General features: G+C 37.0%; 6 protein-coding genes across 7 annotated transcripts in view; 4 read left to right on the forward strand and 2 right to left on the reverse strand.

Annotated features, from left to right (window-relative positions):
* Positions 1 to 36,467: 36,467 nt before the first annotated feature.
* On the forward strand, positions 36,468 to 40,078 carry LOC106640819 (uncharacterized). The gene is made up of 3 exons (XM_089596703.1): positions 36,468 to 37,093; positions 37,226 to 37,292; positions 37,703 to 40,078. The coding sequence occupies exon 3, from the start codon at positions 37,864 to 37,866 to the stop codon at positions 39,604 to 39,606; it is 1,743 nt and encodes a 580-aa protein (XP_089452829.1). The 5' UTR covers positions 36,468 to 37,093; positions 37,226 to 37,292; positions 37,703 to 37,863; the 3' UTR covers positions 39,607 to 40,078.
* Positions 40,079 to 41,087: 1,009 nt separating this feature from the next.
* On the forward strand, positions 41,088 to 43,367 carry LOC106640738 (uncharacterized). 2 transcript variants are annotated; one of them, XM_089596612.1, is made up of 3 exons: positions 41,088 to 41,148; positions 41,559 to 42,521; positions 42,600 to 43,367. In XM_089596612.1, exons 2-3 carry the CDS (start codon positions 41,720 to 41,722, stop codon positions 42,872 to 42,874), a joined length of 1,077 nt encoding a protein of 358 aa, XP_089452738.1. In that variant the 5' UTR covers positions 41,088 to 41,148; positions 41,559 to 41,719; the 3' UTR covers positions 42,875 to 43,367. The 2 variants fall into 2 exon arrangements, with proteins under 2 accessions (XP_089452738.1, XP_089452737.1); XM_089596611.1 differs by having other exon boundaries at positions 41,559 to 43,367.
* A 10-nt stretch (positions 43,368 to 43,377) lies between these two features.
* LOC149373457 (uncharacterized) lies at positions 43,378 to 46,072 on the forward strand. Its single transcript, XM_089596613.1, has one exon. It carries the CDS (start codon positions 44,401 to 44,403, stop codon positions 45,553 to 45,555), a length of 1,155 nt encoding a protein of 384 aa, XP_089452739.1. The 5' UTR covers positions 43,378 to 44,400; the 3' UTR covers positions 45,556 to 46,072.
* A 5,355-nt stretch (positions 46,073 to 51,427) lies between these two features.
* Positions 51,428 to 53,711, forward strand: LOC106640655 (uncharacterized). The gene is made up of 6 exons (XM_089596403.1): positions 51,428 to 51,500; positions 52,071 to 52,311; positions 52,861 to 52,967; positions 53,196 to 53,315; positions 53,396 to 53,536; positions 53,632 to 53,711. The coding sequence occupies exons 1-6, from the start codon at positions 51,428 to 51,430 to the stop codon at positions 53,709 to 53,711; spliced, it is 762 nt and encodes a 253-aa protein (XP_089452529.1).
* A 10,641-nt stretch (positions 53,712 to 64,352) lies between these two features.
* LOC149373458 (uncharacterized) lies at positions 64,353 to 69,679 on the reverse strand. Its single transcript, XM_089596606.1, has 11 exons — positions 69,627 to 69,679; positions 69,292 to 69,374; positions 68,908 to 69,184; positions 68,531 to 68,813; positions 68,270 to 68,438; positions 67,834 to 68,104; positions 67,482 to 67,755; positions 67,082 to 67,244; positions 65,082 to 65,355; positions 64,715 to 65,009; positions 64,353 to 64,640 (listed from the first exon to the last, which is right to left on the reverse strand). The coding sequence occupies exons 2-11, from the start codon at positions 69,332 to 69,334 to the stop codon at positions 64,473 to 64,475; spliced, it is 2,217 nt and encodes a 738-aa protein (XP_089452732.1). The 5' UTR covers positions 69,335 to 69,374; positions 69,627 to 69,679; the 3' UTR covers positions 64,353 to 64,472.
* Positions 69,680 to 71,337: 1,658 nt separating this feature from the next.
* LOC149373459 (uncharacterized) overlaps positions 71,338 to 72,089 on the reverse strand; it is a 4,786-nt gene continuing 4,034 nt past the window's right edge. The window contains exons 8-10 of the mRNA XM_089596406.1: positions 71,950 to 72,089; positions 71,579 to 71,873; positions 71,338 to 71,505 (exon numbers count right to left, since the gene is read on the reverse strand). The exon at positions 71,950 to 72,089 is cut by the window's right edge and continues 134 nt beyond it. Coding sequence (XP_089452532.1) covers positions 71,338 to 71,505; positions 71,579 to 71,873; positions 71,950 to 72,089 — 603 coding nt within the window. The remainder of the gene's footprint in view (positions 71,506 to 71,578; positions 71,874 to 71,949) is intronic.

Consider the following 72,089-nt stretch of genomic DNA (forward strand, 5'->3'; position numbering starts at 1 on the left):
GGAAACAACAGAAAAATGATGCACCGTGTCTTATTTTCCACCCTATCATATAGTACCCAGGTACCATAGGTTGGAAAACACCACTCACCGCGATATACTAGACCGAGGGGGGGGGGGGAAAGATGAAGTCCAGAGCAAGCGAAGCCCAACCGCTCGCCGGAAGCCGTTTCGCGCTCGCATTATATCCCGTATCAGACAATGACGCTTAGAAAACTAGTTTGAAAAGAAAGCAGCGGTACGGCCGGCCTGCCCATATAACTGCATTTTCCATACGGCAGCAGTGCCGGCAGCAAGTGCCGGGGAATTTATAGTTTTGCATCCACTCTCGCGCCGGATAAAGCACATATAATAACGCGGCACGGATGCACAGATATATACACACAAGCGCAGGCACATATACGTAGCGACTCGCGGTGAATACACTTGGCGCTCGCACGCGCTTTTCCCCGCGTCGGACTGGAATCCGGCCGATCGACCTCACCATATATACGTATACATATTATGTGATACACATACACACACTTGCGCTATACATATGGCGCGAGAAAAAGAAGATCTCCCTCGGTGGATGGCCTGCTCTTATTATTAATAAGCAGATATGCTCTGTTGCTCCCGTATATATATATATGTATGTACGCGAATTGCACGCACACGCGAGCACGTTGCGTAAGATTAATACGCCTCGGCTGCGTTGTACACGCGCAACTGGTATCCAATTTACCGATCTCGTTTTCCGTCGTGGGAGGGAGAGAAAGATATATACCCACTATTCCAAGCCGGTAGCTGGCTGCCCGAGCGACGCACGGCCGTGTGTGTATATTGTATTTATATAGGTACAGCGCGAAATTATTGAAAGAGTCGAAAAAGCAGCAGGTATAGGTTGAGGCCAATGAACGCTGGCTTTTGCTTTGGACCGCGTACGTTTTCTATATGAATTTTCGTTCGTAAGTTACATGACGTTACCACAGAGCGGTGTGGCTTAACGTGTACATGCGACCTTAGTTTGTTCATCGTTACGATACGCTAATCAAACCTGGATTTGAGATCTACAGATCTTCCCCAATGATTTTGTACCTCACATCGAATTTCATCGACTTCTCATTGAATTTCATCCAGTGTGAGGAATATCGTCATACAACCATCTAATGAGATGTCACTCATCTTGACAATGGATGACAACATCATTCAGGAGAACCAAGAAGAATATCATGGCTAGGAGATTTTTTTTAGAATTGTAAATTAAAAAAAAAAAAAAATTATTTTATCTGCCAGGATTGTTTTTTTTTTTTTTTTTTATACATAAATTTTTTTTTTCAAACCGAAATGTTTATTATGGATTACACTGTAATACACAGTTTATTTCACTATACTTCTTTTTTAAAATTAATTCTTGTAAATTGATAGATTTCTAATACGGATCAGGTCAGGTCACTTTAGTTTCTTCACATGCACGTCGATGGCTCGTCTGACTTTGCTTGGAAGTATCTACTTAATTTTCCAGACGGTGAACACTTGCGTTAGAAGTCAAGTACGATTGTTTTGTTGAATCGTAGCTTCAAGTCACAGCAAAAACGCAATAAAATAAAACACACACCTGAAAATTGTACAAGTACGTTTTTGTTAATGAATTGAAAAGCACGAAAGTGAAGGTGTGTCCTCTCAAAAATAATGCATGTAACACACAAATAGTTTGGCGACTCTTAATTTTATCAATCATGCATACAAAAAAAAAAAAAAAAATCATTTTCTGCTTTTCATTTCATTAACAAGAGACAATTTTTCAAATTGTTATGTAAAACCAAAAGCTGATCAAGCAGCTTGTCACTCGTAGTATCAGATTATCTGCTCACCAATACAATAATTGATACGCCTTCCATGTCTAGAGTTGGATATGCTTTATCTTTGTTGATTTTTCCTTACGCGAAAAAAGGTAAATACTAGTTTATTTTATGGTAATCGACCTACCAGATCTAGAGTACCAGAAGTGGGGAGAAAAAACGTTACAATGGTCATGTACTCGTGCTCTTAATCGTTATAGAAGAGTTGCCCAACGCGACGTCACCCTCGGCTCTTTCCACTTGCTTTTCACGTATTTCTCTAATCGCAAAGGCGTTTTTTACCCATCCTCGCATCGAAGCTCGTCCCGTCGGGGATCTATTTTTTTTTTTTTTTTTTTCTCCACCGAGAAAAGCGATGACAGCAGCGGTCGATCCGTGAGCAGCAGAAAATTAAAAGGCTTGTATACGCGGGAAACAACGGACAGAGCCCCAGTGACTTTTTTTTCCCTCCCATGCTACGAAACACGTTTTTTCGTACATCTCTCGGTCGTCGACGATGCCCCTTAGGTGTATGCTTTCTTACAGAAGACCACATAGCACGCCATGCGTATACCTCGGCAGGAGAGAGAGGAGAGGACGAGTCGAGCCGATCGATCAGTCTGTTACAACTTGCCAAATACGTCCAAGTCTCGACGGCCTTTCTCTCTCTCTCTTTCTGTTTGCCAGCAAAGCGACACTGCGCGAGCGAGCGGCCGTAAGAGGCTGTGCGACGAAAATGGGGCGCTACGGCAAATTAATTGAAATTGGATAACCACGGCAATAAATAATTTATAATAAAGCTGTATAATTACGTCGGCGGTGCGGAGAAAGGCGCTCTACCATGGCAGAGACGTATTAGTAGGTATTAAAAGGCGGGCGCGTCAGGTGCCTTTTTTTTGTGCCTCGCACTGTTGGGATACATACTTCGTGGCTGTGAGCGATCGCTTGTTTCTCGTTGAAATCGGAATGCGTTCGGTTTTTTTTTTCTTTTTTCTACGACGTTTGTTATGGACGAGCTTTTTAAATACGTGGTGGTACAAACAATTTTTGTTTAATACTTATGCTTAGAAGAATCGAATGATAGTCATTTCCTTTCTCTGAATAAACGGGAATGGGTAAGCTGTTTAATTAGTAAATGTTGCGGTTTTTATGTAACGATTGGAGAATACGTTGTATTCGTTTTTATTTTACTTTTTCCTCAAGTAAAAAAAAAAAAAAAACAAAGAAATCTGAGAAACAAATCAAGACTCACATGGTTTCTCAACATGAATCTTTCTTATGCTACGCATTAAGGATCAATTTTTGTAAAAAAATACTGTTTTTTTTTTTTAACTTCGTAAGAAAGGTACGGATAAAAAATTTTAAACTTATCACTGGAGGAACCCTGATCGGTGATTAAATTTTCAATCATGAGGGATTTTTCACAGACTGTACTTGCGTAACGTTTCCTTTCGCATTAAATGTTTTTCAACTAAAATAGGACTACATTCTGGAGACCATTGAGAAACTGAGTCTATTGAAAAAAGTTAATGGTCAACGAAAGCGCGATAGAACTACCAGGTTTTCCAGTACGTAAAATAAAAAATGAAATAAACGATAATATGCTAATGACACAAATTCCTGTAGTTTCGGTAAATGTTTTCCCGTACAAATGACAGTATTATACAACACCTTACGTACAACAGCAGTAACTTAAAAAAAATCTTATTAATCTCACGGTTAGTCGGTAATTTAAGAAGTGATTTAAAAGTGCTAGATTTTTCTTTAATCGGAAAACGTTAAAATCAAAAGATATATTTACCAATCGATTTCTAAGGAAAAACTTTACTTGTATGGAATTCTGTTTTTTAAGCAGAAAAAGCATGGTGATCATAGTTTGGTCACATGAAAAGTTACATCAGATAATTTATAGTTTACCACAATATATTGTTATATATATGGGTCTGTGTTAAGAGGATGATGAAAGTTTTGCCAAACTATAGTTATACTCTTCTACGTGGGAAAAATAACTTCTTCTTCAGTGGGAAAAATTTTTGAAGTCGTTAAACACCACTTTACATCGTAGTTTTAACCTACTAGATTAATTACAATAGTGTAATGTCAAGAGCAGCAGTTTTTGTTTCGTTATTTTTTCTCTGAAATACACTTTATATTCCTACTTATACCTGTCCATATTATTATATGTAATTAACGAGTCAATATGTGTTAGTGCCGATTTTCTCGTAATATGGTGCAAGTGGATCCTTGACTTTTAAGGAAAATATTTTTTTCTAAATTACGTGTAAAGTGATATTTATTTTCCTTCATAACTTCGTAGTTTTGTACCTTATTGTAGATTGAAAGAAAATTTCAATTTAATTATTGTTACAAGCAAGTAATTTTTTGTTTAACTTTTATTTTTTAAGGTATTTACCCGAGATTTGGCATTTCACTGAGGTAAACAGCTGTGAAGTGAAGAAGACTCGGAGTGGAAAAGTGTAGGTTTTATACGGAGGATGAGCTGAGGAGAGTCAAAATCTCACGATATTCCGAGACTTGTGTTTTATTCTCTATTGAAAAATTTACTCTAGTAATTAAGTAATTCCTGTGCGTGAGTTATTTGTAACAAGCCTTAAAAAGGTTATGCAAGAAAACATAAATGGCTTTTTAATTTTATAATCAACTGCTACTTCTATTTTTAATCCTTACGTTTATCGTTACGTTGTTGTTTCATAGCTCAAGTGCAACATTAGAAGTATAGACTACATTGGTGAAACAAATATTAGTGTAACAACGAAAAAAATATTGGTGTGGAAAATCAACAACTTTAAATACTGGGATCAACAAATTGGTGCAGTAATCAAGTCTCCGTTTTTTAAACTAAATTCCATACCTGTAGGATTGATATTTAAATTATACTCCAATCGAAAAACAGATGAAGACAATCTTGATCTAAAAATGTACTACGATTATTACCATAACTACCCAAAACTGGATCTTGGGCCTATAAAATTCGTCGCAATAGCATCATTGCTAAATAGTGAAAATAAAATAGTATTATCTAGAGTTGACCAAAATGGGAAATGGAAAAATTTTATAAGTGGAAAAAGTGAGGGATTCAAGAAATCGTCTTCTCCATGGGGACCATTTATCGATAATCATACAAACTGGTTTCAAGCCCACAATTAGAAACGCAATAATAAAATGCCCCTCAAGCAATGCAAGAGCATCGGACGACAAAATGAAAGGCACCTGCAATAAAATTTAATTTTTATACTTTGATCAGTTTGAACATCATGATTTATTACACTCATTACTTATACCTTTACATCAAAAAATAGAAGGACAAATGTAATTTTATGTTAGAAGTTATAAAATGTATAATTCAGCTTAATAAATCGACGTTATCCATACAATTTTAGTTTATTTTGGAAGACCTGGAAAAAATGTATCAATATTGTTGCAAAAACCAACAACACCTGAAAATAGATTATCGAACACTTTCAAAAAAGAAAAAAATTGTTAGCTCACAAAATTCCAGCGGTTGCCAGTAAGTACTCTGTACTAAAATAAAGAAGTAAAATTTATCTCTGGGCCAAATGCAATTGACATGACATGCGCTGATTAAACGAATCTATCGCACATTGTTCTCAAACGGGGCCACGTTACGAAACCACGTCGAGCGTGTCATGGGTATCGGTTATCCGATCGGTAATCACTGACCAAAACAGATCCTTACATTCGACGGATACTACGATTCGGGCAACAATCGGTGCTTTGGTATTAGATGGCGTTATATTTCACCAACTGGGCGTGTACTGAAATAAAACAAAAAAGGAAAAAATTTTTCCTGCAACTGCGTTTGCAAAAGTACACGTGCGTATAATGAGTCAAACGGTAAGTTATGAACTCCGATAGCATAACTTCTGAACCTGCACAAGGTCACTATTTTCCTACGTTTTTTCTCCAACTTACACTTTATACATGCAACCTCCAGAAATTCATATAGCCAGAAATTCCGATCCACGTGTATTTTTTCAGGAAAAGAAGATACAAGAGACACATGGGGGATAATGACAAGAGACTGCACCTGTGCTTATAGGTATATGTATTTATAATCCTAATATCATCCTAAGCTCACTTCATCCCATAGGGTAGCTGGTATATTAGCACTGACAGCTTATCTCCCTATTGGCTGCGGTGCGCATACCAGCGCACGCCTATATATATATGAGCGCCGACGCATCTCCGAGATACCGAAATTTCTAGCGGATATTGCGCTATTCTATGCTCATTCACTTGCTACGGAACGAACGGGGAGAGATAGTTGGACCGCGAGTCGGAACGGTAAAATGCGGAAATGCGTGTAGAGCTCACCTCAAAAGCGCGCGCGCGCTCGCGCACGTGTGCGTTTGTATACGTGGCGAAATGAGCAAACGCGCGCGTAAATGTATTAGGCGCGAGAGCATAAATTTGCCTGTTGCTCGGACAGCTGGGAGCCAAGCGTTAAACTATGAGGAGATTTTTGCGGTTTCCCGTGATAAGACGCGTGAAGATATTTCTCTGCTCCTCGCGGACCCTTTTCCTTGCTACTTTGGAACGCGTGTTTGTGGGCATTATATCTCAAACGTAAGATCTGATGCACTTATCTGCGCGCGTGCGAGATAGCTCGCGCGCGGATGCCTCGTGTGTGGTGATTGTACAAGCCGACTGAGACCTTCGTTGTTGTACGTTATGTTGCGTGTGCAAAACTTGAAGGATGGCCTGATTTTTTTTTTTTTTTTTTTTCATAACCATTGAAGAAGCATGTACTTTGCTTAAAAGTAGAGTATGTTAACAAGGTGTACCAAAAATTTGTTTCCTTGCGATTATGAGACTTAATTGTTGCTCAGTTTTGATTTTCCAAAGAACAAGGAGTCAGGATCATTTACAAAGTATTTTTACAATATTCCACACGAAAACAATACAAAATTTAATAATTTTTCATCACAACTTTTTCTGTTTCTGACGACTTACTTAAGGATCAACGTTGATTTCATCTTTCTTTTTAAAAAAATTAGAAAGCTGTAAAACTTAAAAACCATACTAACGATATTCTTATTTCAAATCACCATTTCTGTAGGGGCAGCAACTTTATTACTTGATGGTTTCAAGACTACGTGTACTCTCGATTTAATATGTACTTTTTATTTATAGAGAGTATCAGGAAAAAAAAAAAATTTTTAACTCAAAAAAGTCCATTTTTCCAAAATTTTTAACAAAATCCTCTCACATCAGATTTTTTGATCTGGCTTATCCAATAGTGCGTTAAAAACCAGTCGAAGGCGAACCAAAAAACCATCTTTTTTTCTGGTCAATCTTGTGTAGAATCGCTCACATACATATGAAATTATATTTTTACCATATCGTCACAGCGATACGAACATGGGAAAGATACATCGCTTAAACATAATTTACAAAAGTTGTTTGCATTTATCATTATAGATTCTCGCACAGGCGAATAAACGCACAGTATATCATCACAGCAAATTGCTCGTATAATAATGTACGATCGGTGGACGTATTTTTGAAATTTCGAAAAATTTTTATCCCCCGTGCACACGCAAAATATACAACTCACGCTTACGCGCACGCGGCTGCAGTTTAAGGTTTTAGACCCACGGGGAGAGATCACCCTCGATAAAACGCTATTTTTAAACGCGCGATCAATTCTAGCGGTGGGAAAAAAATGTCTCGGAGAAATGACACAAAAACTTGTACGCGGGCTCTTGCCGTATCTTGTATCTATGGGTATAAGTTTTTAACTATCCTCCTGATCAAGCCGTAAATCCCTTTTCGAGAGAACCTGCAGACCTCAGGGGACTTCTGCTTGCGCCAACCCAACGGAATGCCACCCAATATGCATTCTTCAATCCTTTTTTTTCCCTCTTCTTTCCTCCCCCCCTGTGTATACATACATATCTTGCTCTCTGCTGTTTCTTCATTTTCCCTTGTTTCTCGCAGTACTCTTTTTTTTATTTATTTATTTTTTTATTTTTCAGACCAACATATTTTACTTTAAGTGATATATACGTGACTTTATATGCGATGATGTAGTTATCAATTGCAACGAGGACCAAATTGTCGTTCCAAGCAAATAACATCTTGTCTTTGCATACGTTACTTTTGTATTTTCTTGCACGAAGAAGTTATAACTCAACCTCAGGTTAAAAATGTAAGTACATGCAATATATCAAGTTTTGAGTACAATATACTACCTGAAATATATTTTGTTGCTAACGATAATTATGTTCTTATATCATATTATATTTCTAAAAAAAGCACATAAAAAATAGACATACTTAAACAACATAGTAATATCTATTTTTTTGCCAAACACAACACAGAAGCGACGTTTTTCATCCGAGAAAACGAAATCTAATTCTTCCGTTTAAAAATAATTAAAAGTAAATGTTTTTCGTCTTGGGCTTGAGCCATCGTCACTATGATGCTGCAACTGCAAAAAAAGTCCGCCTCTGCTTTCGGCAACAAAATCATCCGAGCATTCAATTTCCAACACTAGCATCATCGGTTGGGCTCTCGGGATCCTACCGGCCGTATATTACCCGCAGACAAGCCCCGCGTGGCGGGACGGCCGCGGCGAGAAATAAAATTCACCCCCAAAGCATCCATCAAAGCATCAAAGTGAAAGATACGTTCTTCACGCCGGCGGCACAATGTGCGAAAATGCCTACGCGAAATCGACACACGCGCACACATGATTTAGCGGGGCCCATACCTTAACATTGCACACACACACACTGCTAATACACTGCAGAGGATCGGAGCTCGCGCGTGTTATATCGAGCAAACGTGTTGCTGGCCTCGGCTCTCGTGTACCAGATGATTTTTCTTTCCCTCACCCGTACAGTTGATACATACATACGTATAGTATATACATATATGTGTACGAAGCAAAGTCGAAAATTTTCCATCGGCTGTGCGCAAAGGCGCGTCCATTACAATGTGTGTATCGAGACGGTTTTCTCGCGCGCGCCGCGCTCTCGCGTATTATACTGTCCGGTTGATTCATTGCGCCCAAAATGAGCGAGAGCGCGAGCCCGTGGCTTATATGCATCGCGCGTATAATATGCCCACAGGTTGCGAGGCTCGAGGTAAACGCGGAAACTGTAATTGCGCACATGTGTATACGTATGTGTGTGTGCCCCTCCGAGACTTATGGGGTGTACTCTCCTCCTCGTGTACCTATAGTTTAAATAGTTAGCGCGCGAGGAGAGCGCGCTTATTATGATGAATGTCGGCCGTTGATAGCTGGAAACTTGTAATTTCGCGGGTAAAGGTAACTTAAATTGATTATGTTACGGTTTTTCTTTTGTTTCCCGCGCGTGATGGTATATCGTATTGGCGTTATTACGCCACGTGTAAACATTTTTCGAATTTCGAGGGGTAGGTAATTGATACTTTGTTGTAGGAAGTAACGGAATCGGGAAATTTGAATTTTCAGAGGTAATTGATTCTTTTGGTTCTTATTGACTATTTTATCGTCTGACCTATACGTATGTATCTTTACTTGATGAGGGCTTTTGACACTGCATGCAGTTGAAACGTCAGACATATGATATGAAATTTAAAAAATCAAAGTTGTTTATGAGAGACGAGCCAAAAAAATCTTATTACTAATTATTTTTTACTAGCTCATCAAATATATATGTAGGCAAGGATTACCTAATCAAGGAAAATTTGTGTATTCATCACTCGATCTGTTAGGTCTAACATATCATAAAACAGAAGATGTATTGTTTTTTTTTTTTTTTTTACTTTTTAGTTAATGATACTTTTTGTCAAGGTCCTCAGCTTGCGTCCAAATTTTGTAAGCTTCTCCAACGCCACCGTCTAAACTATATTTTTTTATTATGATTATCATTGTTATCAAAATACGTTTTCTACTGAGCATTTCAATTATAATCCTCTATTGTTCGCAAACATAAGCCCGAGCTGAGTAACTCGTAACATACTCACCATAATGTACTGACCTGCTTCTTTTTCGTTAATTGAACACAGTAGCTTTTTTCACTCTGTACCTACCTCTTTCTCTCTTTGCGCTGTGGTCACTTTTTCCCTGCTAAGCGGTATTGTCATTAGAGAAGCCACGAGGCTCAATTCGAGCTTCTCTTTCCTAGTGCCGCGAACAATCGAGCCTGCGATGGGAGACAATAAAGCGGCTTGCCTTTGCATCTCCGAGAGAAAAGAGAGCATAGCCACGGCGGCGGAGTCGGCGGATGGGCGCGCGCGTGTGTATTTTTAAAATTGTCGAGCACACCTATACATGTAAGCATACCCGCAGCGGGTGATCGGCGGCCGGAGCGTGTGTGGAATATTTCCGAGATCCTGGAGAAAATCTATTCCAGAGAAGCGGCCTAATGAGCTTTGTACACTCTAATTTCTTAATAGTCTCTCCACACTGGAGAGCCGGTGGGTAAAAGCTGTGCCACTGGAGCACGTACTTACTGCCACTGCTGAGTATTTTATTTTCCATTGCGAAATGGTTTCAAGAAAAAAAAAAGAAACCCCCTCGACCAATACGGCCGACTTGTGGAAATTTTATTAACACCTGTAACCAGTTCTTTTTCTCCTTTTGCCTATTGTACTATAAAATGTTTATTAATTGTAATTGTACGATGGATATTATGTGTTTAATCTTAAGATATTATGTAACAGAGATTTATATGATGAATTTGAATACATCGAGTTTCGATTTGTTGTCTGTCGATGCATTTGGTTTATTTTCTTAATTAATGAGGATCCTTTTCGGAATATCGCTTACTCTTAATTAATTCCTTCAAATTAATCTTTATCACGTGTTATTTTTTATGATGAAGAGGGGCTCATTTATCTTGCCGAGGGAGAAGAGCAGAGGCTTTTCCTTGACCTTTTTCTAGTCTATAGGGATTACGTTTGAATCGACGGGCGACTAGCGAGACGCTTCCGCGGTGTCTGTACAGCAATGATACATCACCAAAAATTAATATCAGTCGTTACGGCCATTTGGAAATTACTGACAGAAAAGAGAGATTTTTTCCTCCTAATGTCTTCGACAAAAAAAAAGCCCAAGTGAAACTTAGTGCTAGATTTTTAGAAAGAAATTCACAATTTTATGTATCTTCGCGTCGTCTCAAAGAGATTTGATCGAATTATCAGTTTTTACCAATAATTATTCCGATCAAACAGCAACGCACCTTTAACCATAAGAAATATAGATTTACCATATGCAAGATAGATTTGGATCTTTTAGTGCTTTTAAGAAATATATGTCCTGTGTGTTGTAAAGTTTATGCGACGTTTCGTAAAAATATTCACCAAACGATGACTGAAAAATCACATTTTGTCTTTTGAATGTTCTTTCTCAGACAGGACTTAAGCTCTACTAAATAAAGTATTACAGTCAAATATACTTACTTTGTACGAATGTTTCCAGCTCTGGTTGAGTTTTTAAGCTTAAAAAGTTATCATTTAGAGATGCTTTAAGGGTACATCCGTCAGTTGAACAATCCTACAGCGAAAAAATCTCAAGAACAAAACACACGCACACAGACGCTGTCCATCGTACGTAGGTGTGCAAGTCCATACGTTTTGTACGTTTTTTGTTGTCTCCCCTTTATGTAAGCGACACTTTCAGATCGTTAGCCGTTCGTTCTTACATGGCCAAGGCACGCGCGACGTCAAGGTGCCATTAATGATTCTCAATCATCGGCATCGCGCGTATAATATATACCTGTACATATAGGTGAGAGAGAGCAAACGGTGACTCGCTCGTATATAGTTTCAATCTTTATATTCCAGGCATGCGTCGCACGCGCTGGCCCAGCTTTTGCCGTATAAGAGGGCCCACTATTTTTGTCCCGGCATTCTTCGCCGGTGTACGCATAGCGGGGACGGAGAGAAGAAGTATAGAAGGAGACCAGAAAAAAACAAAAAAAAAAAAAAAAAAACGAATGCCGTCCATTTACCGCCAATTAACCGGGTCGCCTTGTTTGAGAGATATGGAGAGACGCTTTATGCGAAATACCGGTCGAACTATGCCCATTTTCCTCTCTCTCTCTCTCCCTCCCTCTATACACTCGGCCGTGTTGTGAGCGTCTCTCCTTTATACACGCGTGTACAATATACACTCCGATATCTCGTTTGCTCGACGGAGTAAGTACGCACGCATCAGCTTTCTTTTCGCGATGACGGTCCTTCCTTTTTTAGTTTTCACGTATACATTGCCACAAGCGCACAGTCGTCGTCGTGTGTTATTGCTTTTATGGTTATTCTATTGGTCGCTGTTTGTTGGGCGAGACGTGCCGTGAGTACCAGATATTTTCAAAGGAAAATTAATGATCGGCACACCAGTGGGTAAGTCTAGAATTTCGTTGATCGCCCGATCCTAATGAACTTACGGCTGCTCCATCCTTGCGAGATATCACGTTATCATTGAACGTCCCGTTTTGGAAGCTGATCACTTGGTTCCGTCGTTTTCACGTGACTGGGAGTCAGTTAACCGGGAGACAATTGACAATAAGAAAAATTCTTGACCATTAGCAATGAGTTTACCTATACGATACCAAAAATTCCTAAAATTATTCAATCCCCTATGGGCATTTGTAAACGAAGTTCACTGCTGACTCCTTTTCCAAAAATAAAAGAGAATATACTTGAGATGACCCTTGAAAGGAAGCCTCTCGCATGATTATACATAGAAGCGTGTACGAACATATAGGTGCAGTGATCGTCTGTGGAGCATTTGGTATATTATACTGTACCGAATGGTCGAGCGATCGGGAGACAAAAGGAGTCATCGGGTATATAATACACATGTATACAGTATAGCGAGCGCCAGCGTATTTATACGGCACAACGGGGTGGTCCCCTCTCATTGTCGTTTGTCTTGCTGAATATTTTAATTGGATTCGAGCGGAACGAGAGAGAGAGAGAGAGAGGAGGGAGGCTCGATCGAGCGCGGCCACGGTATATAATAGAGAATCGAAGGCGAGATTCGTACGGTAGGCAATGCCAATCTCGGGGGCGCGGTGCCGCCAAGGAGGAGGAGGAGGAGGGCGAGCGGCGTTATTTATCGTCTAACAATGCCTGCAAGACTGGTAATTAATTACGTTGTTTTGTTGCTTTGTACGTGCAGGTATATGTATATATGTATATATATATATATACACGGGCGCGTATATATGAAGATAGCAGGCCGATATATACAAGGGCTGTGCAGCCGGCGATGTACAAGACCGAGTGGGGGAGGAGGAGAGCCGCGCGGTATATACAATGCGCAATTAGCGACCGGCTTCTCTTTCCCTCTTATTCGCTCCTTTCGTACGTGATACTTACTTGTATGCATGCCGAACTCGTGCGGTGTGTAAGTACGAGCCGGGGAAAACAATGCCCATCGCTGGAGTGTGCAGTACTGAAAGTGGATGTACCATCAGTACTTGCGTGCCGCCGAGGTATTAAAACCTCGTCCCGCGAAGAAGACGAGCGAGGCGGTGCGTGTGTATGGGACGAAGGGGGGGGGGAAGGGAGAAAAACGCAACAAGAGGAGCCGCACTCTCGAGAACTATGTATGTATATATATGTATATGTACACGCTCGTAAGACGGAGGAGGAGCTCTGTATAGTGCTCGCAGACAGTGTGTAAGTCGTGCCGTAGATTTATGATTTTTCGCGCGTCGCGATATGGTTTTTGTTTGGATCTCCCTTCCTCCCTCCTCTCACTTTGTACGCTTAAACTCACGTATTGCGTGCAGCGTGGATTCTTTTTTTTCTTTTTTTTTTTTTCTTTAATCGCGATGTTTTCCTTTCGAGGGAGTCGTGCGATAAGGACGTCTTAATTTTCCCGAACGGGAATTCTCGGTGTGCCAGACGCGTGAAATTATACTTTTAACATGGGATAATTTAGTCGAGATTTTTTTTTTCTTTCGTTGATTCCTCGCTCGCTTGGGTGAGCGTGATGTGTGCACACGCTCAATGCGCCACAATGCCTGCACGAAAAAAAAAAAAAAAAAAAAAAAAAAAAAAAAAAAAACGACAGAGAGAGAGCGCCGGCTTTATACATTTTTTCCTTTTTCCTCTCTTTGGGTGCACAATTAACACCGTGGGTATATATATGCGGTGCAACGTTGCTTCTTTGGTTCTCCCTCGATTGCTCAGACGGTTGTGTGAGGGTGACTGCTTTTTGAAAAATGGCACGTCGTCACGCAAAAACAAATGAGTTACTTAATTGAAATTTTTTTGATGCATGAGTCTATGTATGGATACGTGGTTGTCTATATATAAACTTACACTGATTACAATATTCAATTAATCTATATTTTTAAACGTATCTCTATTAAAAAAAAAAAAAAAAAAAAAAAAACCTTCGAAGAAGAATGAGGGATATATGATAGTATCGGGACAAAAGTTCCATCACCGAATCGAGCCACTTTGTGAACATTTTTATGGGGTTGCGTTTTCTTGAGACTTCCTGTCCAGACCAATGAAACTACTCGAGTCTCTTGTCCCGACACATGCGTGCTCCTCTCATCCTGCCCATCATATTCTGGAATTTCACTTCATCCGTTCGATCGCACATACTCGCATGAGTGGCTGTGCACTAAACTCGGCCATCATCATCATGATCCGATCTCTTCCCTCCTTTTGTGTGTGTACCCCCCGGTGATTTTTTTCCCCCCTCTGGCCCCAGCTTTCATGTTTTATTCCGAAAAACCATTATTTCCAGGACATTCCGTCCTATTAGGCGCTCGCGGCATAAATAACCATAAAAGAGCGATAAAGTCAAGCGGTGGAGGATGGAAAAAGGAAATACACACCGAACTCGATCGTTGCGAGAACATATGTATATATATATATATATATATATATATATATATATATATATATATATCTGTATATGTATATTGTGTGCGCAGCACAAAAGCGCAGCGCTTGCCAGAGGAAGGAAGAGATTCATGAGAAGGTGGCCAATCGAGGATGGAAGAGGACATGCGTATACCGCACGCAAACAGCATATTATTCGTTAGTATATACTAGTATGGATATGCGAACGTGTATGGGTACTTGCGTATTATGGCAGCTCAAAAGTCGTGGATTGCGTGTTGCTCGAAGAAAACTAGCGATTCCGTGGAGTCGCGACACTAACGAGCTGATGTTTTCTATGTGTATACCTTGACCACACCAGATCATAGAGAAATGTAAACCTACGTCTTTGTGTTCCACGCGACCATGAATTCGTCTTGTTTTCAGTGGTGGTTGTAAATTTTGCTGCGGGCACTGTATAGGAGCCCACCATGAAGTCTCGAGGTGTTACTCGAGGTGCTTTTCGAATGAATGAATAGACAGTGAGCCATAATTGGACACACACACAAGTAACTCATATTTTTGTTTTTTTATTGTTTTAGATTAACGGTAAATATCGAGGAGATAGATAATTTGGAGGCGACAAAGACGCGTCATCGAATGTGCCGAAAACAGTCAATGGGGAACACCGTTAACACTTACCCTAACATAATATGGTGGTATATTAGATTATGCACCAGTGATACACTTATATTACTAAATATTTGGCTGATGTCAAACACCCACTGCCAAGGATAGGAAAAAGTATTGCAGCCATCGTCTATTATATAAATTCTACACCCCTATTCCAAACATTCACTCCAATCAAAGTGTCTAATTTATCTACAATTAATTTTATCTAACAATCCCCCAAACTTTAGTCATAACATCTCGAAGATAATAAAATGTATTTAAACTTTTGTCTCTATCGTAGTTTTTGTTACTTGTTTTATGTATTTCTGTACTAAGATAGTTTTGATTTTACTTTTGTTAAAGAACAAAAGTTCAATAGTATTTTAAACAAGATTTACGTTAATTTGTTGGGGTTGTTGAAAAATACTACGCTTAATTTTGTAAGATTCAGATGCTCACCCTTACCCACAATAATTGTGTTTATCATTATTTCTTTTCCCATGTTACGTCACCAGTCAATCTTTTCCATTAGACCTTTATTTCGCTTAGTTAATTACATTATCTTGAAGTAAAACGCAATTTGTATGTTTTCCTTATTAACGCCCCTATAAAGAAGTCTGCTTACCTTATTTCTTTTATTATAATTGAGTTACCAGATTAATTTCCTCGACAATATTACTTATTGGTTTTAGAGAGAAAATGAGATCTTGAGGATAATGAAGCTTTTTTTTTTAAGCTCCAATGCTTGAAATCATTAAAAAGAATGAGTAAAACAATATTCATAGTAACTTGTTCGAGAACACAAGTGATACTCCACAAGTAATTAAAAATTGTTTGTCACCCATTAGAATGTCAAAAACTTTATCGGTGAGAGATAGTTATTTTAAAAAATTATTATTTATAGAGCAGTATCAAACACTGCAAAGTTTGTATTCACGAGATAAGTCATACCAAGTTTGGTATATAATTCGTCATTGCCACTTAAAAAAATTCACACATCGAAAAATGTAACTTGTTCATGTGAGAAGAATTTTTCAACTTAAAACTACTCTACAAGATATGGTTTGGTAGTTTACCGATTTCGAAGTAGGAATGAAACTGGTAGAACCGTGAAAGTCGTATTTTTCGATTGCCTGCAACAAAGTGCACAATAAATAAGAAAAAAATCGGCAAGTACAATAGCACTTTCGTCACTACAAAGAGCGTAATAATTGTCACACAAATGAGTCGAGTTTTCAGGCATGCCGTAAATACAGAGGGTATCTAAAGATCGCCCGAGCGATACCGGCCGAGAGAATTGCGAATTCAATGCGAGCAGAGTGAAAAGAGGGACATAAAGAGAAAGAGCGTGTGTGTGTGTGTGCGCGCGCCAGCTACGGTCGGGTAAAAAAAAATTTACAGCGGCACACGTACGCTTGTCTTGAATTCAAGTGCCCTAACAATCGAAATGAGCTTATCTGGCGCTAGTATCACTGCCGTGTCTACAATATCCAAGTCCGATCTCGATTGTCCGTATAATATGTACGGGTGTATACAATTATACGACGCCACGTATAGAACTCTGCGGGTCCGTGCACCGAGTTTCCATTTCCCTGGACGAACCGTACACACATCACAATTAACGGGCGATCGAGTCCCCCTGTGTGTGTATATATATACATGCATGTGAGTGTACGGTTTAGATTTAGAAAGTTTCGCATCCGCAAGTAGAGAAGCAGACGTGGATACGTGTATATACGCTCGTGTGTGCACATGAGAGCGTCTCTAATCAATTACGGCGACGGGGACACGGAGTCGAGATATACCGAGAGATGGGCACCTTTTTTTTTTTTCTTCCCGAGCACTTATACGCGCTTTGGCAATAAAAGGGGAAAAGGTATCGTTATTGGCGTTCACGTGTATAGTATGTACTGTTGCGAGTAAACTCACGGGGAGGCACAATAACGATTTACGTTACGAAATAAGAGCTGTGCCCCTCTTTTTCTCCTGCTGTCTTTCCTTTATCCCCGTCTCATGTATTTCGGAAAAAAACTTTTTGTTCTCCGCTTTGTTTACTCGACATTTTCAAAGATTAAGTATGCAGTGTCAAGAAACGGGGAGTTTGATAAGGGCATAGGATTGATCCTTTTCTCTAAGAATTTTTAATAAATTACCATGATGCTGGTGATACACACATTAATACGTATCTGTATAATTTTTAGTGAAAACATGTTTTCTTTTAGCTCCGTTATTGGTTAAAAATAATGAAAAAAGGAAAGATTAACGAAGTGAGTGTTGAATAAATTCTTATTAACGCTCTTGATTCACTTGAATGATTAAAACTGTTTTTTCCAACTTGGAAGTATCAGCTGTATTTTCATGAATATCGTAATCGTGAAGAGTATCAGCTTAAAAGTGATAATTGTTGAAAATCATCGTATTTTTACAACTGTCAGACCACATTTCATTTTAAGGAAAGTTGGTACCAAACTCAATCGAGTTTTTTTGAGCGACTGACATGTCGCATTGTGCGAAATGTGCGTCTCAGCAATATGTCTCCCTCATCCCCAATCTCATAACTATATAGGTACTGGAGGGTGGAACAGCCGACGACAACTCGAATTATCGGTGTAGCTGCGTGAAATGGGCTTTGCGTCGAGAAAGAACAAAAATGTATACATGTGACCTCTCGGATAACATGTTCGGGCGCGATTGAGCACACCAACGTCAGTGTCACTGTACTGAGCTTCTGTCGGGAGGAACGTTATTAGCTGTGAACCAATGGGCGAGAAACTCTTACAATGTGCCGATCGGCCTTCAATATACTTGGCGCTTTGTTATTTCCTTTTCACCCTTTGTCTTCTTTTCGACAAATTTTAATGGGACAATCTATGACTTTTGTCTAGTAATTGTCGACAATCTGTGATTTCAGTCTAGTTAATGTACTGTGGGTCGTTTTGACTCACTTTTATCGCTTAAGCGAATCGATGTTTGAGAATAATTTCAGTTTCAGCCAAGCCATACAAAAATAAAACATTGATGATATTCGTGTTTCAGTTGAACTCCCCAAAAAGTATTTAATTTCTAAATGTTGGAATGTCTTTCAAAATTCTCTAAAAATTTTTGCACAATTAGGAAAAAAGTACATTGACGTGACGTGTTTAAAACAGTGGCTATAATTCATTAATAGCCACTTAAATTTTACACTCTGTAGAGCTTGCAGTGATAGTATGTGATAAAATACTCGTGTAGAACAAGTGATGTCATGATGTTTGAGAAAATTACAATGTACCGAACGTACGTTTCTGTGACTTGATTCCTCAACACTTATCTTCGTCACACGATTTCATCGCGTATTATAAACAGTGTATTTTTACATTGAGAGCGTCCTTCGACTACCCGATGTCCGACATCGCGATCAAAATGGTATCAATTTCTGCAAAACAGCGCGTAAAACTATATAAGCCTCCACGTCGAGTCGTCGAAAAAACTGCACCAACCAACGGGCACGCATAAAAAAAAAAGCCCATCCAAAATCGCATCAAAGCTCACGGAAAAAAGGGGAACGCGCCGAAATTAAGCGAAGATAAATAATCCAGTCGCAGCGAGCGAGCGACGGGGCTCGTGTAAAAAGGTCTCGTAAATAAAAAAGGGCCCCGCGAGAGAGCTCTCTAACGATGTCTTCTGCGCTGCTGATTACCCCGATAAAAATCAAAGCAGCTCACCCCCCCCCCTCCCCCACGGACGCTCTCCGCCAATCAAATCCGCGGGCCGACCTCTCGCCTGGAAACCACATCGGGATCGAAAGCATACAGAAAACGGGGATGTACCCCGCGCGAGTGTGTGTTTTTGCGCGCTCCACGTACACGCATACATGTACATATATATATGCTGCATCGGGGTTGGGAGTGTATATAGCTACAGCGAGGACACAAAGTTGCAAGGCAAAGGGAAAAGAAAGGAAGAGAAAGAAAACAGATGGTACAGGGTCCGACGACAATCGTTGTCCAATTAACTGCGGCACGCAACTCAAGGGGGGAGGGGGGGGGAAGGAGAGGTCCTCTTTCGGGTAACGGCGGCGATAAACTTTCGGGGCCTGGCGCTCGGCTTGCACGGCCGGGGGGTGCGTGGAGGCGCGAGGGCGTCAATACGGGGAGAGAAGAGGAATCCGAGAAATTGAGCCGAGAGAGACAATAAAGTGGGCTCGCCAAGTGGAGGGGGGGGGGGAAGGAGGAAAAAAACGGCGCAACGCGAGGGAGCGTCGTAAAAGTCGAGAAGTGAAAAAACGCAAGCAAGGAGAGAGAGAGAGACGACTACGATTACGGCGACGGCGACACTTCATCAGCTCGAGCGGCAGCCGGCATTGTCATTTGTCCTCGGATACACGCTCCCTTACTCTCTCTCTCTCTCTCTCTCTCTCTGCCCCATCCATCGTTAGCCTGCCCGGAATTTCCTCTCCGGCTCTTGTCTTCTGTGTATATATATGTACCCCGTGACACGCGGATCGTATGATTTTATGTGTGTTCCCCAGCGACGCGCGCCCCTTAGAAATTCGTATCTTTTGTCTCTTCTCTAATATAGCGAGCCGTAGCGAGCGGTGTAACAACGCCGTCACTGCAACCACATCTCTCTCTCTTTCTCTCTGTGGTGATGCTTCGTTCGCAATGCCACCGTAGTTGAGTCTTTTTTTTTTTTTCTCTTTCTCTGCTTTGCTCTTTTTGTTGCGGTTTGTCTGTTTCGCTGTAACGAGCTGATGTTTGTACCCCTATTGTATTTTTCAATTTAATGATCAGATCATTTTCGTGCTTGTGCACTTTGATGTTTTAATGGTGCCAACTATCCCGGACCAGAATTACAACAACTACTTGTTACCAAAAAAATAATTTGATCTCAGCCTATTGATTTATGTAACAATTCATTTTTATTGTCGATTAAACATTAGTTTTAGTGACTGATAAAAGGGTCAGATGATGGCCGATGAACCTTTTTTTATCTCAAAGGAGCAACGTTATTTTTGTTTAATTTTGTGATACTCGCTGTCAGGCGAACGTTTTGAAAGTTTTCCAGATGCGTTTTTGGGTGCGACAGAGAACAACATCAGAGAGATTGATTCATCGCAAATAAAAGTTCAGATTTATTTGTAATCCACTGTAAAAAGTTTTTTCAAGCAAAAAATACTGTTGTCTCGTCACTAAGGCGCAAAGTATGACTTCAGCCAAGTTAACACCACCAAACACTGCTTATGGACAAGCCCAAACCCAATTCTCTTGTCAGGAGTCAATCGTAAATTCAGAGTGGAACGTAACGCGCGTACCTATGAGAAAAATGAAAAAAAAGTTTGTGTCCAGTACAATCAGTTTTCATTACCCAAATGACAATTCCTTTTTTATTTTTTTCATTCACATGAGGAACATGCTCATTCGAGCGAGTCGCAACAGCCGTTAAACGTACGTAGTAATAGAGTTTTCATCGTCTGGTCGCAGGTACATCCTTCGTCCTCGAATTTGTATGCAAAATGAACGGTCTCTGACTATAGTATACACGTATACAAATATATACATATACAAGCGAGTAAAAACCCTTCGGTACAACACTGCTCGCCTCCTTTGCCTCCTCGGACCGAGAGTTTCGACTCTGACATATAATTGCAATAATTGTCGGGCCCTCGTCTCATTGTATAACCCAGTTACATCGGACCGCTCTCACTTGCCGTCGTCCGAGCGCGCGCCGTACCTACACCTCCCGAGAACAAGTGGTCGCTTGATTCTCGCCTGATTGTTCCTATTCTGGGGTGCGGCGTGTGTGCGCGGGCGAGGGGGGAGGGTCGTCGAATGAAAAGGGTGAGAAAGGGCCGGCGTCGTATAGGTGCGAGGCTCTTTCGGCGAGAATATACGATACGACGACGACAGACGGAAGCAGTTGCTCCTCCTGCATCTGTGTGTACCTATAAATGGTGTGTGTACGCGTGTATATACTTGCAAGCCATTCGACGGTTCGTGTCCCTTACAGGGCCAGTGTCCGCGGGGGGTTGAAGTGACTCATTCGAGTTTACGCGAGGATACGCCGTATGTTTGAATTGTGTTATTTTTTTTTCTCTCATAGAAAAATTGAATGTAGGGAGCAATTGGACGAATTTTTCGAGTAGACAAAGTGTTGGATTCCTTCTCTCAAATCACCACAATTTTTATTTTCTTTATTATTATATATTACACGGTATTACAATAATTGCCCAATGTTGTAACGATTTTAAATTCTACGTGAGATCACCTGTGTAGCTGCAGAGGAAAACTTTTTCTGAATACCACGTTTCGATCTTTTACGCAATGAAACATGTTTCTCACCGGTCCAGAGCTTTCTAAACAAGAAACAGAATTAACACAACACTAGTGTAGTGACATGATTGGTACGATAGATTTTGTCTGGGATGCGTTAATTACATAGCGCACTGAGATATAATATGTGAGAATACACAAAATCATTTTTACCAGTTTTTTTATTCAAATAAAAAAAAGTGAAACAACTTTAAAAATCAACGGGTTGCCAAGATGCAGATAATTACTTATGAAAATTGAATAAAAAAAAAAATCGTATTTCAATGGTAACATCGAAAAGTATGATCAAAGTGGTATACAATGAAAAGCTACTTAATATTCGGTATTCACGAGGGTTGTAATTCGATTGAAGAAATAATGTTGATCCAACGCAACAATTTTTTTGAGTAATAGTTGATCAAACAATTGGGAATAGTAAAAAATTCAAAACACGTCCACCAATGCAGACATAAGCCTTATCCTCGGCCTCTGCAGACATTTGTACAGCGACCAACAAGACCATCAGCCATGGTGGTAATGTCTCGAAGTCTGTACGGTCCCCTCGAAGTGGTACATTACTCGTTCGCGTGTATGTACCGTATCCACAAGTAAGAGAAAGAGAGAGGAAGCGATCTCCTCCTTCTCAACGAGTATTGAGTGTATATGTGTCCGTTAACAACCCCCGAAGCGAAACAATCACGTGATTCCTTCGTGCACGGCTGATTGCCCGTATTGTCTGACACCTCGGTGCCGAACAATGCGACACGCCGGCGCGCTCGCTTCTTCTGTCGTCGTTTCTTTTCCAAGACAACCGAGGGGGCCCCACATACGTGCTCTGTTTGGCACAGCAAGGCTTCCCCCCTCGTTCATTTCGCGACGACCCAGACTCGGCTTAACTTTACTGGGTCAATAGTTATTTTGTAGTGGGCGTACAAGCCAACTGTGCACCGTTCCTACTGTCATTTTTTTTTTTTTTTTCACGCCTTGCCTTCTATTTTCGAGTTGTTTACTGCTACTGGGGTATTGGAAAACGTTTCGTTTAACATCATTTTGTCCTTCAAATCACTACATCCAAAAACTATAATGATTGAAAGGCTCTGAATTCATTTTTTTAACCCTAGTCTCTTAGTATTACTTTCCATGAACATTGATTAGTGGATATGCTAATTTTATTGAGTTATTGGTAAGGTTATTTAAAATTTGAAGTAATCAACTTGACAAAGAAATTATCAGATATCAGGTTACTTGAAAGAGATATTTGGAAATTGAGAAGAAAAAAAATTCTATTGAAATTAATCACATAAGTTTGATTAGTAAAACGATATAAGTGTAGAAAGAGTCGTAAAAAATAAAGGTACCAAAACGATGATATGTACACAATGTATTATCAGAGTTAAAAAAATAGTTACTGTCACTAAAGAAAGTTTATTCAAACAGAGTATAAAGAGAGTAAAGGAAAAAATACAAAGAATGGCGAAAAAAGATGATTGCGGAGGTATTAAAAAAAAAAAAAATTAAAATAAATATAGATACTTGCTGGAGAAAAAAAAACAACTGATTCTAAAAATAAAGAATCAACAGCTGTAGCGAAGAAATAGTTAAAATACCCGTTGCTGCATCAGACCTTTAATATGTAATGTACGACTAGCTCGTGGTTTCATTCCTCATCCCCTGCACAGAAAAAGAGCAGCATACACGCATGCAAATTAGACATATACATCATATGTATTTGAGACACTGCTAATGATTGATACGCGTCCCATCTATTAACTTCCTAATCGCTTGACCTCTACACGGCCTTCCTCTGTATATATACGTATACGTACTCATACCCTCATCTATTTCTCTTGCTCCACTTCTTCTTTCTCGTTGTATATACGTACAAGGTGCAGGATTGGCGGCTATAAAGAGGATACGTCTATAGGCTGGCTCTAGTCACGTGAGTGCCAGCAACTCGCCGATGTACAAACCGCGATATGATTGTACGAGCTCGCTGTGCATGCAAACACACTTATACGTATATTATATATGCACACTATAGTTTTAAAGAGATGGAGGAAGGGAGAGAGAGAGAGAGAAATGGTATATAAGAAGGAGAGAATCGCTTATTTATATGCACTAGCGTTCACTTGGTAGTAATTTAAGGATGCACGGGTTGAATTGAATCGCGTGCGCTGGCGAGCAATCTGTATGCAGTCAGACTTGAAATTTAATAGTGTATGGAATGTACGTGCATACGGTGGGTATAATGGGTGTATGAGGGGGATGATTTTTTTTTTTTTTTTTTCTTTTTCCGTCCGGAACCGATAAATGATGAAGGATTATTCGACTGCGCGAGGATTCGCCTTTGAAGGATTTAATAAGTCGCCATGTGAATTGACCCAATATGAGTATTCGAGTCCTACTTTGTGCTGTTTGGAAACTTGAATTTTTTACTTGTCGTATCCATTGAGGTGAATCTCTGTTTCGTTTCTATTCTTAGCAGTGAAGCTAAATCTTGCCTTTTTTTTTTTGTTTTATCTTTCTCACGTACACAATATGCATTCATGAAACCGAAATGGCATTCACTTCCAATACTACGTATTCATTTTTTGAAGTTTTTTGTCGACCCTTAAAGGCACTTCTATAGATAATAGGAGTATATGAAATGGTAAAAAAAAAACTTGCTTTCTGGGTTACAAATGTTTGCTTACTTTTGTCGTTAAAGTAATTCATAATGCAAAAATTAAGATTAGAAAAAAAAGGACATAAGCTCAAAGGAGTAATTAATTTGAAAATGTTCTAAAAATCCACGAATCGCCTTTTTATGTAAGTTCTTACCAAAAACTAACTTGTTAAAAAACTGAATCATTCTATGATAACGAATATTTCAGATACTAGTCCTAACTTTTTTTGCAAAACAATTGAGCTCATTAAAACAAAAAACAAAAAACAATGTTTTACTTCCCTGTTTTTCCCTTATTCGTAAGGGTCCATCAAAAGATGTTTGAGATTTCAAAATTTTCTCGAAAATGAGAAAATGCTTAAATTACTCGAGTTATGTACGGGAAATGTGAACTACATCGCAGCTTAAGGCGTCTCTGTACGTATTGGTCGGTGCAGTAAGGACCCCATGTAAGAAGGTTGACGTGCTTGCGAAAGAAAGAGAGAGAGAGAAAGGCAGAGTTGGCGGGGTAGGGTGAGCCACGTCCCGTGATGTAATTAGGTTGTCTGGAACACTCACGTCACGTTATAGCGTAGCTGCGTTACTGTTTCTCCTGTTGCAAGACGGATGGCAACATAATGTCTCGGCGCAACGCCTCGCTCTCTCTCTCTTCCTTAGTTTCCTCTTATTTGTCACCTCCTGCGTCACCTTATTTCTCGAGCTCCTTCATCTCAGCCAGTCGAGCTTTCGCCTCCAGCACGTCTCTCTCTCTCTCTCTCTTTCTCTCTCTCTCTCCTTTCCCAATATTACGTATAATAGCTTTGGCGTCCTTGCCTCTAATACCACGGAACATTGGCTCGACGCTCGCTAATCGCATTGATAATTATGCCAACCGCTACACTTCAACCCCCCGGTTTTCCCTTCCGCTCCTCGTCACGACTAATTTCGGGGGTTAACCGCACTTAAATCCCATACTTTGGGCTTGCCTTAATTTACGAATTTTGATGTTCAGAAATTAGCATGATTCATAACATCCGGTAATTACTCAACTTTTTGGACATTCTCAACGCCAAAACTGATCGCTAAGATTTTCCTTTAAATCATAGACCACGTTAAAGTTGAAAAAGCATCGGTCGGATGGATTATTAATCTAAAGTGGATGTCGCGCTCACGGCATATTGGTACGAAATTACGGATTACAGCACCAGCGGATAACCAGAAAACAAGAAGATACAGTAGTTAATAATCTGCATTTTTTTTCGTGCCATTGGATTTTAATTAATTTTGCACGTACTCGAACGAGCTTGAAAAATTCGTTCGACGCGTGTTTTTTGCTTTTCTTCCGGTGAAACCGATTAAAATCTTGGATGACGAATGAATTCGATTAATCACACTTTAATTTTCCATGAATACTCAACGAAGGAGCCATTAATGCGAGGAGGGAGATTTTTATTAATTAAAAAAAAAAAGAAATCCTCCTCATCCAGCTAATGAATCGAAGAATTGAAAAGTTCCATTAATCCTTGGGTGAAACTAAAAATCCTGCGTTCGTTTCGGAAGCTTGTCGAACGATCGATCGGAAATTTCGGGAGCCATGAGCCCTTGTTGGGTCCAGGACCCAGCTCCTCCCCCACTAATGGTAATTGTAGAACTTTCGTTCGGCCCGACCTCGTTAACTTTTCAGCAACGGTGGATCCTCACGTTGTTCTCACCGTATACCCACTTCCCAACCGCACCGCATCGTTATAGCTAAGCAATCACGTTTCTTATTTACTTTCAATGCTTTTTGGGTTGTTTATTCCTCCTCCCCAAGCCTTTCTTACTCTCAGTCTTGGCGCACACGTGATCGACCTCATTGACGAATAATCGTCCATCTACATGGTCAGTAGCACGGGTGTCCGTTTAGGCAATTATGCCCGTGGGTTTTCTTCAGTTTCTCCCCAAGCAAAATTGGCATCTTCGAGCCAATTTCGAGAACAGAAGCTGCTACTTCTCTGTTGTGCCGATTACCCTCGTTCTCTTCTTCTTCGAGTTTTTTTTCCCCCACAAACGTAGGGTGCACAAGAGCAGTGTTCCCATACACTTTCGCGTCACGTCTTCTCCTCTCCTTCATCCTCGTCGTCTCTCGCGTTCCCTTCTCTTTTTCCTGCAGGTGTGCGGGCACGAGAACGCACGCCAAGAGTCATGCGAGCCCCGTTACCGGACCTCCAGGTCACCACTCGCACAAGAACAAGCGAACCACGGGCCCTTCCTCTTTTTCTTCCCCAACTGTCTCGCGTGTGCGTGCTTATACGTGGCGTATACACGTGTCTCGGCAGACGAGTTACGAGATCCTACCGAGTATCGATTGGTAATTGAACGCGATTCAACCATCAGCTGCGCGGTCCCTTTAGATTTATACATTGTTGTTTGCGAGCGCCGATTTCGGCCCCTTCTTAGGTACCGTCTTTGGATCGCTTTTTGTGCAACGCGTACCCCCGTAATCGTTTCGCAACGGCGAAGGTCTCAATGCCTCTCATAACAACATACGTCTCGTAAAGCTATCGAGACGCTTTGATTGCGAATGGATGCCGTGGCTCAACCCGTTCCGAGCATGTGGATATTTTGATGGTGATTTACATTTTACCAAGTTCGGCTCAGGGGGTATCATCAACTGCTTGGTGGGGCGTATCTTTTACAATATTGAAGATGGATCGGCGTCCATATCAACTTTCTATCTTTACTGTTTCGTTCATAAAAGCAGCAAGAAAAGTTTCATGGTTTTTGGCAATAATAATCAATTTTCTTACCGTTATCATAATACCATGCATTAAGTATACTACCGATCGAATAATACGACACACTCATATTTTTTTTTTTGTGAGATTTTAATGACAAAACTACAAGGTGTGATAAAAAAGAGTCAGTAACGTAAGGACTACAAAACTATTGATTTTCAATGAAGTTGAATGTAGCAAAAGACAAAAAGCACATGGTTATTCACGATCGGGCAGTAAAATTAGTAAAAGCGCTTGACTCGCGAATAACAATCGCATAAAAGCGGCTCGAAGTGGCTGAAATAACAGAAAGCCCAATAACTATTCAATGGCAAGTTGGAGAAAAAGTCGGCAGCGCAATTACTTTGGCTTACATTTCAAACGCACGTATATATGTGTAAATGCACATGTGCACACACACGCGTAGGAAAGAAGATCCGCCACACCGGCACGCTTATAAAACATTCGAGCAGCGGCTACTCGATAAAATTCAATTACTCCAAAGGCAGTAATAGCACGTCAATTAATTATAAGTAACTGCCGTCAGAGAGAGAGAGAGAGAGAGAGAGAGAGAAAGAGAGAGAGAGAAGCGCGCACTTAACACTCTTCATTGTAAATCAAAGCAAAGTACAGTTTCAAATTACAAGTGCGCGCGCGGAGAGCCGCATAACGCGCACCTTAACGTCGCACAGGCACGCCAAGAGGAGTGCAACACACACATACACACGAGAGGAAAGAGGGCCCCTTTCCTCGCGCATTTGAGCGAGGTGCTAATTTTCGCGCTCGCCCGAGCGACTCGCAACGGGGGGAGGAAGAAAAATCGGAGATAATCTCGTGCCTACCTACGCGGTGTGGCATATCGATAAGGAATTGCGCAGGGGCATCGTCGATTTCGTTTCTATATGATTGAATGCTAAAGCCTCGGCTGCTTTATACTTTGCTGCTCGTGTACATGTGCGTGTATGTACACGCGTATTAAACTTATAGAGTAGGTACTTTTTGTTATATACGAGCATAAATACATATGCGAGGAAGTTATGATTGTCGTATAGCATGAGGTTGGCATGCGAGCGCCATGGGGCTAATATGGGCTTACGGCTCAGGTACACCTTGGTGCTTCTTTTGAGTGGTTGTGTCTTTTTTATTCTCTCCCGCCGCTCTTACGTTCTCGGGAATTTTAAAAATGGGAAAGAGGATCTGATCGGGTAGCCAAATCGATGTGTGGTCTCAAAAAAATTCCGAAAATATTCTATTCGGTCCAATAGGACACATCTGTAATTATTATTTTTATTTTGTGCAAGGATGAATGATATAACTTTGGCACTCAATTTTCCTGAAGTGCAAAGACAATAGATTTAGCATTAGTATTTTTTCGTATTTAAGTATTGGCTGTAATTATTCTTTAGAGATCAATGAAAAATAAACATTTCAACTTACAAAATGTTATGGAAATCATCGCACGTATTATTATAAAGCTGTAAAGTTTTTTAAAATTTTAAGCAACCAAAAGTATAATACGAGTCCTTTTTTCCGTTATACTATTTTGTAAGAATGTAAAGCTCCCCAAGTATTAAAGCTCTGGAAGCTACAGAAGCTTGAACCCACGCCGGAACTCGGTACTTTGCGAGCCAATATCCGTGCCGATATTACATGGGCTTTGGTGCGCCGTTCACTCAGGAAATACGATTGTTTCGGTACTTCTGCTGACAAATGTGAGCCCTTACCTCCGCTATGAGTGAGGAGGGTTGTGGAAAGGCTGCTATTACTGCCGTCACCTTTGCCACAGCTATAATCGACATTGATTTTCTTGGCGATGTGTTCGCAGTTTTAGTACAACTGATATTCACGTGTGCGTGTTTTTTTTCAATCCGTGTAAATAAATATACTATTTCACAATTCCCGTTTTTAATGGATCTTTATTGCTATCAGGACTTGTTGTCACTTCCAATTTTTTGGTGATATTTGGTATTAATTTTTTCTGGCAATTTTATTAATTTTCATTTCATTTCTCCTTAGTAACTAAACCTACTTTCACTATCGTCTAACAAAATAATTTTTCATATATTTTCGACATACCAAGAACATTTTAAAACTTTTTACAAGAAATTACAAAAAAATTATTTTGATACCTCCAAAAAAATATAGACAATACCGATATACCCTTTAATAGTTTCTGTGGAATTGTCTTTAAACTGAGAACTCACTTTTGTCTTTGCTACTATTTTTAAAAGTAAAATAAAACAAGATCATCTTAAGAATAAATTTTATTCCTACTCGTCATTGAATACGAAAAAAAAGTAAGAAAAAGAGGAATGGAGAAAAAAAAGGAAATTGGTGCGGTAAATCGAAGCAGCAGCTACAACAGACAGTAAAAATGCGTACGATGGTAGGCAAACCCCATTTGCAGATTTAATATTGTTTATTCAACCTAATATCCGGCAGCTTCAATAAAATCAAGCTCCTGCCAGGACCATCAGTGCAGTAGAACTCGCTATTTTGTACATCAATCATCTTTCGTTGTCAACAGTGTGGGTTTTTGTAAATCGAACTTAAATTGTTTCCATGACGTGATTGTATTTCCAGGATCTTAAAGAAACTGCTTGCATACGTGTATATTTGGCTTTTGGATTCTCTATGTCGATGAAGTTTATGGCTTTCGCAAAATTCAAATACTTGTGACTTAATACATCAGATATAGTTATTTTTTCAAAGTATTGGTTTAAGCTATGGTTTTGAGAGTTAACAAAAAATGAATATTGTCGCTGTGGAAAATAAAAATAACCGTACGTTATTTATGAAACATGTGAATCACAGGTGTAAAAGATAAAAACAAACATTATTAGATCCTAAATGAAAAAGTAATTGTATTTATTTTCGTGACTGTTCCGCAAAGTGTAAAGTCCCCCAAGCATTGAAGCTCCAGACGCTCCACGCCGGAACTCGGTGTTTCGCAAGACAATATCCGTGCCGATATTGCATGGGCTTTCGTGCGCCGTTCACTCAGGAAATACGATTGTTTCGGCACTCCTGCTGACAAATGTGAGCCCTCACCCTCGCGTTAGGTGGGGAGGATTTGAGGAAGGCGCTTCGCTGTTACTGCCGTCACCTTTGCCACAGCTGTAATTCAATTTTTATGTCGAAACATTGATCGATTGTTTTCTGGCTCGTACTTGTGTGTACGTGATTTTTTTTTTTTTTTTTTCACAAAAATCATTTCACAACCACATAATCTTTGCTGTGTTCAATCAATGATAGTATTATACAGTTATGTTTGTACATCGTGTACTAAATAAATAAAAAACAAATTCAGTCTCACTTAATTTTTTATTCTAGGAATAAAAATTACGTGTTTCAAATCAACATCTACATATTTTTTTTGGTACCATAATTGATATAAAATTTTTGTACGAGTCACGCAAATTTTCTGTTTATAAATATTACGATGCACATTTTTTCAAGCTGTACAAACTTAATAATGCCTTTCAATATCAATGTTGACAATAGTCAATGAGATCCATAATGTAACCAAAATAAAGATATACAATTAGTTATTGTCTTTAAAAACCAGGGTAATCTAGTGTGTTATTATAATTAAATTGATGATTCACAGGGCTTCTTGAGAGTTGGGAGGGATTAGAGTTATAAGTGTACAACAATGCATGAATGGTCCATTAAGGACATTGAAAACAAATTTTAATCCAAAATTAGTGGACTATGAATCAATAAAATTCTGTTTTGCTTTTTTAAAGTCGATCACTCACTTGTTAGGCACATTGGTACACGTAGATGTATTTAATGATCAAATATCTGGACATTGACCATCTATCATCTATATTTTGAGGCAATACATATCTCCGTGTCGCACGCACTCCCACGCCGAAAAAGAGTCCGTAAGAACCGGAACAAAAAGAAGATGTAAATTCGTGCCCGAGACAGAGAGATAAAACCTTTACGAGGGCGACGTCGGAAGGGATAGTCAGAGGGTGGGGGGGGAGACCTTAAGTGAGGATGGTCTGTACGAACGAGCGAGAAAAAAAGAGAGACAATAGCTTCTGGATGAATGAATGTGCTGATGAATGTGCACAATAGCTGCAGAAAGGAGAGAACAAGCGAGCGGCTGCATGTACCGGCGGCCCCTCGACAAAAGCACGAGGGGGCGACAAAAAAATCGCCTCTACGTGGCAGCTAAGTTAAAGTCACAAGTGGAGGAGGTGGCGAGAGTAGGAGGAGAATGAGCAGATATACAGCCAGCTGTTACGAGGGGGGGAGGGGGTGGCGTAAAAAAAGCGGGAGGCGACCGGAAACAAGAGAATATAGACGTTAATAGCCGTCGGGAGGCGAGACACAGGCGCAATCGACCCAGGCTCGCAGAATCTCACATATGCCCGCACAATTAGCTTCTTCTGATGCTTCTTCTTTTGTCATCTCTGCTGGTACAGTCAATGCGCTCTCGATGAATCGTAATGATCGAGTATAAGAATAATTTTTTGTACGTTTTTGCTCATCGGGTGTCTGCTTTCATTTCAAAAGTGATTATTACGATAAATCTGTGGCTTTGGAGTTTTGTATACAGTTGTTTGGTATGGTTATGTATTTGAGTCCACAGTTGGGCTCGTAATGTTTGTCCAGGACCTAACGGTGGAAAAATATTGATGAATCAACGCAAAATTTCTTGTCAAGTTCAAAACTATGGAAAAAAAAGCAGAAAATGGCCACCTGCAACAGGTCGTACTAACATATCTCACGAAGTGTCCGTTTGCTGTCATCTATTGCATCGCACAATGAAAAGAAACAAATATTTTTGGTAAAATTATTGATAGCTCTTGAAATATGACAAAACTGATAATCATTCCACTGTTGAGTCAGTCATAACAGCTGAGCAGAAACAAACGCAATGAAAGACTCTTCCCTCAAAAGAAGCGGACGCTCAACCGGATTGTTTTTCTGATTGACATAACTCACCGTAAAAAAATTATACAACATCAATCATTATTCGTAGATACTACTTTGTCCATGCATTTGTTTTTGATCAACTTTTATTCCTATCAATCGCGCACAGGTAAAACATCCTAAGCAATATTCAGCCTCGAAACAATTAATGATAATCTGCCGATCATCGGACACCTTGAAAGCTCGATCGAAAGAGGTATGTAAGTACACCAAGCAAAGAAAAAAACGTCATCGGGATCCCTCGTATTCTATACGTTAAACAATCGCGGGGCCCGAAAATTCAATTACGGCACGCAGTATGAAATCAATTCGGCTCAGATCGTACCTCGTCGTCGCGATCCGGCGCGAAGGGCCGAAGTCAAATGAATCGCCCGACATAATTCATCGGGCGCTCGGCCTTAACGCATACAACTCCTCATCGTTTCGCCGTACCCCGGAACCCCCTCGCCTTACCCCCACCCGCGCTCTCTAGCGCTTGCCCAGCGTGTAATTTACGAGTGCAGCGATCTTCGGCCGAGCTTGTTTATTTATACATAATGCAAACACGCGACGTGAAAGATGCATTCTTTCTCCCGACGCCCGATAAAATTACCTCGCCGAGGAGGCGGCTCTCGCGTGCGGGACCCACGAAAAAGGAGAATCGACGCGTTTAATGCCGGTATACGAAAAAATAACTACGACCTGAGGTATGGTACGGGTGCAGCGATTCTCCCTTTGGCAACAACAGAGCAGTTGAACGCTATTGCGGGTACTACGATCGAGCGAGGTATGAGTCGTGTGAGTATTTATACAAACCTGCATGGGACACAAGAGGGAATTTTACCTTAGAATTAGAATAGATTACAAACTATTAACAATTACTGTAGGAGATTTTGATCAAAGTTTCGGAGCCATTTCGATGCCATGAGCTGAGAACTTGATTATTCAATCAATACTTACTTTTACTACATCTTTTTGACCCATCCACAACGATTCTTGTAACAATTTAGAAGACCGTAAAGGAGCAATTACAAAAAGCGTTTAAAATTAAAGACGATAGCCTATACTTTGAAGAATTTCTCTGTCGGGTCAAAGCGTTATGGGGTCCTTCTAAATGTCATCATGCATAAAGATAACTAATTTTAATCGATTTTCGTGTCTGGATAATTTAAAGAATTTCATACGTCATTAAGTCTCTCAATATCCGGCATTGTAAGTGTCGGATGTGCTCTGTCACTATTCGTTGTCCCAGTATCCAGTGGGGGGGGGGGGGGTTCTTCCTTAAAGGCGCCAAGTGCATGTATTTTGTTCTATATATAGTTTGACCACCACCCCCTTTTCAAAAAGAATCCCCGATTATCAAAGGCGACTCGCCGCTATATGCTTGGCCAGAGTCCATTGTGCCTTCTCTCTCGCAGCTCAAGTGTATTCACATGCAGGGTACAACGTACCTATACGCATGTACATAGCGTGCGCACACCTTTTCCCTTCTTTTACCCCATTACCGACGACTATATACGGTTGCATAAGCAAAAACCCCGCGACGCGTTTTCCGCCTCTCGTCTTCGGCTTCGGCTGTACGCGCATCGTTTGTACACACAAGTGTGCGCCCGGACAAGAGGAGCCGCGGCACATACGTGAAAAAATGATATTGTAAAGTCCGAGGGTGTCCACGTATTAGTGCGTGGACGCAAAAAATCTGGAGAATAATAGTGCTCGGAGGAGCTGATTTTATAGCCACCCGGGCATAAAGAGGATTATTGTGTGCACGTCGTCCTTTTTGTTTCCGATTCGGAGGGTATACGAGAGCACAAGAGTTTCCTTCTTGCTCTTTTCTTTTATCAACGACTCGCGGATTTTTTTACTTTTAGCGTCTCGTCTGGCGATAAATCCACGGAAGGGGTTCACGATATGGCCGTCTTTTGGGACGTATACCTACAAATAGTGCGAGCGATGGAAAAAGTTCTTTGGTCGCGTTAGAGGGGAGAAAAAAAGATGAGATGCTATTATAGCAGAGTCCCGATTCCACACTGATGCGAGAGTGTTATTATTATTATATTCGTCTTTGGTATGGAGAGAAACGAGGCATCGTATGTGTTTCCTAGCCACGCGTGAATGAAGAGCAGTGACGGATCGTCGAGATGAAGTTTGGTGAAACTATCGTGACTAGGATGTAGAAACCATTACGGTACTATTTTTTATGTTAGCTCGTTATTTTCGGTACGATCCGAGACTTACAATGAATCTCGAGTGAGAATCGGGAGATGAGTTATCGCCTAATAAATAATACCCTGGAACAAATACGAGACGTTTTTAAACTACTTCTTCTTGTTGTGTATGAATATGAAGTCGGTGCAACGTGTTATGGTAATGTTTCAGGGCAAATAGTGTCTGTTCATTGTATGAAACGACTAGAGAATTGTTTTGTTTTCTTGCTTAAAATATTCTAATTTTCAGGTTGGACCGAAGCATTTTGAAGGATAAACGTGGAGTCTTGTAGGCTCAATTTTTTTTTTTTCCATCGCTTAAATACATCAATAGTATGGATTTATTACCAACTTTATTAGGATTATTAATGTATTTAGGTAATGTCAAAGTTTTATCTGCATAGGGCCTCATTATCGTACAGTTCATTATACAGAAATGGGTGTAAAATTAATGATGTGGTTTATGGTATAAATTTTAAAGCTCATGAAACTATCTTTCGTCAATTATTACACTGAATTATTCGTACCTTGGCAAGATAAAATTTCAACTCAATCAGTATACTGTTAATTGTAATAAATTTTTTTAAAAGGTCACCCTAAAAAATTTTTTATCGGAAAACTCGAAAGTCTGCGGGCCGTACATGAGAATAATTGTACTGTTTTACTCTTTTCTCTCAGCATCTACTTAAAAATAGATGTTCCTTGAATACATCCATAAAACTTCACTTCTTTACAGCAGAAATTTCTGGCTTCATCATTCCCGTAAAACTCAACATATTGATCGAAAAAACGGAAATGATATTACTTATTCAACTAAGAATTTAAAAAACGATTTTTTCCTTTTTTCCTCAAACGCTCTATCCCCTACTGAATGGTAAAACAAGAAAATTGTAAAATAATAACGGCTCACCTTTTTGAATAAAAAATGAGTCTCAGCGCCTGAAACTTAACGTTATGCATCATCGGAAGAAAAGATTCAAAGATACCCGATAATAAATGAACCTGAAGTATCGGATTCCAATGAAGTAAAAGTCCCGTAAGAAAATATCCAAAAGGCGTTGTTGCATCAAAAACAGATTTGGTTTTAAACAGCAAGAGAAAACCCTGGTGCCGATATCCCATGTGTATGGATTATGCTGTCACTGTGTATGTAACACACGAGAGTTCCACCGGGACTCCTGTTCAACCCCCCACCATCTCCTCCTTCAACATAGTCAATATGCAAATCGCGATAAGAGCCCATCACTGTTTGGACGGGTGTGATTTAATAAATAAATCGCGCAGGGGTTGTGCGGATCCCGCAAGTCTCGTGCCATCCATTTCGTCGAGAGGCGCTGCTTTGCGTCCAAGTACCCGTCAATATGCATAACGCTGCTTTCAGCCATGAAAGGATGTTTTTACCACTCGTGAATCATTTTGAAGTTGGGACTTTGTTTTTAAGCTCGACTATTTGTATGGAGACACGAAAACGTATCGGTGACGATCAATCATTTTTTTTTTTTTTCAACGTTATAATGCTGTAATCAGATTCTAAGCAATAGCTTAGTTAAGAATTTCACGCAAGATTATTTTTGATAATATAAATGATGCAAAAGTACGTAACTTAAATCGACAAGGAGTTTCACTCATTATTTTTAATTATTTGGTAATTGCAAGAAAAGTTTTACATGTGAAATACGTTAGAATCTATAGAAATTGACAGTAACATCAATCTAGATGCTGTATATATAAACTGAACTATCACATGCTATATTTTTATTGAGTTGTATTTAGTCTTGCTTGGAAAAAAAAAAGTTGCAGTAATAGTGTGGTTTGTTAGGTAAAATTTTAGAATGTATATTGAAAAAATATGTCTGCCCCTGCATTCAGCTTTTAAAATTATTTTATTTGAGACGAAATATTAAAAAAAAATCTACAGTACTTCGACTAGCTGAGAATTATTAGCTACTGATATTTTAAATTAGGTGCTGTATATTGGGGCTTTTTATTTGTACGAAAAATTTATGAAACTCTATTTTTTTTACTTAATTTTTTTAAAATCTAAAGTAAATTAAAGATATACAATTTTTTAAGATAAGTAGTTTTGATTTTTTGATAAGTTAAATTATTTGTTGGTTTGTTGATACGTTGTAATTTAACGTTGAAAAATCAAGCAGGAAAAAAAGAATACAGCTAATATTTTGTTTTGAGTGATAATTAAAGTAAAATGGTAAACAAAATTGAAGAAGTTGGTTTAATTCATTAAACTTCATATATTTGAGCGAAATTATATATTGCTCCGTAAAGTATTAATTCTCATGGTTAATTTACGATACCCAACAACTACGTGTCAAGTTGAGTACTGTTTATATTCACAAATACAGTAAAAGTTTCCTTTTTCTTTATTGTCACCCTCCCCCCCCCCCAAAGTTCACTGCTCGATCCGTCCCTGTTCTTAACTCGTACTTTCCAAGTTCAATGAATCATCGAGCTCGTACATTTGTAACGGCTCACAGTGCGACACATCACAACTGCGAAATAGCTTTCTCCAGGTCCATTATATTACCAAGTTTGGACCTTGCACGTCCTACCTCATACGAGGCTATAGTTTAGAACTTTTGAAATACCGATGATTAACCATAGTTGCTTCAAAACCCATCTTGTGGTAACAAATTTGTTTCGGTGTAAGAAGTACGCAGTGTACAGCTCATCGAGCGCTAGTAGTATTTGTTTAATGTATCGCTATCAGTTCCAAATGTGTATGAACATTACGATTCAAACATCAAAATATTAGGCTAAGTGGAAAGTGTAGATAAGTTAGTACAAAAGTTTTTGGTGACTACAGTGCAGTTCGTGCTGTTTTAGACTGTAACCTGCTTATATCCATAACTGTATGTGATACAAATGGAGTCGAAAATCTTCATTTTGCTGCTCTAGAAGAAGACTACAGTTGAAAGTTGGATGTTTGCAAATAAAAATTGTAAGTTCAAGGGAAATACACTTTTATTGTTACGATTAATATTAGAAGTGACAAAAGCTCTAGAGTAAAATGATTGCGTTGATAAAGTGTATTTCTAAGTATTACAGTAAGAGATTTTAATAATTTTTGTAGAAATATCACTGGATGTTACTTGGAGGAATAAGAGACAACGTATCGCGATTAACTTAAAAAAACGCAGGTGAGTTTTATTCAAGTACCTTTTTGGAGACAAAAAAGACTAAAATAATGTGTTGGAACTAAGTCAAACAATCTATTGCATATAATAGATTTGATTTTCCTGCATCAAATTATTAAATATTTTAGTTTTATAAAAATAATTGGATTCAACAACAGTTAACAAAAACGTTCATGTTAACAGTAAAATTTTCTCTACTACTTTCTCTTGCTTTTGAGGTGTTTCGTCACGTTTGTTACTCTATCTATGGAAACAAAAGCATAGCTATTTAAGACTCCCTCGGGGCCATAGGCATGGCCCAGGTGACGATGGCACTCATGTGACGAAAACTACCACTAGATCTTTTGACTGTTAATGTAAAAATTGTTTCGCTTCTTGTCAACGTGAAATTCATTTTATTATTTTTTTTCCAGTCGTTGTGTCACGTGAAGAATAGCAACTTTCTTCTATGTAAAAAAAAATTTTGTGTAAAAGTTTACCACCTAAACGCAACAATCGCTGTGTTGGTATCACCATAGCATTTTCTGAAGTCTTGATAAACACTTGCTGGAAATATTTGGAAATAACATCTGCAATGGAGGTTGATAAGAAGAAACATGAACGACGCTGTGTAAGTGAAAAGCCGCCTTCAAGTCCAAAGGAATTTGCATGTAAAATCTGCAGTGTAAGTTTTGCTTACAAATCTTCCCTTAAATTACACAATTGTATCCCTATACAAGAAAAGCCATATAAATGTGAAATTTGTGGCAAATCTTTCGGTGACTTATCTGTTTTGAAAAGGCACGGTATTGTTCACACAGGCGAAAAGCCATATAAATGTGATATCTGCAACAAATCTTTTGCTCAATTATATAATCTGAAAATGCACATTTATAACCACACAGGCGAAAAGCCATATGAATGTAAAATTTGTGGAAAATCTTTCGGTGACTCATCTGTTTTCAAAAGGCACGGTATTGTTCACACAGGCGAAAAGCCATATAAATGTGATATTTGCAACAAATCTTTTGCTCAATTCAATAATATGAAAATGCACATTTATAACCACACAGGCGAAAAGCCATATAAATGTGATATCTGCAACAAATCTTTTGCTCAATTCAATAATATGAAAATGCACATTTATAACCACACAGGCGAAAAGCCATATAAATGTGAAATTTGCGGCAAATCTTTCAGTAACTTATCTATTTTGAAAAGGCATGGTACTGTTCACACAGGCGAAAAGCCATATAAATGTGATATCTGCAACAAATACTTTGCTCAATTAAATAATCTGAAAATTCACTTTTATAACCACACAGGCGAAAAGCCATATAAATGTGAAATTTGCGGCAAATCTTTTGGTGACGCATCTGTTTTAAAAAGGCATGGTACTGTTCACACAGGCGAAAAGCCATATAAATGTGAAACCTGCGACAAATCTTTTGCTCAATTAATTCATCTGAAAATGCACATTCGTAACCACACAGGCGAAAAGCCACATATATGTAAGATCTGTAGCAAATCATTTGTTCGATCTAGTTCTCTAAAAAGGCACTTGCAGACCCATGCAGTCGAAAAACCACATAAATGTGAAATCTGCGACAAATCTTATACTCAGTTTAGTCGGTTGAAAATGCATACTCGTATCCATACAGGCGAAAAGCCATATAAATGTGAAATTTGCGACCAATCTTTTTATCAATCAACTCATTTAAAAACACACACTCTTATCCATACAGGCGAGAAACCATATAAATGTGAAATTTGCGACCAATCTTTTTATCAATCAACTCATCTAAAAACACACACTCGTATACATACAGGTGAAAAACCACATAAATGTAAAATTTGCGACAAATCTTTTCTTCAATCAACTCATTTAAAAATACACATTCGTACCCATACAGGCGAAAAACCACATAAATGTAAAATCTGCGACAAATCTTATACTCAATTAAGCAGTCTATATAAGCACATACATAACCATTCAGGAAAAAAACCATATAAATGTGAAATCTGTGGCAACGCTTTTGTTAGAATGAGTGATCTAAAAGTACATTCTCGCAATCATGATACCGAAAAACCACATAAATGTAACGTCTGCGGAAAATCTTTCATTAGTAATTTCCTTTTGCAAAGGCATAATCGTGTACATACAGGCGAGCGACCCTTTAAATGCAACGATTGTGGTAAGTCTTGTTCTACCAAACATCAGTTAATAATCCACATTCGTGTTCATACAGGTAATAAGCCATACGAATGTAAAATCTGCGGCAAATCGTATTCTCGAATAGTTAATCTAAAAATGCATACTCGTATTCATACAAACTGATAAATCTGATATACTTATTTAAGATTTTGGAATCAACTTAATGGATGTAATTAACGATAAATATTCCGCTTTGTCATCATATTCATTTAATGATCTGCATTGAAAATGTATACGGAGACCTAACTATCGTATGTTATACTCTTATTTAGTCGCATTTTATCTTGCTTATATAAAAGGATAAGTTGCTGTTATAGTATAGTTTTTTGGTTACGATTGAAGAATTTGTGTTAAAAAAAGTCTGCCCCTGCATAAAACCTTAAAAATTGTTCTATTTAAGAAGAAATGTATAATAAAAATCTACAATACTTCGACTATCTGAGAATTATTAGCTACTAATATTTTAAATTAGGTGCTTTATATTGAGGCTTTTTATTTGTACGGAAAATTCATGAAACTCAATTTTTTTTACTTGATTTTTTTAAAATCTAAAGTAAATTAAAGATATACAGTTTTTTAAGATAAGTAATTTTAATTTTTTGATAAGTTAAGTTAATTGTTGGTCCGTTAATACGTTGTAATTTAACGTTGGAAAATCAAGCAAGGAAAAAAGAATACAGCTAATATTTTGTTTTGAGAGATAATTAAAGTAAAATGGTAAACAAAATTGAAGAAGTTGGTTTAATTCATTAAACTTCATATATTTGAGCGAAATTATATATTGCTCCGTAAAGTATTAATTCTCATGGTTAATTTACGATACCCAACAACTACGTGTCAAGTTGAGTACTGTTTATATTCACAAATACAGTAAAAGTTTCCTTTTTCTTTATTGTCACCCTCCCCCCCCCCAAAGTTCACTGCTCGATCCGTCCCTGTTCTTAACTCGTACTTTCCAAGTTCAATGAATCATCGAGCTCGTACATTTGTAACGGCTCACAGTGCGACACATCACAACTGCGAAATAGCTTTCTCCAGGTCCATTATATTACCAAGTTTGGACCTTGCACGTCCTACCTCATACGAGGCTATAGTTTAGAACTTTTGAAATACCGATGATTAACCATAGTTGCTTCAAAACCCATCTTGTGGTAACAAATTTGTTTCGGTGTAAGAAGTACGCAGTGTACAGCTCATCGAGCGCTAGTAGTATTTGTTTAATGTATCGCTATCAGTTCCAAATGTGTATGAACATTACGATTCAAACATCAAAATATTAGGCTAAGTGGAAAGTGTAGATAAGTTAGTACAAAAGTTTTTGGTGACTACAGTGCAGTTCGTGCTGTTTTAGACTGTAACCTGCTTATATCCATAACTGTATGTGATACAAATGGAGTCGAAAATCTTCATTTTGCTGCTCTAGAAGAAGACTACAGTAGAAAGTTGGATGTTTGCAAATAAAAATTGTAAGTTCAAGGGAAATACACTTTTATTGTTACGATTAATATTAGAAGTGACAAAAGCTCTAGAGTAAAATGATTGCGTTGATAAAGTGTATTTCTAAGTATTACAGTAAGAGATTTTAATAATTTTTGTAGAAATATCACTGGATGTTACTTGGAGGAATAAGAGACAACGTATCGCGATGAACTTAAAAAAACGGAGGTGAGTTTTATTCAAGTACTTTTTCAGAGACAAAAAAGACTAAAATAATGTGTTGGAACTAAGTCAAACAATCTATTGCATACAATAGATTTGATTTTCCTGCATCAAATTATTAAATATTTTAGTTTTATAAAAATAATTGGATTCAACAACAGTTGACAAAAACGTTCATGTTAACAGTAAAATTTTCTCTACTACTTTCTCTTGCTTTTGAGGTGTTTCGTCACGTTTGTTACTCTATCTATGGAAACAAAAGCATAGCTATTTAAGACTCCCTCGGGGCCATAGGCATGGCCCAGGTGACGATGGCACTCATGTGACGAAAACTACCACTAGATCTTTTGACTGTTAATGTAAAAATTGTTTCGCTTCTTGTCAACGTGAAATTCATTTTATTATTTTTTTTCCAGTCGTTGTGTCACGTGAAGAATAGCAACTTTCTTCTATGTAAAAAAAAATTTTGTTTACAAGTTTACTACCTTAACGCAACAATCGCTGTTTTGGTATCACCATAGCATTTTCTGAAGTCTTGATAAACACTTGCTGGAAATATTTGGAAATAACATCTGCAATGGAGGTTGATACGAAGAAACATGAACGACGCTGTGTAAGTGAAAAGCCGCCTTCAAGTCCAAAGGAATTTGCATGTAAAAACTGCAGTGTAAGTTTTGCTTACAAATCTTCCCTCAAATTACACAATTGTATCCCTATACAAGAAAAGCCATATAAATGTGAAATTTGTGGCAAATCTTTCGGTGACTCATCTGTTTTGAAAAGGCACGGTACTGTTCACACAGGTAAAAAACCATATGAATGTAAAATCTGCAACAAATCTTATTCTCACTTAAGAAGTCTGAATAAGCACACACATAACCATTCAGGAAAAAAACCATATAAATGTGAAATCTGTGGCAACGCTTTTGTTAGAATGAGTGATCTAAAAGTACATTCTCGCAATCATGATACCGAAAAACCACATAAATGTAACGTCTGCGGAAAATCTTTCATTAGTAATTTTCTTTTGCAAAGGCATAGTCGTGTACATACAGGCGAGCGACCCTTTAAATGCAACGATTGTGGTAAGTCTTGTTCTACCAAACATCAGTTAATAATCCACATTCGTGTTCATACAGGTGATAAGCCATACAAATGTAAAATCTGTGGCAAATCTTTTGTTGGATCAACTCATCTAAAAACACACACTCGTACTCATACAGGCGAAAAACCACATAAATGTAAAATTTGCGACAAATCTTTTTATCAATCAAATCATTTAAAAATACACGCTCTTATTCATACAGGCGAAAAACCACACAAATGTGAAATCTGCAACAAATCTTACACTCAATTAAGTCATTTGAAAACACACGCTCATACACACACTGGCGAAAAGCCGTATAGATGTAAAATCTGTGACGAATCTTTTGTTAAAATACGACATCTAAAAGTACATTCTGTCAATCATGATACCGAAAAATCACATAAATGTAACGTCTGTGGAAAATTTTTCATTAGTAATTTCCTTTTGCAAAGGCATAATCGTGTACATACAGGCGAGCGACCCTTTAAATGCAACGATTGTGGTAAGTCTTTTGCTAGCAAAGATTATTTAAAAGCCCACATTCGTGTTCATACAGGTGATAAGGCATACAAATGTAAAATCTGCAGCAAATCGTATTCTCGAATAGTTTATCTAAAAATGCATACTCGTATTCATACAAACTGATAAATCTGATATACTTATTTAAGATTTTAGAATCAACTGAATGGATGTAATTAACGATAAATATTCCGCTTTGTCATCATATTCATTATAATGATCTGCATTGAAAGTGTATACGGAGACTGAACTATCGTATGTTATGCTCTTATTTAGTCGCATTTTATCTTGCTAGTATAAAAGGATAATTTACTGTTATAGTATAGTTTTTTGGTTACGATTGAAGAATTTGTGTTAAAAAAAGTCTGCCCCTGCATAAAACCTTAAAAATTGTTCTATTTAAGAAGAAATGTATAATAAAAATCTACAATACTTCGACTATCTGAGAATTATTAGCTACTAATATTTTAAATTAGGTGCTTTATATTGGGGCTTTTTATTTGTACGGAAAATTCATTAAACTCAATTTTTTTTACTCGATTAAAAAAAAATCTAATGTAAAGTAAAGATACAAAATTTTCTAAGATAAGTAATTTCGATTTTTAAATAAGTTAAATTATTTATTAATTTAACGTTGGAAAATTGAGTGGGGAAATAAATACGATTAATGTTTTTTTTTTGAGTAATAACTGAAGTAAAATGACAGATGAAATCGAAAAAGCTCGTTTACTTCGCTAAACTTTGAATATTTAAGAAAAATCATACGCTATTCAGTGCAGTATCAATTCTCATGGTTAATTTACGATACCCAACAACTACGTGTCAAGTTGAGTACTGTTTATATTCACAAATACAGTAAAAGTTTCCTTTTTCTTTATTGTCACCCTCCCCCCCCCCAAAGTTCACTGCTCGATCCGTCCCTGTTCTTAACTCGTACTTTCCAAGTTCAATGAATCATCGAGCTCGTACATTTGTAACGGCTCACAGTGCGACACATCACAACTGCGAAATAGCTTTCTCCAGGTCCATTATATTACCAAGTTTGGACCTTGCACGTCCTACCTCATACGAGGCTATAGTTTAGAACTTTTGAAATACCGATGATTAACCATAGTTGCTTCAAAACCCATCTCGTGGTAACAAATTTGTTTCGGTGTAAGAAGTACGCAGTGTACAGCTCATCGAGCGCTAGTAGTATTTGTTTAATGTATCGCTATCAGTTCCAAATGTGTATGAACATTACGATTCAAACATCAAAATATTAGGCTAAGTGGAAAGTGTAGATAAGTTAGTACAAAAGTTTTTGGTGACTACAGTGCAGTTCGTGCTGTTTTAGACTGTAACCTGCTTATATCCATAACTGTATGTGATACAAATGGAGTCGAAAATCTTCATTTTGCTGCTCTAGAAGAAGACTACAGTTGAAAGTTGGATGTTTGCAAAAACTTGATACGATTTTTCCAACGTAAAATCATTTTATTTTTCTTTCCAACCGTTGTGTCACGTGAAGAATAGCAACTTTCTTCTATGTAAAAAAAATTTTGTTTACAAGTTTACTACCTAAACGCAACAATCGCTGTTTTGGTATCACCATAGCATTTTCTGAAGTCTTGATAAACACTTGCTGGAAACGTTTGGAAATAACATCTGCAATGGAGGTTGATAAGAAGAAACATGAACGACGCTGTGTAAGTGAGAAGCCGCCTTCAAGTCCAAAGGAATTTGCATGTAAAATCTGCGGTGTAAGTTTTGCTTACAAATTTTCCCTAAAATCACACAATTGTATTTCTATACAAGAAAAGCCATATAAATGTGAAATTTGTGGCAAATCTTTCGGTGACTCATTTAATCTGAAAAGGCACGGTCTCGTCCACACAGGCGAAAAGCCATATAAATGTGAAATCTGCGGCAAATGTTTTTCTCAATTATCTCATCTGAAAACACACGCTCATACTCACACTGGCGAAAAGCCGTATAGATGTCAAATCTGTGACAAATCTTTTAATATGTTAAATCATCTAAAAATCCACATGCGTATCCACACAGGAGAAAAGCCATATGAATGTGAAATCTGCAACAAATCTTTTGCTCAATTAATTAATCTAAAAACACATGCTCGTACACATACAGGTGAAAAACCACATAAATGTGAAATTTGCGACAAATCTTTTGCTCAATTAATTCATCTGAAAATGCACACTCGTATTCATACAGGCGAAAAGCTATATGAATGTGAAATTTGCGACAAATCTTTTTTTCGACCAACTAATCTAAAAATACACGTTCGTACCCATACAGGTGAAAAGCCATATAAATGTGAAATTTGTGGCAAATCTTTCGGTGACTTATTTAATCTGAAAAGGCACGGTCTTGTCCACACAGGTGAAAAGCCATATGAATGTGAAATCTGCGGCAAATGTTTTTCTCAATTAACTCATTTGAAAAAACACGCTAATACCCACACTGGTAAAAAGCCGTATAGATGTCAAATCTGTGGCAAATCTTTTGTTGTATCGAGTCAACTAAAAATACATGCTCGCATCCACACAGGCGAAAAGCCATATAAATGTAGCGTCTGCGGAAAATCTTTCATTAGTAATTTTTTTTTGCAAAGGCATGATCGTGTACATATAGGCGAGCGACCCTTTAAATGCAACGATTGTGGTAAGTCTTTTGCTACCAAAGATTATTTAATAGCCCACATTCGTGTTCATACAGGTGATAAGCCATACAAATGTAAAATCTGCGGCAAATCATATTCTCGAATAGTTTATCTAAAAATGCATACTTGTATTCACAGGGACTGATAAACCTAATACTACTTTAAGATCTGCGGGAAACATTTTACTGAAAAAAGCAATTTTAAAATGCACATTTGCATATGTGTAATCGAGAAATTATACGTATGTAAAAACTGGGACAGTACTTTAACTAAAAAATTTAATCCTGAAAATTATTTTGTCATGTATGGAAGTGAGAAGTTACATAAATATAAGATGAGTAGCATTTTTTTTTGAAAACCGCATTAAATAGATGACATTGGCTTACGTTTAAATGATAAACCGATAATATAAAACATCATATGTATAATTTTTTTTTTTTAATTCATAAGGTAACTGTAATGAGGCACAGTTGTCCATCTACAGTTGAAAATCCTCAAAATACAACTGCCATTTTGTTTCAAACTGTAATTGTACGCAACTCATTAAAATTATCACAGATGAAAAAATTTTTTTAATAATGTACTTATTTGCACTCACATGACAAAATATTTTTTGAAAGCAAAGATTTCGACGAAGTTTGCACATTCTAAGAAAAACTGATTTTTATTGAACACGAATTACTGTAACAATAAGAGTTTTGACAAACCTGAGCCAGGCAAAAAATCTATTTTTTAAATGGATGTTTATAATTAATTTAATCGTCGTTCGAACTTAAAAATTGCAATAGATTGTACGTTGTAAATGCTTATTACTTTTAATGAGTATCTGCGTTTTTAGCTGTAAATCAGTTCGGCTTTCTGGCATACCACTTATTTTGAGATAAATAAAAAATTTGAACTTAGAATGACGAGATGTTAAACAATAGTATAATATTTGGTTTTAAATAACACTGTAATTTTTTTTTATTGCAGCTTTTTTAAAAGTAGGGTATAAACTTTTATAAACAAAACAGCGAATTATAATATCTCTATTTAATAATAATGTACAAATATTACGAATTATGTAAAAAATGTATTTTGCACTATGTTTCGTTAGTATGTATTAATTTTCACTCTACCAGAATTTTTTATTCCAGAACTATATTCAAACGTAATTTAACATTTTATTGCGACTTAATAAATGTACAATATCACTGTAGTAAACGCATAAATAAATGCCAATAAATATAATTAAAAAAAAAAGTTTTCATTAATACCCAAAATTATTAAAATATATTAGTATTCTAGTGACCATTTATTAGTGGATGAATCAGTTACAAAAATCTGTGTATCACTAGTAGTGCTGACATAGTCTAATTTGCCAAATCGGTCAATATCACTTTGATCCCCGTGGAGTCGACTAATTGACAAACATTGACGCAGTGGCCGTGTCAAAGGCCGCGATTAAACGAAAATGGCTTTTGTTTGCTGGTGGAGCAGTGTCCAGTACCTGATCGCGTCAAGGGTTACCCTCTCCGTGATTCTAGTCCCTCCAATGGGAGTAACCGACTAGACCATTTGGTCAAACACTTGTCTCCGGAAAATTCATCCTTGCAAACAGATCCACAGGTAGCCATTCAAGTACATTTGTAGCCCGTGAGCACTAGCCATTATTTGGTATCTTAGAGCGACACTTATCGTAAACGAAGATTTCTTAAATGTTCAGCTCGTTGCTTTCAATACCGTCCATAAAATTCCTTTTTACGTATCTTAACAAGCACAAATATAATTTAGGAGTGAAAGCAATGTCTATAAAATACTATCCACTGCATTAAAGATATCACATTGAAGTGGATTCGATTAGCTTATGATTTTTCTCTCGTACGAGTACGTCGACTGTAGGATAGATAAAATTGTTTTCGTGCTAAAAATATTTTAGTTTCTATGTGTTAGGTCATGCATACTAAAATATTAAAATTTATTAACTTCATAAATATGTTGATATTGATATTTTCTAGCATCTGTAGTCACTTGATTCTAAAATTTTAATGATGAAACTTTATCAACAATAGTCAGATAGCAAGTATCACAACACAAAGTGGCCAAGAGACGCAGCACGCGTCGAGCTCAGCTATAAGCATAATCAAAACAATGTAAACATCGTAGTGATTGAAATAGTACAATACAATGCCTTGAAGAGGTTTGCTACAATAATTTTTTTCTATGAAGTATTAAATAAAAATTTTTAAAACATTGTGTATTATATCACCGAATAGGTCAAGTTCAGTATATTTCATAAAAAATTATACACACACTATAAATAAGCTTTACAAATTTTAAAATCTTAATGTTTTGTACCAGTCAATTAGAAAAAAATTTTATGATTTTATCGATTCACTTGACAAGGAAGTTCTTCATGATTTAAACTTTTAAAAAACTTTTTAAAGAAGCTGATGAGACGAGGAATCTAAAAAAATTTCTTGAGCTGTATAAGAAGTATGAAAAATTTCACATCAGTTTTTATTAATGAATTTTTATTAAAAATTTTTTGTTCTGATGAAAAATTGAACACTCAAGTCAGTTAAATACATCCAATACAGCTCGTGCGACATTCTAACACATAGATAAATTACTTGAGATGAGAAAAACATTTTTATTCGGAAATTACGCGGTCTCCATCGCATTAGCTACATTAAGTATTTTGCTGCTCACGTATACGTTCACAGACAATGACAGTTCAATGTTTACTTTTGATTAATGTGAACAATTCAAGGTAAGACCAGGTAAGATCATAGACGGAAAGACCATATTTATAGTTTTGATAATTTTTCAGAACAACACCGTATTCGCTTGAGTCTCGTATTGTCTTTTAAAATTGTAACGGGTAGAATGTGGTTTTCTCTCCGTCTTGCAAACGCAAAAGCGAGCTCGGATTAAGCATAAATCGTGTGTATTCTCTCCTTTTTCTTTTTTCTTTAAGAAAGCGAGGGATGGGAGGTGAAAAAAAAGGGCGAGTAGGTTTATAAGGAGCGAGATTGAACAAAAAGTCCAAGGCTCGACTCGGTAAGAAGAGACGGAGCGGAGAAAAGAAGGGGAGGGGCATCCCAAAGGTAACGAGAGAGAGAGAGAGAAGGACGCGTGTAAGTGGCGATGCAAGACAATGTTGGCGGTGATTCTTTTGATCGAAGATAACGGCAGAGCTCTTTTTCTCCCTCCGTTTTGAGGGGCTTTTGGGAACCTGTGTACATGCGCGCGGTGCATCTCTCGCGAGAATTGTAGAAGAGGAGACAAGTCGAGGGGAGATAAAGAAAGAGAGAGAGGAGTAATTGCGACCAGTTTCTCAGATTTCGAGCGCGTAATGAGAACGCGTATAAGCTGAGAAAAGACTCGCCCGAGAGAGCCCCTGGGCTTATTGGCGTCATTTCGCTAAGGAATCATCCTCTCGTTTTCAATGGGCTGCTGTTTGTTGGCCTCACCTTTAATGGGCCACCCGGCTCAAAAGTTCTAAGATCGTCATCTTTGACGATTTCGTGTGTGTGTGTCTGTCAGGATGCGCTGGTTTCGGATTCTTTTTTATTTTCCTGGCGCTAAATGATTGTTATTTCCACTAGTCGGATCTCCTTACGCACAGTCAGGGTCTTGTTAATAAAAGCTGGACGCGTTTTTGTGGGATTTTTTGTCCCGCCGGCCTGGCAACACTAAAGCTTTCCTAATGATCTTTGTTTTCGGAATTCGTAAATTATAGGGCTCCAAGGGTGTTCTTGCAGTTTTGGATCGAGACATGAGATCACGAATATTTTTTTCTTATATGTGTAAGGGTACTTATGTATAAGTAAGTCAAAACAGAGGATAATTGAATTGATTCGATTTGCTGAGTTTATTTTCGCATGATTATTAATAAAAAAATGTATCTTCTATATCTTCTGCCAGAAGAAATTTAGTTTCAAATATCACAGTGACTTATTCGTACAAAAATTTTAATAGCCCACATAGAAATCTGTTTTTCTTCGACAAAAAGAAATCGAATTAAACATCACATCAGTATAAGATCAATCGGCCCAAAGTCACAAGTAATACACCCAACTGACGGACATTATCTTTAAAGGTGCAATGAAAAATTTCTTTACCATTGAAAAATAAGATCGTCCTCAAACTAACAACCGTATGGACCATGCGAACCATCTCTGCCAGCTTTAATGCATATCGTATGCACGCGAGGTAAGGAGCAAACCCCAAATCGCGAAGGAGCATATTCCACGCGTCATCGTCAAATTTGAGAAGATGAAAATAATTTGAAGTAATTTCATCTTGCACGGAGGGGGGAAAAAAAGGCGAAGAAGCGAAACAGACGGGATGGAACACGAGAGCAGGGGGTGGGGGTATCTTTACTTCGCAAGAGTAGCGTTCCTTGCGGTCGCTCGACCGCGGACTCATATAGTCATGTCGTGTACACAATGCGCGCGAGAGAGAGATTATATTATGGGGGATATACCTGTATAGCTGTGACGCAGAAGACACGAGAGAAGCGTGACGAATTCCACATGTGTGCGCGCGACTGATCTTGAGAATGAGAAGAAAGGAGGAAAAAAGGAAGAAAAATGACCGAGGGAATAAGAAAGAGATTCAAGCTGTGAGGAAGGGGAGAAGGGGGGAAAATAAGGCTGAGGGGATTAAGCTCCTTGGGAGATGTTTGTGGAATGATCACAATGACGTGTCGCGATTTGCTCGTCGTTTGTTAGGTCGGATTATTTATGGGTATGGGGAATAGTATGGTAGCAGATTTACAATTGGTATAAAAATATACTCGCTACACTTGAACGAGAATCTATTATTTTCCATTCGGCAAGATTTAAGTTTTTGTTTTTCTTCTCGTCACATGTAATTATTGTGTATCAGGTAGAGTCCAAAAAAGTTATGGTGCATTTTGCACTGCGTGTAAGAGATAATGTGCAAGATTAAGATATCGGAGTTTATGGAATGATATAAGCTGAATTTTGAAACGAAAACCGTTTTTTCACTCTCCTCGGTGAATATTATGAAATACCTTCAACGGTTATTGTGATGCAACAAAAATTGTAACAGTTGCAGCTTTGATCCGATGAATAATTTTTATTAGTTATGATGCTGTACATGACCAATACGATGTTTGTTTTATTTTAATAAATAATGATTAATTTGGTTAATACGTACTTTACTGTACATCACAGGACTTGTAAGAACTACACCTGTAAGCTGGACACGCTAATTTATGCAGTGACTTAAAAAAAATTGTCGATCCCTGAGCTGAAAAATTTTGCTCTTTTTTAATTTTTAATTTAAACTCATACTTATTTTCCTCTGTGAAAAAATCACGTGATCAGTCTGGATCAATAAAATTTCAAACAAACAGGGTTGATCATGTGATGCATAAATCTTTCAAGAAAGACCAACAACTTTCTCATCAAAGAACAATCATACAAGAATATTTTGCTCGATCGAGTTCGTTGAAAGAAAAAAAGTATACAGAAGAAAATCTATTTTAAGGCCATACTAAACAACGTAACTTATAGTTTTTATACGTTGGCATATTTCATGATATTTTATAAGTTTTTTAAAATTAAGATTCTGTACTGTATTCAATTTAATTTCAATTGCTGATAATATAAATAGATTACAAATCACAGAAGAGGTTCTATCCAAGTAAACGACACATCGCAAAATTGGATTTATATTCCAATAATCTCTAGAAAGTGATAGTAAAATGCATGTCGTATAGCCACGGCGCATGTGCGTGCCAGGAGCTACCAAGAAAAATTGTAACTTTTTTAATTGAGTAGAATCCCCAGTCCACACGTAGTCTCCCCACTTCGTTGACTTATTGCCTACTCTGATAAATTTTTAGGCACGACTGCTTTACAACAGTGCTTTATTTTATCTCTATAAGCAAGGTACAAGCTGTTGAACATTTGAAGTGCGTGAATGAAAAATTTTTTTCTTTACCTTCCATTGTGTTTGCTGAAACGTGCATCTGTAGCTGAGTTTAAGACTTGTGAAGTAAAATGTCGCGTCACAGATATTTGATCGGTAGTTTTTTGTGCTGTAATTTTATCGTCTTTGCTCTTTCAGCACAAGGTAAGTGAACATCTGTGGATTTTAAAAATTTTTTCTAATAAATTTGTGTGTTTAATTATTTCTCAACTGTACATGAGATTTTATCGTATGTATTTCATGTTTATTGGTTATTTAACACAAATCTAGAGCCCAATTACTGCCACGCGTTACAGTTTCTCACACTTATCATTAAAGTGTTGTACGTACGTTATTTACTTTAATTAATGTTATCTAATATTATAATACTAATACTTTATCACTTTTATAATACCATTTATATTATACTCTGAAATCATTGAAAATTCATGAAAAACAAGATTCCATAAACTAATTTTTTAATAGTTTTAAAAATATAAATGGTACCTTTATATGTATATATAAAAAAAAAATTTACATTTGTACAAAATACATGAGAAATGTGTTCGAAAAGACGTTTTATCGTAGTTTTAATTAAATTTCTTATCGTAAGATACTGAATGTCATTAAAGTGATATTTTCAGTGTGTTACAGTTACTACAATCCTGATTAATAATGATATTATAAATGTGATACATAAGATACATATGGATGAAGCTTATGATTATTTTGCAGACTGTAAAAACAGTAGGTGTAAGGGTCCCATAAGACACTACGAGGAACTTGGATGCAAACCAAATATCAAAGAAGGTGACTGCTGCGCAGTCAGTTACGACTGTACACACCTGGACGGTAGATCGGCAGACAAGTGCTACGTAAATGGTCACGAATACAAGATTGGAGATTCATTGCTTGATAAAGACCGCTCAGGGCCCTGTGATACATCATGTATGTGTGAAAAGACATCCATGAACGTGTAAGTATGGATTTTGAAATATTCGATCAGAGGCAGTTTTTTCATGCTGGTCATTTCACGCTAACGAATGTTAATTATCCATTGAGACAAGGAATCTTTAAAAAAAATCTTACACCCGTGTTGCCTCTTACAAGTAGTGATTATTAAAATCCTTAGATTACTTCACAACGTCAATCGTAAAATAATGAGATTGAAACTTGTCTATCCATCACGTTTTAGTATATATCTCATGCGTGATATAATTACTGCTGGATGAGATATTTAAAATGAATCACGGGGCAATCAGAGCACTAAAATATAGATTTTTTGGAATTGTAAGCTTCAGCTATTTGTAACTAAAATATAGATTTTTTGGAATTGTAAGCTTCAGCTATTAGTAACTAAAATATTTATTTTTCAATTATTTATAAGTTTGCCAAATCAATCATACTGAGGTAGCTAAACCTAAATTATTTCATTTGATATTGATACCGATGATGTAATAAAAACATTAAGTTTTAGATGTTATTTTATTAAACAGATAAATTTTACTGTGCGTAATTTTTTCAGCGCCTCGTTCTTGTGTGCTCAGGTTGATTGTCCGAGTATTTCCGTGAATGAAAGTTGTATCTTCAAGAGGGATTTGAAAACCTGCTGTGGCGGAGAAGAAGTTTGTCGTGAGTAATACTTATATCTAAGTGATTCCGTTGATAAAATTATGAGAAAAACCGTATTATGCCAAAATCAATGTTGGGTTAAAAACAACGAAAATTTCAAAACTCTTAAAAGTAGGTGAAATAAAAAGTGTTGTAGCTTTTTTATAGCACAGTATCTATTGCAGATCTTTATTACGTACCGAGGCACTACATAAGAAGTTTCACTTAAAAAAATCTTTACATTTTCAGCAAAGAACAACGAGAAGACAAAAACATGCAATGTTAACGGGATCATACACCCTTATGGGGACGTGTTTTATTTAAATAATCACCGAGAGATGTGTCAGTGCTTAGAATTACCAAATAATGGTGAATAACATTTTTTCATTTATAAATCTTTAAAAAATTAATCGACGCTTAATTGTAAACATGTACGTTTAATTTTATAGATAAGCAAATGGACAAAATATGTGTTAGTGTCAGTTGTGGAATAGAACTGAGACGATCAAACGAACTTCATGCAAATTGCTCTCCTGTATTTTTCCGAGACCAATTGCCTTCTCAAGCATGTAGCTACGAATACAAATGTCGTGAGTATAATAACACAAAACCATAAGTATACTCCAAAACTAATTTCTATATAATACGATTTTTATTCAACCATTGAAATTTTATTTTATTTCAGAAAGTAAAAGTGACTTAATAGATAGCTTTTCAAACGGCACGGATAATAACTCCAGCCACGTATCAGGTAAAGAACTTTAAATTTTTTTTAACAGAATAAATATAGAATTATCATAAAAACTTAATTGATTTGTGTTAGATGATATGAAGTGCAAACTTGGAAACATGACATTGTATGTTGGTGATAAGGTGAGAGAGGAAAACGATGCACATATCACTTGTATATGTGAGGTGCCTCCAATGCTCACATGCAAGTACCTTTCGTAGACCAAAAATAATAAGTATATCTCGCATCTCTTAATTGTGATTTAAAAAAAATATAATTTAAAATATTAACTGTAAATGACGGTCATCACTGTAGGTATCAGAACAATAATTTTACGATGTATAAATTATAAAATTAATATAAATACTGATGTATTTGATGAAAAAACGTATCGTTTTTTTTTAACTTAAAAACTGCTACCAAATTATTGGCACAAAGCTTGCTCATCTTTATTTTTTCTTTTTTAAATATTTTTTTCAAATTAATCATATAAATTTACTTAATATATTATGTAGATGTAGATTTACCCTATTTATTGTTTACGTTGTATTAAATTAGTACACTATTATAATTCTATTTTATATAGCAATCACGTAGCACAAAGTAGTATTTGTGTGAATTTTTATGCATTATGATAATTATTAGTGTTTCTAGTATAAATTAATGTTGTGTTTTATATGGTACGTAAAATTTGCTGTTTTTTGCGATGGACAAAATGTTGAAGGGTCACGCAATAAAACCTCACAATTAAAATGATGGTGTTCAGGGTGCATGATTAATAATTTATTCGTGTAGATGTCAACTAGTATGATTTAAACATAAAAAATTGCGACTGATAGTGATGTAGCACTCATGTGCTTCAAACAACGATGAGATAATAACAAATAATAACAATGAGAGGATCTGATGCTAAAAATGCGAAAAGTGCACCCAGCTCAAACAAAACAAGAAATAGATTTTTTCACAATCCATTGGTACATATAACCTGGCACAAACTAATATATGCTCATTAAGAACAGCACGCTCGCGCAGTTAAAAGCCAAACACAAAAAAAAAAAAAAAAAAAAAAAGAAAAGTAGAAGAAGAAAAGATCTTACGGGGCGCTCCTCGCTTCCTCGAACAAAAGAGCACGCATAATATATCCTCGCGTGCTCGCGCAGATACGCGCACTCATCCCCGTACTCGCGGTGTTTTGATATTGTAATTTAGCCGGTTATAAATTGGTTGTCACATTTTTTTTCACCGGCCAGCTCCATAGGTTCCTAAGGTCGCGCTTGATGAATACACGCAGAGTTCCGTTAACGCGTGCACGCACGAGCACCCGAGTGTATGTACCTGTATCGCATTATGCCACGCTAACTTTCGCATTAGACCGATCCTGCTGCTGGTGCTGGGCAAAGAGGCTCGTAAAAGAAAGAGGCGCGGAGGTAATGAGTAAAGAGAAGGAAGAGGATGAGTCGGAGGGACGAGGCAAGAAAAACGGATGAAATGAGAGAAACGGGGGCCTGTGGGAGAGTGCATGCATAGTCGCTGTTGTCCTGTACTCCCGTATATATATGTATTATAATTTAGAGGTCCGTGCTCGTATATAATACTTACCTTTGGCAGAGGCCCGGCATAATGACAAAGACGTAACCATAAGACAAGTTCATTTAATGATGGCTTTTTATGCGGCGTTGATGAGCCCCTGTGTTATACGCGTGCACGCATGGGTGTTTTTTTTTTTTTTTTTTTTTTTCTTCTGTACTGACCAACAGCTCTCGTGTTGACTCATTTTCCCCTGCGAAGTGTGATGATTATTAAAAGTACCAGGGAGTTTTTGCCGCTGCGCGCACCCGGTCGTTTGCGTTCCCCGGATGTTTCGCCGTGCCGCGAGCATATTGTGCAGGCATCCACGCGCACCGAGAAGTGGGATTTAGAAATGAGCAATTTGCATAAACGCCCTTTGTGGATGAACTGTTATTACGCTGATATAAATTTAATGTGGCTATTTTTCGGGACACGGGGCAAAAAACGCTGACGGGTTAATCAGTGCCGACGCGACGGTGCTCCACTTTTTTTCATGGACAGCTGCGAGCGCTGGGTTTTCCATCTGCCGTAAATTGCAATCAAGTCATGGGACAAAGATAATTGAGATTGTGTCCTTTACAACCCCCTACCACGTGTTGTTATTGTTTTGTCTCCGACTCGAAACACCGGCTTTCTTTGGCCTTCGAGACTTACAAAGTTTTATACTAAACTCCTGGGGTGTGTTTCATTTCTATACCATACAGTAGTTGGACGATTATTGGGTCTTGGTTTATCATAGATCCTCGTGTTATTGGTTGTTTCATCGAGACCAGCATATTTCGTACATCAGTCAGTTGGAACATCGTAGGTACATTGTAATTTTGAAAAAAAACTTTGTAAGTTTTTCTCAGGACTTAGTACACCCCACATTCGTCAGTGTAAACGACGTTTTTACTATTTTAGAGATTTTTAATAAATTTTGATCAAATTTAGTAGCTGTTTAAATTGTGCCCCAAAAATTTGTCAATTTAATAACTCCAGCGAAAAATGCTCTAAAAAGGTTACCTGATTAAATGTGGGTGCTCTCATTTGAACGTTCTGTATTTTTACATTCGTAGCAAGTACTTTTTTACATTTATAAAAAATTGTATCATTACTTATAAACTTTCTTTGATGCTCTTCGAAAAATTTAAATGAACAAGGGATTAATTTAAGTGGTGATATGATATTAGCCTTTAAATGTAACATTTTATTTGGATATCACTACAATTAGACCTCGTAAACTCTATTACTCCAACCACCAAAAAAAGATTTTGTTTTTTTTTGTATTAAACTTCTGAAAGCACATTAATGAATGAATCTGTAAAAAAATTAATTGATGTGTTGTGTACGAATATCTTCTGTACAGCAACGCAAGTAGCAGACAGTGATTTTCCAAACGCGTATCCCTAAAACTCCCATACTTTGGTGGACGGAATCTCTAGTTTTAAGTAAAGGAATGTAGATTTAACGAGGATCGCAACGAACGGAGAGAAGCGAGGAGAGAAAGGGATGTAGCTCGATCGACGGAGATATCTTACGCTGGCAAGTTCCTCGTGCTTCACAATAATGTGCACACGCACGTACACGTACCTACACCCCTGCACTTGCGCGCATTGTTCAGAGCCAAGGCGGCGATATCACGGACAATCTGACAGCCGATGGTCTCGCGCGCGCGGGGGAAGACTTAACGCGGCCCATACCGTTATGATAAGCTTAATGCACGGCTGTCCGTGTCGGGTATCTCGTTCGCTCGGGGTACAGCGTCGCCCATTTGACGCAACAATAAAACATTGTTGACTCTGATTGCCCGGCGGTTGGCACGCGTACCCACTTGTGTATCTTTTCCTTGGCTCGGGCGCTTTTTTGTTTTTTCCTCCTTCGACACATATACGAGAGGAGAAGGTAAGTGCGAGTATCGCGCCCGGACAAGTAATGATTATGGTACGAGGGCATCGAGCCCGCTTGTTAATGCGTTAATGAAACATTGTGCGAGGCTCGTATAGGTGCGAGGAAGATTAATAGTTAAGATACACGCGCCGAGCTAGGACCCTTGGGAGGATGGGTATCTTTGTGCTTCTTAAACCTCGAACGATTAGACGGACGTGGGTGTGGGGTGTGGGAAATTTTACCATTACTGTTTCGGGAGCTTTTTTTTGAAACGAGTAGTATGTCCATCGGAACGGATCGTCGTTTTATTTGCAGATCAGGGGCGATCTTCTATCTACTCTTGTCTAGTCTACATGTTGAAGTTTTTAAGTAATCAATTATCGTATTTTGTTGTTACAATACATTTTCGAAATTTTTTTTATCGTTCACGTTATGAGATCAAATAATAAGGGAGACATTCATGTAACTGCAGAGTTTTATTCAAACACCTTACATTTAACCAATATCGCATGGAAAATGGTAGCTACTTTCGGGTTTGAATTTGTTTTCAGAGATCATATGTTAAGGTTTCGTTAGTAAATTAATTGTTTACCACTCGATATATCCATGCATGTAAACAAACAGATTTATTCTTATCGTAGCTTGAAGGTCTGAATCGAGCAGGTTTCTAATTGATGGGAAATAAAAAAAAAAATAGTAATGCTACAAGACTCTAGCATCGTGTCGCCTATCGCATCAAACGAAAAAAAAAAGCTCGTAGCGATAAAACGAGTCTCGCGATATCATTACGCGTTTCCTTTACAATACACGCGCAGACAGAAACGAGACAGATGATATCCATGCGATTGAGCGAGATCGGCGTGGCAGAATGAGGTACAAGCCAAGAGGACTCTCGGCTTCTTCTCCACTTTATCCCCCCCCGCCCCCCTACACCCGTGCGCCCGAGCAAACAGCTTCAAAGTGCCTATACCACGGGCTTGTCCGCGGCTATATGCACAACGGATGATAAGCGCAGCCGTACACACATCGGAGATAGATGAACAGAGTTGGTGGTGGTGGTGGTGTATACCGTACGTATGCGTTTAGCCGATGTTCGCTGCACAGCTCGTGAGATCTCACGGTCTCTCTGTCCATCTCTTTGTCTCTGTTGCCATTCTTCGGAGGCTCGCGATTGGGCGCGAGACGATGGAGAGAAGGGAGGGACGGAATCGAAGTTTAAATAAACGATTAAGGAGGGGGAGGAATAGGAGGATGTATATGTCGGAGAGAAGGAGATAAAGGAGATCAGAAATTATAATGCGAACATGGAAAGATGATTTATTGCAGAGGGTCATGCTAATGAGCGCGTACAGGTACGAAGGGACTCGGGAAGATGTAGTTGGCGACTTTCAGTTTTTATCCTTTTTTTTTTCCTTTATCCGAGAGAAAGAGTAAATACACTTACTGTTTCCGGTCGGTTTTCAAGGTATTTAAATCGTCATTCCAATAAATATCGTGCATGTAAAATAACTTCATCGATTTAAAAAATAAATAAATTCATGACAAAAAGTAACAATAAATATATTTGTTTTACTTTCAATTAATATTTTGATTTAAAAAACACGTATAATTTTTATGGTAAGTTATTAGAGGTGCATCTGTTTTCTCAACTTAACATGAAATGATAATGATACCTTCTCTGCCTTACAAAATGAATAGTGTTTTTTTTTTGATTAATTAAAGTAATTTATTTTTTAAAGTAAAAAACCAGCTTGTACTTTTTTTCATTCTTAGGTACAATTAATAAACATAGGTTAGCCTAAATATACGTAAATCATCACATGTTGTAAGAAATGCTTTTTAACCACTGTATAAATTACAAGAACTAAATTTTATAAATACACCGATTCACTTTCATGTGTTCAACTTCAAACTACTTTTTTAGGAAAATAATTTTTTTCACGTAATCTGTTATCAACTGCACAATCATTTTCTGAAGAAATTTTACACAACTTTTGTCCCGAAATTTTTGTTAAATTTTGGTAGTATTTTAGTTACATCCTCGTCACTTTCTTCGATTGTCTGTTAGTTTTCGTTAGAGGTAAAATAAATTGCATCTGTTTCACAGTTAACAGATAATTTTGAATCCACAAGACGAACAAGTTTTAAAGGTGAAGGACTGTAACCATTTAAGAAGATCCTTTGAATATCTTTACCCTCATGTACTATCGCAAACAAAATACGGAGTTCACTTACTTCAATAAAGTCCAGACGAACGATTCGTTTGGTTGATCGTTGAAGAGATAAATCACGCATACCATCCTGCGTTATAATTTAATTAATCAAGCAGTAGCGGCGAGTAAGAGTAAGCCCTTAAAGGTACAATCAAAATCGTGCGAATACATTTCAATTAAAATATCTCAACTTACCGATCTTCTTATTGCCGAATTAAAATAGCATTTATTGCTGTGGGAAAGAAAAAATTGTGCACGCACCGAAGAAGCGAGACTTGGAAGGGGGGGAAAAAAAGAGAAGGAAGAAAACAAGAGGACGAAGGAACTGCGTCTCCTCCACAGAGGAATTATAAAGCGAAAAAGATCAAGAGAGAGGAGACAGAAACGCTCAGAAAAAAAGAGATTAGGGGAGAAAGAGGCGCGGAATAAAAGTTCTTAGCATACACGCACGCACGCACGCATATACATAGCGACAAACGATGAGGGGAGAGAGAGAGAGAGAGAGGATTGAGCGTATATGTATAAGAGAAGAGGCCAACAAAACCGTGACCGGTAACACGGACAGCGGACGCGCACAAAACGAAAACAAAGCGGGCTTAGTCGCCGATGCAGCCGCGTCGCCGGCGCGTTCAGATAAGCCAGCTCCATCAGCATCAGCGAGCCAGCAGCAGCATCACCGGCATCGCGCACATATGGCCGGCTATTTCTCTCCCCGTGACAATAAAAATTATAGGCTATCTGGGGCCTGGAAAACAACAGGTCGAGCTCTCGCCGCTGCCGCCACCGAGCCCCGGCCGGCATCGTATAGTTTGCATTCATTAAGCCCCGACACGCAAGCTGCTGCTCTCCTCATCCCTGCGGCGCCTCTCTCTCCCCCCCTCCGTGTACCTCCCGTATCTTTTCCCTCCTTCTTCCCAGCCCCTTCTCGCTGTTCTTCCTTTCTGGATTTTCGTTTTTTACTTTTTGTTTTTTGATCAGCCGTGCTGTTGTTGTCGTCGTCGTCGTGTCCAGCAGGCCGTGCACGCATTGGAGGACGCGAGTATCATCGCAGCGCGCTGTGTTCTCCTCCGCGGAGCCTTGATCGAGAGGGCTTTCATTACCACATCGGCTTGCATCTCCCGACTTCATAATGCGAGACCATTCGAGTGCCACTGCTATGCCGCGTTCTTCGATTTATGCGCGTTTCTCGATTTAGTGGCCGCCTCTCGCTTTATTCCCGTCTCTCTTTTGTCCTTGTTGTTTTTTCGGGGCCCTCTCCTTTGCCCGCGTCCCTCTTATCTCTCGTCCTTTTTCCTCGCCCCGCGTTTTTTCTTTTTTTTTTTTTTTCATTTTACCTGCTTTATTTTCGGGCCCCGGGTGAATGATTGCTTTTTGCGGCAATTAAGTCCCCTTTGCCGATGCGCGCGGCCAAATGTCTCAATGATTGGTTTTCTCGAATAAAAGTCCAATGATGTCCCTTCGCTTTCTGCTCCTCCTCCTCCTCCTCCTCCTCCTCCTCCCGTGTACTGCTCTTGAGTCGAGGTTCTCTGGCTGTTAATGGCTGCCGCTTGAAAAAACAACGCCGGCGATGGTTTGCGGCGGTAGCTTGCGCACGGAGGCGCGCGTGTTATGAAATCGGCCGCAGTATGCAAATCGTGGATGAAAAATTTACACGACGAAAATTTTTTATTGCCGCTGTTTCAAACGAGGCCCGACGGCCCTTTTTTGGTTTAATTGAATCGCGATCTTTTTCGGGAGCGTATACGAGGATACATTTGCTGTTCTCGGCCACTTGTGCGCATACAGAGATTGGCACGATTATCAACTGATCCCATCGTAGAAAAGTTGTAATAATGAACTCCTATAAGCAAGGGTTATTTTCAATTTATTATAAACGGTTGGTTTGTTTCGTGGTTTTTAAAGGCATTGTGGTATTATCTTTTATTTATGAGATAAAATTAATATGGCTGCAGGGCTTTTACCTCAAAAGCTTCATTGATACTCCGATTTATGGAAATTTGAAAAAGTTTTCTTTTCAAAGCTGATTCAAGACAACGATGTCAAGACAATTTTTCTATCAAGTGGTTCTTTGATCTACAAAGCAGTAAAGTCAGAAATTGCAAAATAAGCTCTTATGATAAATACTATTTTAATTTACTGTTTTTTAACAAAAAACATTTAAAAACGGAGTACTACAATAAAACTTATCCAAAAAAGCTCGTGCAATTTGGAATTAATTAGTATCTCGAAAAACATTTGTCATCGACAATATTGAAAGATAAAGATCGAAATGTGACCAGACAATTTATCGGCCTATACTAAATGCACGTAAAATAATAGCATCCTCTGCTGGTAAAGCACACCAAATAGATCATGGGTAGTTGGTGGTAGGTATCCTACTTTGTAAAAAATAAAAATATTTCAATGATTTCCTTCTACGTATACGAACAATCGTACAAGTCATTTACCGCTCTACCGGATTTAACTGAAATCAAAGCGCAGATAAGGTTTTAAAATCCATTAAAAAATAGTTACCGCTACTTTATCTAATTGAGGTTACTAAAAAAATCAGCTGTTCCTCAAGTAAAATACAATACATCTGACGCTATTTCTGACAATTACTAGAGAATCAACTTGCTTCTTCGTATTTTACTTACCACAGTTTAGCTCACTTGCATAGCGTTTGGCAGTTGTTCAATTTTTACTTCTGGTCTTTTTCTATCGAAGATACTTTAGTGAAACAATGAACATGTACTGGATCTACGTTGATACAGTACTGGTAGTGACAATAATATTCGGCAATATTACGACCTTGATAATTGGTGGGCTGAGCCACAGTTTGAACCATAAACTATTTGTCGTCACTTCCAACAAACTGTTACTCAGCCTCGCGATTTCAGATCTATGTGTAGGTTTTGGGCTAATTTATGATTTAGCCTTCTATTTCTCTCCATCTCTCAGCGACCACAAGTTCTCGTGTTTACTCAGGCAAGTAATAATAATACAGCATGTATTGTGCACTAAGTTATATGGAAGCAATAATTTTCAAATGCGTATATTGCTTTGTATTCGAGTCAAAAAATTCCTCCACGAATAAGATATATAATGTTTTTTCCACTTAAAGTCTATTAATTTTTGGCTTTCATTGCTTTTGTTTGTGTATTAGTGCATACCTTGCCAACCGGCGCCTGTAACGGTAATTTTGCACGTGGTACCAGGATTAAGTCAGTCTAAGCCTTAATAGTTTTTTAACGTACCTGAATTAAAATTTACGCAGTTCAAGTTGGAGTTATTAATTTTTAAATGACATAAAAAAAACATTATAGCAAGAGGTGCACATTAAAAAAAAAAAAAAAAAATTACAATTCAAAAGTAATGCTATGTGCACTTTAAAATATGTATTCAACTAATGAATTATATTTTTTATAGTATAGGTGCAAAAAACAAATTCTTTTCTATTTAAAAACTCCATACAGACATGATGATCCTTAGTATATTGTGTGCAGGCTGTAGACATTGAACTTTAGACTTAAAATGTCGTAACACTTTATTGTCACTCATGAGCTTGATTATTTATCCTCTAGTAAAATATTTACTATAGTGCACAATGTGTACTAGAATTCTCATTTGAAAAGTTTGTTTGAAATAGTTTGTGTAAAGTTTAATTTTACTTTTTTATATTTTTACAGATTTGTTTTTCTTTGTTGTGCATGTATTGCAAGTTTGCTTAATATTATATCAGTAGCTGTTAATCGATATATTGCCATTATACACCCGATAAAGTATCCAAAATACATAAATAAGAAAGTGATAAGTACTGTGATGGTTGTCAATTGGTGTATAGCTATAATCATATCTACGATGCCCCTTTATTGGAACAAATATCAGTCAACGCAGACATGCAAATTCAATAACTTCATTCCAAGGTGTGTGATGTAGGGTAGTTTTTAATTTTTTTAAAAATAGTTTGTCTTATAAACGTTTTATTTTTCTAGCTACTTCGTTGATCTTATTCTAATACCAATGTTTTCAATAATTTGGATCAGTATTATTGTTTTATATTGGAATATTTGCAAAAAATCGAAGGCACAGACACAAAGATTAAAAGCAAGATTAAAACAACTTGGGTTCAGTAGAAATTATGACTACAGTAAGAGCAATCAGGTATGCATTTGTGTCAGTACCTAATAAACCTCAATCCAAAATTGTTTTTTAACGGTTTTTATACTTAAAATATTTTTAAATTCTCTTTCAAGGTCGTGTTATCAATTCTAGGCTGTTTTACACTTTGCTGGTTACCCTATGTGATCATATCTTTTATACAATTTTCTAAATTACCGTACAAACTAGACCCAATCATGCTGCAAGTAGCCTACAGATTAGCAGTTTTTAACAGCAGTATTAATCCGTTAATCTATGCATGGAACAACCCAATATTCCGTCAAACCTTTCGTAATTTAGCTGAATGCATACCACTTATCTGTAACAAACAAGATGTAAACTCACAGGCTTTGAGGCAATTACCTATTGACACAAGTGTTGTCTTGACTAAAATAAATAATGATATCGAACAAGATTGACTACGAGGGGTAATGTTATTTCTTGTTTTCGTTACTACATATACTTAAAAAATGGATTTGAATCTTCATCAAGTGATGACTGAAACTATTACATATATTCGTTTAATTATCTCTTGGGTGGTACAAAAAATAAAGAAATTAAAATATATCTATTTTGTGTTTTTTTGCTCCTTTTAAGAAATTTTAGTCATTCGACAACCAAAGTTATAAAATCTCAGTAACGTGTTACAATAACTGAAGGACTATCATACCAAATTACAATTTTAAGCATATTCTCTAAACGTGATGGTTAGTAAAAACTATACATTATGACTTTTACTACTTTATTTCATTACTTTATTCATTGAAGAAGTTGGGGATAAAAACAAACCCTGTTTTGATTTATGTTGTAATCATTGCTATATTTTAATGGCCTGAGTATTTACAGTCAAGAAACATTACAAGATTTTTCAATTATATTTACGTTCAATATCAAAGTCATTTATTTTGTAGAATAATAACAATGGCAACTTTTTTTTGTGAAACTCAATTCCAATACACTTCTATAATGTATAGTTCTTCTTAAATAGATGTAATATAGAGTCACCTATACTAAATCTCTTTTCATCATAGCCTCAATCCAATTCGTGTAATAAGATATTCTAATGGCTATCAACATTATTTTATGGTATTCTCCGTAATCAGATTTACAAACAGATCCAATTATCGTGCTCTTGTTACCGTCTTTCTGAACAACAATTCCCCTATTCGGAATCTGAGAAGCATGAACAATTTCAGTAAACCTTTTCAACTTAGTTTAAGTAAATTAATTTTATACTCAATATTTACAATTTTATCGCCTGTCTCATCGATAGTTATACAAAACAACGATTCATGAGGTACTTGATATCCAGGATAATGCAATAATAAAAGTGGCTTACAATTCTCATTCTTCATGACTTGAACTTTATAAGATGTTTGTAGGTAGTAGCCGTATTCAAATCTATTGCTGACAAGTATCGCATTTATATTTCCATCAACAAGTCCCAAATGATCATAATCAGGCAGATTGATGACATTTACGGATTTGCTGATATTCACGCTTTCTTTTAATCGAATGATTGCTAAGTAGTTCTGGGAAAAACTAAAAATATACATAAAATTTTGTAACACCATGACTAATTTAAGCACTTAACTATAAAAATATACTTCTTACTCATCGTCGCCTATTTTGTAAATAAATGAATGATTATGATCTATTACTTGTTCACCACTGATATAGTACAAACGGAAACCAGTAATAGTCTTGTGGCTGTTTCCCCATACTTTCAACTTGTTTAAACAATGTCCATTTATTAACACGTCGGTGTCTCCAATCAGTGCACCATGACAAGGATTCAAGTAAGTTACACCACTACTTGGCAACGGTTTCATGAATGCGTAGTACGGAAGTTGGTTCTTCTTAGAAAACTTTGGATGAGCCCTGATAACTGAGTAAACATAAAATTGCATTAGCATTTAAGTATATAATCGACACTTACAGAAAATATCATGGAATACAAAAACCAAAATTTTTCACATCTCAACAAAAAATTCTTTGTATTCTTTTAATCAAAAAAGTTGCTCTTTCCAATTTGAAAACTATTAATTATTAATTGAACGAAATTTTCATCTTTATTCCTTTTATGGCCCTGCTGATTTCAAAGCAGTATCCTAAATTCCAAGTATTCATCAATGCGATACCCCACCTCGGATTGAAACGATAAATATGAAAATTAAAATTTAAGCTACTAAAATCAAACTAAGTAATAACCTATGCACTTAAATTATGATTTAATACAAAATCTGAGTCCCCTAAGCTTATAAGGAGTAACAATGAAATAGGTATGTACGTAACAAGTGCGAAAAATACGGTATGTCGCACGAACAGTAACAGACTCGGACTAGTTTCTGGAATTGCGGTAATGAGTGCCAGTTGATCATACGGCATAGGTTTCCAGCATCAGCTATGAATCGGAGTCTATCACCATGAGTGCGGGAATCATCTTGCACGAGTTTCATACAAAGTTTTTCGTAATAGTACGTGGAATAGTAGTAAACGAAGCAACATCCGAAGGACTTTTAGATCGTCCTGGCTGGAAGAGCATCAGTGGTTCATCAATCAGCGGCCAACGCTATTTTTCCTATCGAGGGTACAATAAACATCCTAATTGTTATAAAACTCCCGAGCTAAGAAAAAATCTTTTTATATTGTTAAAAAATTTGCTTCACGGTGAGTGAGCCATAGCCTCGGTAATACATAATTTACAAATGTAAACTACAACGTTCAATATTAATATTAACATGTCAAATTTTTTTAATGTTCAAATGTTTCTTCAATTATACTTTTTCTATTTTTTAAATCGTATTGTGTTTGAAGTTATACCAATTTTCTCATACATGTGTTTTTATTGAATAATTGTTGAAAAATAACACACATGTACTCAATTAAGTTTATTTAAGTGTAGGGTACAGTGGGATGATTGCGAATACTAACGCAAGAAATTAAACAGTTCGAGGAACATTAAGTTCATATTATAACTTAATTTTTGTTTGATACATTAGTTAGTCTACTACAACGAATTAAATTATTTTTGATAATATGTTCATAGAAATATCAATTAAAATTGAATTTTCAAAATCTTTGCATTTGCAATTCGCCGACAGAAGTAGGACAATTCCGATCACTATGTATTGCGAGTTAGTCACAACTTGTACCAGAATTTGTATTTTTCGCACTTATAACGTAAATCTACCCTTAGATGGTACACTAGTTTTTTCGAAATTATTATCCGTTTTGTCGATTTTTGTAGGTGCTATTATTGACTTTTGCTTAAGATTTTTACATGGATTTTATTAAAGTCAATAAAAAATTTAATGGATAGTTAATTTTTGTTAACATCATTAAGTTCTGAATAGTGTAAGTGATTTACACAGTAGTTGTTGGTGCTGACTATATTAATTACTTGTTATCAATAAAGTATAGTATAAATGTGAAAGTAAATAAATAAACTAGAAATATTACAATCGAATTTAATTCAATACCTTTTTCATATATACTTGCATCTAAACTTCTGATGGCAATTTTTTTTGTAGTATAACAACTGATATAAAAAAAACAATTCCTAGATTTACAGTAATAAGCTCTTATAACTACATACACAATAAACAGCTTACCATTTTTTGGGTAGTTTATAATCGTGTCGTCATTGATTATACTTTCGATCCAATTAATGTAATGTAACGATAACTGGATGCTGGAAATTTTAGTTTTAGTAGGAAGTCCAAGAAGCGTGACTTGTCCACTGAAATTTTGAAACAAAATGTCGCCGTGTTGGATCTAAAAATTGTGAAACATTTTTATTTCTTGTTGTAACGGTATTTTAGATATTAAAACTAATGATGTGATATAAAAAAGGTATATTTTTTCTCGTAAATATGAATAGGTGTACTTCCGAATAGAATCATATGAATGATACGATTTTGATTCGGACTGTTCCTTATTACTAAAAATCGAGATTATACTTTCTTTTAAGTCAGATCTATAAAAAACTGTTTCCACCAAGGGTGTAATTACCATATAATTTCCAGGGATAGCTAGGTGAAATCTTAATTCATGCGTTACATTGGCTTTGTTTAGTTTTTGACTAAGAATTTTATTTTCTACTACTTGGGCGTTGTAAGATTGTACTTTAGGACCACTTGAAAATTGGCGCCGATATACAATTAGCGTTATATCCTGATTTGCGTGAAGGATTTCATTTGATTTAGTCAGATTAACTATTTGTACGTATTGGTTAAGTTCTACTTCCTCTTCCAATTGTAAAACAGCTATGTCATACTCGTCAGTACTAAAAATATTAATTAGTAGTTTGGAGATACAGATTAATGTATGTATGGTGATACTCTTGATAAAAAAAATGTCTTACTCAAAATTGTATTGTGGGTTGATGTAAGTCCTAATGATATTAATTCTTTGTGCAAATTCGTCACTATGGGAAGTTCCAATAATGACGTTGTTTTTTTTCGAGTCAAAGCCAAATAAACAATGAGCACTTGCCACGACAAACATTTCTTTAATAAGTGCTCCAGAACACCAAATCTTTGATCCGTTGGCAGTAAACACTTCGACGAGCACAAAGTATGGAAATTGATGTCTAATGGATGCTTCTCTGTAGCTTTGAGATTGATCTGCTAATTCTACATAAGTTAAATCTTTAAAAACGTCGAAATTACAACAGAGTAATTAATACAATAGAGAAAAAGGCTTGGAGATCCAGGGTCATGTATAATATGAGCATAAACACATGCTTTAGGAAAGTTACAGTGACAGTGTACGTATATGATGAAAAAACGAGCACTTACGTCGATTAAACTTTTCGTCAGTAGAAAAGTATTTGAATACATTTTTGATCCAATCAACAAAGAAGGAAATGTTGGTTACATACTTCTCTTTTTCACTTAGAACTCCAATAAGAACAGTCTTCTTCCCATCACTTTTAAGTAAAATATCCCATTTGCAGGGAGTAAAAGACTTACAAAAAACAGAAATAAAAAAAAATTAATCAAAACGCATTGTGTTTGGAAAAAACGTGATGAAAATTAATTAGTATTTTTAATACTTACTTCGTACCTCTCATTATCGGGACAAAAAATTGAGTCATCGACTAAATATCCAAGTGACAATTTTTCTAATTTTTCAAAACACAATTGCTTGTTCATGACTTGAAACTTGCGAAATACTAATTTTTCACAGCCATCGCTTGCAATAAACCGAATACCGGTTTGCGTTATATTACTGTTTTCATTAACAGTTTCGGCAGAGCTCGGTAAACTTATAATATTTACAAATTTGCTGAGTTTAACTCGTCGTTTAAGTTGTAGAATAGCCACGTTAGTCTGGCTAAATCTAAAAAAGTAAATTTGATAAAAGGAATCCATCAGTGTGAGTTACCATTTAACGAGGAAAGAATTATGCGCCTGACATTAAACAAGATTCTTACCCTTTGTAGTCTGGGTGAGTAAAAACTCTTTCTACAGGGATCATCTGCGGATTTTTACTATTAAGTGAAATGCTACCAGCAAATACCCATAAATTAGGAGATAAATGATTAATCTTTGTTTTATCTTGGTAGTACGAACAATGAGCTGCTGTTAGGACATAATTGTCTGCAATAAGAGCTCCACCACACGAAAATTCGTTGCCTCTATTCGTATTTACGTACACATACACATGGTGAGGAAACTGTCCGAGCGTAGCCTGCTGTTGAGCTCTGATAACTTAATAAACATGATGTGGCAATGGTTATAATTTATTTTGTACCATATAATAACGATTATTTAAATTTCTCCTCAGATCACATCAAATAGTTAAGTAAGACACTTACTTTGGATTACCAAATACACCGTTATAATTTCCAGAAGAATCATAATAAAGATGAAAATTTACGATATGTGAAACTGAATGAACCTGAAAAGATATAATTAACCCGTAAATTTTTTTAATTATTATCATTTTAGAAGGTCATAGGCAAAAGTAAGCAAGTAGCGAGCACAAAAATTTTGTAATAGTTATTAGGTATATTATATCGATCAATGAGGGAAATATAGTGCAAAATAGAATAGTTTAACGTTCGGAAAGTAAAAACGATTAAGTACAAAAGAAACAAACTTAATGTTTAAGTAATTAAAACTGAAATGGATGTAGATTAGTATATCTTACTTTGCTCGATGACAGGCTGGTACTAAGTCGAGTTACCGTCTTAGAGTACTCGTGGTATAATTTACTACGAGAGGGGATCAATTCTATGAACGATCACACAATAACGTATCGATATATAAAATGCATGTGTGTGGAAATAACTTGACTGCTATTACTTTAATTAAAACTTTCTGAGTTCTAAAGTTGACTTGAAATCTTTTTATAGATACACTGTTGCCACTTCTTATTTCAAATATTTGAAAAACTTTATATATTTCATCACAGTGTGCTACGCAATAAAGAAAAAGTATAAAAACAATGGAAAATTGTATTATCCCCATCCAAATTAATTTCATCATCTTTATTTAATAAATAATAGCTTAATTTTCTTGTCAAATGAAAATAAAGATTTTCATATTTTTCGTGCGTCCTCAAGATAGAGATAATTCTTTTAAAAGTATAGATAACGAAATTCAGAAATGTTACTACTAAGTAAACTGCTTTCATTTATAAATTAAGTTGTACTAACTTTGTACTTGAGGCGTCTTGTTTACAAATGATTTGAAAAAATCTTTAACTACAGTTTTATTTGAGTAAAGTATTTAGAATAAGTTATTAAATACAAACGTTAGACTAAAAAAAATTTTTTTTTTAATTTCTCATATAAATTCAGGGTGCCTAGTTAAGTACTTTTCCGCCCTCGGGTGGTTTTGAAAGGCTGGTACTTCCTCGGGCAAAAAAGCAGTTTTCCGATACTCGTTCGAAAAGTCTCCTTTACGAACCTCGTCTTCGGCTCGGGCCGCAAACCTCTCGGTTCGCAAACAAAGACTTTTCAAACTCGTAGGAAAACTACTATATCGATTCAGGGTAAAATGAGCTTTCCGTTGTTCAATTTTACATAACCCATAAATAATTCGCAAGTTTTTTAAAGTAATAAATATTTTGTTAAGAAGAAAAAGTACTTTGTAAACGCCTTATGATAATTGATTTACACTGATTTTTTGATTAACTTACGCTTTTACTTTAATTCTACTTAGTATAGAAATAATGAGATTTTATTTACATGCTTGATCAAAATTTAGTAATTAGGGATTCATAAAATTACGTGTAATTAAAAAAATAAATAAATAATATAATTCAGCCAATAATTGGTAGAAAACGAATTGTTTTCATTATTATTTTTGAATATTACGTTTGTTATTTCAATACTCAATACTAACTATAAGTCGTTAACTTAATTTTCATACGTCATTAAAGAGTTTAAGATATAGTTCCAGCACTACTTATAATTACTAACTCATTTTACTAACATCCATGTAAACATATTTAATAACAATAATAAGTGCAAAATAATGTAAGAGCAGTAAACTGAAATCAGTTTAAGTATCATTATATAATTTCATAGTTACTACATTTTCAAAATATGGATAAAAAAATCAATTTAGTTTATGAAACAGTTTACCACTAAGTCATATTCGGCCTTCAGTAAATAGTAAATTTAATTATAATTTACTTCCTTTAATAGAAATGTAAGCACAATGATTGTAAAATGAATAAAATGATGATTTTTACTGCATTTTTACGTAAGTTTTATTACAACTTTAGCGAAATGAGGAATAAAAATTAAAAACATATATGTTTTGTATTTTGTTCTTTTAATCTATAATCAATTTTACTTTGAATACACTTTTACAATACTCGATTTTTCTTTATATATACAAAATAAAGTATTTTATACCAAATTTTTGTTGATCGTACGTCTAATCCACTTCGTATAGTAAGATACTTTTACCACTATCAATATTGTTTTTTGGCGTCCTCCATAATAAGATTTGCTGATAGATCCAATAAATGTGCTCTTGTTACCGTTTTTTTGAACAATGATTCCCCCATTGGAAATCTGAGAAGTAAAAAAATTTCAGTAAACTTTTTAAACTCAGTTTAGAAAAAATTATATTATACTCAATACTCACAATTTCATCATCTGTCTCAGCTATAGTAATACAAAATAAAGATTCATGAGGTACTTCATATCCCGTATAAAGCGTAGCCAGTAGTGGCTTACAATTCTCATTCTTCATGACTTGAACTTTATAAGATGTTTGCACGTATCTGCCATATTCAAATTTATTGCTGACAAGCATCGCATTCATGTTCTCATCAACAACACCAAACGGATCATAGTCAGGCAGATTTATAACACCTACAGATTCGCTAATATTAACTCTCTCTTTCAATCGCACGATTGCTAAGTAATTTAAAGAAAAACTGAAAACACATATGCAATTGTTTAGTAATAACACAAAGAATAATTTGAGCATTGTAATGTAAATTAAATTCTTACGACGCGTAGCTTTCTTCGTAACTAAAAGCATGATCGTACTCTATTATCTGTTCACCACTACTATAATACAAACGAAAACCAGTACTGGTGTTGTGCCAATTTCTAGATATGTATAACCAACTTAAGCAATGGCCATTTAT

The sequence above is a fragment of the Copidosoma floridanum genome, unplaced genomic scaffold (assembly GCF_036245765.1).
Source record: "Copidosoma floridanum isolate Cflo_tuat_1 unplaced genomic scaffold, Cflo_Japanese_pri ptg000030l, whole genome shotgun sequence".
NCBI classification, from domain to species: Eukaryota; Metazoa; Arthropoda; class Insecta; order Hymenoptera; family Encyrtidae; genus Copidosoma; species Copidosoma floridanum.

What these genes read in the sequence shown, in the direction of transcription:
- LOC106640738 (XM_089596611.1), top strand. Translation starts at nt 41,720, where the DNA reads ATGGAGGTTGATACGAAGAAACATGAACGACGCTGTGTAAGTGAAAAG.
- LOC106640819 (XM_089596703.1), top strand. Translation starts at nt 37,864, where the DNA reads ATGGAGGTTGATAAGAAGAAACATGAACGACGCTGTGTAAGTGAAAAG.
- LOC149373457 (XM_089596613.1), top strand. Translation starts at nt 44,401, where the DNA reads ATGGAGGTTGATAAGAAGAAACATGAACGACGCTGTGTAAGTGAGAAG.
- LOC106640655 (XM_089596403.1), top strand. Translation starts at nt 51,428, where the DNA reads ATGTCGCGTCACAGATATTTGATCGGTAGTTTTTTGTGCTGTAATTTT. An exon ending in TGGCGGAGAAGAAGTTTGTC is followed by an intron (nt 52,968 to 53,195) that starts GTGAGTAATACT and finishes TTACATTTTCAG; the next exon opens with CAAAGAACAACGAGAAGACA. An exon ending in CTTAGAATTACCAAATAATG is followed by an intron (nt 53,316 to 53,395) that starts GTGAATAACATT and finishes TTAATTTTATAG; the next exon opens with ATAAGCAAATGGACAAAATA.
- LOC149373458 (XM_089596606.1), bottom strand. Translation starts at nt 69,334, where the DNA reads ATGATTCTTCTGGAAATTATAACGGTGTATTTGGTAATCCAAA. An exon ending in GGTGTATTTGGTAATCCAAA is followed by an intron (nt 69,185 to 69,291) that starts GTAAGTGTCTTA and finishes ATGTTTATTAAG; the next exon opens with TTATCAGAGCTCAACAGCAG. An exon ending in ACTCACCCAGACTACAAAGG is followed by an intron (nt 68,814 to 68,907) that starts GTAAGAATCTTG and finishes TTACTTTTTTAG; the next exon opens with ATTTAGCCAGACTAACGTGG.